Source organism: Hippoglossus stenolepis, chromosome 21 (genome assembly GCF_022539355.2).
Source record: "Hippoglossus stenolepis isolate QCI-W04-F060 chromosome 21, HSTE1.2, whole genome shotgun sequence".
Classification (NCBI taxonomy): domain Eukaryota; kingdom Metazoa; phylum Chordata; class Actinopteri; order Pleuronectiformes; family Pleuronectidae; genus Hippoglossus; species Hippoglossus stenolepis.
This window is the reverse complement of record NC_061503.1, coordinates 4,413,142-4,485,230: the sequence shown is the minus strand read 5'-3', so window position 1 is coordinate 4,485,230 and position 72,089 is coordinate 4,413,142. Positions and strand designations below refer to the sequence as shown.

At 41.0% G+C, this 72,089-nt stretch overlaps 2 protein-coding genes and 1 long non-coding RNA gene across 7 annotated transcripts; 1 reads left to right on the top strand and 2 right to left on the bottom strand.

Annotated features, from left to right (window-relative positions):
• The first annotated feature begins 779 nt into the window (after positions 1–779).
• On the top strand, positions 780–5,454 carry LOC118101109. 2 transcript variants are annotated; one of them, XR_004694504.2, is made up of 4 exons: positions 780–1,910; positions 2,015–2,194; positions 3,532–3,627; positions 4,249–5,454. It is a non-coding gene; the product is annotated as an uncharacterized LOC118101109 (long non-coding RNA). The 2 variants fall into 2 exon arrangements; XR_007032313.1 differs by having other exon boundaries at positions 2,015–3,627.
• Positions 5,455–14,791: 9,337 nt separating this feature from the next.
• wfikkn2b (WAP, follistatin/kazal, immunoglobulin, kunitz and netrin domain containing 2b) lies at positions 14,792–17,883 on the bottom strand. The gene is made up of 2 exons (XM_035145997.2): positions 17,406–17,883; positions 14,792–17,070 (listed from the first exon to the last, which is right to left on the bottom strand). The coding sequence occupies exons 1-2, from the start codon at positions 17,583–17,585 to the stop codon at positions 15,529–15,531; spliced, it is 1,722 nt and encodes a 573-aa protein (XP_035001888.1). The 5' UTR covers positions 17,586–17,883; the 3' UTR covers positions 14,792–15,528.
• A 5,024-nt stretch (positions 17,884–22,907) lies between these two features.
• abcc3 (ATP-binding cassette, sub-family C (CFTR/MRP), member 3) lies at positions 22,908–70,845 on the bottom strand. 4 transcript variants are annotated; one of them, XM_047338259.1, is made up of 31 exons: positions 70,513–70,841; positions 56,540–56,716; positions 55,278–55,403; positions 52,829–52,966; positions 50,137–50,262; positions 49,822–49,883; positions 47,048–47,179; positions 44,517–44,774; positions 43,327–43,504; positions 43,022–43,183; positions 42,503–42,595; positions 41,756–41,959; positions 40,400–40,546; positions 40,196–40,283; positions 39,771–39,837; positions 39,404–39,530; positions 37,879–38,055; positions 37,498–37,665; positions 37,056–37,239; positions 36,825–36,933; positions 36,076–36,232; positions 34,576–34,783; positions 31,301–31,614; positions 28,765–28,964; positions 27,555–27,681; positions 26,923–27,024; positions 26,229–26,375; positions 25,924–26,082; positions 25,024–25,190; positions 24,699–24,893; positions 22,908–23,714 (listed from the first exon to the last, which is right to left on the bottom strand). In XM_047338259.1, exons 1-31 carry the CDS (start codon positions 70,546–70,548, stop codon positions 23,603–23,605), a joined length of 4,647 nt encoding a protein of 1,548 aa, XP_047194215.1. In that variant the 5' UTR covers positions 70,549–70,841; the 3' UTR covers positions 22,908–23,602. The 4 variants fall into 4 exon arrangements, with proteins under 4 accessions (XP_047194215.1, XP_047194212.1, XP_047194214.1 ...); XM_047338256.1 differs by lacking the exon at positions 31,301–31,614 and adding an exon at positions 33,730–34,040 and having other exon boundaries at positions 70,513–70,840; XM_047338257.1 differs by lacking the exons at positions 22,908–23,714; positions 24,699–24,893; positions 25,024–25,190; ... (2 more) ...; positions 26,923–27,024; positions 27,555–27,681 and having other exon boundaries at positions 28,837–28,964; positions 31,395–31,614; positions 70,513–70,845.
• Between the last annotated feature and the right edge of the window lie 1,244 nt (positions 70,846–72,089).

Genomic DNA, 72,089 nt, shown 5'->3' with positions numbered 1-72,089 from the left:
GTCTGAGAAAACCGACAGGCTAATAAGCTGGAGGAGATTTGTTTTCTCCTTGACTTCAGATCTATTTCCGTTTCATATTCTGACTTATTCTGATGTTAGAGACCCTAGTGCCGTTGTTAACTTAACCGTCCACCACCTCTCCTTGTCTACTTCTTGTTATCGCTTCCAATCAAGTCAGGGTCGGGACCTGGCAGCGGCAGATCGCCGTTGCCACTCTGCAGTTGGAGTCCAAACTTAAAGAGTCACGTTGGATTTAGTAAATACTCAGTTACTTAAAGGATTGGGAGAAGCAGCGGAGAACACCACAGTGGAACCAGAGTCTCCCCTGCTCTGTGACGTATATACGCTGATGTCACAGACTGCATGGTGTGCACGGCAAGAATTGTTCCCAGTTGTGAACGTATTCATGTGACAGCTGCACCCACACAAACACACGTACACACACCGCGCACACACACCGCGCACACACACACACACACACACACACACACACACACACACACACACACACACACACACACACACACACACACACACACACACACTAAACATGTGTTCCTCATCTTCCTCCGCTTTTCTCTTTTCACTTTCTAATGTTTAGCTGAAGCCTGGAGATAAGTCCAAATATAGCAGAGGAGGGAGAGGGGGATGAGTGACTCATCGGGATCAACTGAACGTGTGTGTGTGTGTGTGTGTGTGTGTGTGTGTGTGTGTGTGTGTGTGGGCTGAAGTCTGGTGGGGACTTGAGCCTGAATACACACTTACCCACAGGTCACCATGGGCACAGGCTGCTGTTCAGGGTTAAAATGGGTAGAAGCAGGTTAAGGTGGGGGTAAGGGGGTAGGAAATGGATCGTCAATGTGTGTTTCCCAGGGGTATAGTGAAACAAGTTTGTGTGTGTCGGTGTGTGTTTGTGATCTCTAAATCGACCTGCACTGCCATTCAAATTTACACGTGTAATAAAACTGTAGTAAAGCTCAGACGCATTTTCGTAAATATCAGCCATTCTGACATAAAATCGTAAGTAAACACAGATGTTACTTATCACACGAATGAAGGTTCCGATCCATTTAGGTACCGAGTCTTATTTAACATTATTTACACCAACCAAACTGAGCAAATCATCATGAAGTCCAGAGTTTATTTAACCAATGCTGCTGATCCAATTCCCCGATCCCCATGAAGCCTCATATGTTATGACCGTGGCTCAGGGGGATGCAACATTTCTCTGTGTGTCTCCTGCATAGAGAAGAGAAACATCTTGATGATCTTCCTCCCACTTTGCTGAATGGTCCTATGGTTTGATTAGCAACTATTCCCAGTGTTCAGTTAGTCAGGATGTTCTCATATCGACCGAGATAGAAGGTAAGTCTTCTCACAAAATGGATCCTCTGCGTCCTTTAGTTTTACAATTCAATTCAATATACATTATCTCAAGGCACTTTAAAAAGAAGGCCAAGACCTTAAAATTACAGAGAAATGTCTCAGATTGGTAATGTATTGATATATGTTGTTTATTGTACAGACAAATCATCCGTTCCTCCATCTATCCACCTGCTGTGACCTCAGTAAACGGTTGAATGCCTCTTGGATCAATGTGTTGGAAAGGTGCACACCTGTGACCCAGTTTCTTTAAACTACCGGAACAAGTAACATTCAAATCAGCACCTTCAGAGTTAGTTGAAGAACATTTGGCCCCAGGGAACATGAGAGTAACCAAACCTGCACAGACCTATACAAGAACACCATGTACCAAAAGGCATAAGCATCAGCTGTGGTGCAGCTGGGGCGAGGGAGACGGATGAAAAACGTGAGAAAGGCAGTGACTCATCACAGCTTGCTTCAACACTGCCTCCATCTGTACTCATGCAGAGACATGCCATCCTGGATATACAAAACCAATCCTATAGGTGAGTTCACACGGAGCCGTCGGTGCCCAGGCTTTCCCAGTCCAAGGGATGTGCTGCGTCACAGTAAATCTCTAATGGAGTGGAGTGTTTTTTGTTTTTTTAAGGCGGACTCATTTAAGTTTCATCAGGCGGCTCCTGAGCGACTGGGGGAGGGAGTCTACTCAAATGCAGCCTGAGGGAGGAGAGGAGCTGCTGGTATCAGCTCGAGCCGCGGCTGACGACAGAGTGGAGCTTCGTCTCATCTCCCGTCCCTCTGCGCTCCTCCTCATCAATTTATGAGCAAAGTAAAGAGTGTTTAAGTGGTCTGTTTTCCTTATTACTGCAGATAAGAGGTCAACAATCAAACGGCAGGGCCAGGATAACCTGCTGCAGGGCTCTGGGCATATGTAAGCTGAAGTAATTACTAAGTAAGACTTTCAGTTTATTTTGTGCTGAAGCTGTCAAGCAAAGTAACTCCGGGAATATGATATTCCTTATCGTTCAAGTGAGTTCATAAACTAGTATCAGTTTCTGTGTGTAACTGAACATATCATTTGATATATGATATGATCATGTGATTTGCATTGGCAGGGCAGCTGAAACCATGTTTTCCAGTCATTGCTCTATCCTCTTAATATCAGTGCAAATGCATTTTAAGTATCATACATCCAAAGTGTAATATAAACCATTAAATCTAGAACCGCAGATGCAACGTTACAATTAAGGTTATAGTAGGCCTGTGTGTGTGTGTGTGTGTGTGTGTGTGTGTGTGTGTGTGTGTGTGTGTGTGTGTGTGTGTGTGAGACTGGGTAAGTACATGAGACTTAACAGATTGTTTTACAGTGTTTAGGCTGTTATTTGTGTCAATATGTCTCAGCAATGCTGAACAAATCTGAGCGTGGGAGTGTCGGAGTGCCGCCTCATGTGGGCTTAGTGTGTGTGTGTGTGTTTGTGTGTGAGAGAGAGAGAGAGTGTGGGAGAGTGAACACGATGTACCCAGGCACAGTTTTCCTGGGCAGCGTCCAACTGTAGGAGTCTGCTTGCAGCTATGTGCTTTGGGGACACCTCCTGTCACGTCTGTCCTAATCTCTGTACTCACTCGAACCTGATCTGCCCATGTGACCTCCCCTCACCCCCACTGATACCCCTCCAACGCCCTTGATTTCCTGTCTTCTCACCTCTTGCCTCTCCTGCTGCCCTTTCACTCCAAACCTGACCCGAGTTCTTTCATGCTTCAGCAGCTGCTCCATGGTTTTTATACAGCACCATAAACGCCCCACACACCCCACCTTGCCTTTGCCCTTGTATTGCGTCCGTTCTCACTTCTCCTCTGAGGGTTTGGTTATGTAAGGTGAATGCTGCCTCCTGTGCCAAGCGTGCCGGCTGGCGCCAGTGGCATAAAGACAAAACAGAACCCCCCCCAAAATACACACTGACAAACACACACACACACACTCACACACTCATACACTTAAGCACTACAACAACACATGCACTGAGAATTTAAAGTGGTAATCCTTGAGATCCTCTCGTTTTTATTTTGGCAACTAGTCTGGTGCTAAGTGCTTTTGTAACTCTGTGGTCAGGATCTTTCTGTTGATGAAGTAAATAACTACACTTCTTCTTCTATTTCCAAAAAAAGACGGCCTCTGTGCCAGGCTATTTCTCCCAGGAGAGACGGGGGAGAGGACTGGGTACGGTGTGGCAGTGTCAGCCTGGCTGCCAGTTTGTCCCGGAGGTAAAAATAAAACAAGAACCTTTCCCCCAATTGACTTCACATTATTCACATTATAGAGCAGCACTAAAGACATCTGTGTAACTGCTGACTGACTTCAATGATTGGTAAGCTCAGTAATAAATGAAGGTTTATTGTTCTAAAACGTACTGTCTGTAGGAAACAGATATTTGCTGGTAATATATATATATACATATAAATGTGTATGTATAATTTTCATGTATATGTAAATGAATGTAATAATGAACTCCCCCACATTATTATTTTGTTTAGCAAAGTAACATTATTGAATTCACAATGTGTTAAACTGGCTGAACAAGTTTATATTTAATAATATGAATTTAGCCTCTTAGCTAACGCCTCGTCTCCACAGTTTTGTTTCCATAGTTCTGTTTAATTTTAGGTACGAATTCGTATGGAGCAACATCCGAATGAAAATGTAAAAATGAACTTTCCCACATTTATTAAATTCAATTTATTAGATTTTTAGCAAAGTAAGCATGAAGGAAGAGGGTTTGTGTTGATGTCAAGTTAAACTGTGTCATGTTAAACTGGCAGAAGATGTTAAATTGTTAATACAAGACTTGATGACTTGACTTGTTAAAATGGATTCTTTTTTTACAGCAGAAGCTCCTCTGGATTACACTCTTCCCACGAGGAGGAGGGAGGCGGGTCCAACAAGATAGAGAAACACTGATACAGAGCGGGGCCATGTGGTGGAGAGAGTGAGCAGGGGAGATGAACAAGGGAATGAGGGAAACGCTGGGATGAGCGAGGGAAATCTGGGTTTAAGAGCTTTACCGCGCTTTAACACGAGCAAATTATTCTGAGCCTGCAAACAATGGAGCCAAGAGAGGAAGAGGACTCAGCTGAGATCAACACCATGTAGGAATTAATGAAGTTCTCTGCCAACACACAGCAGAGAGCTCCACAATCTGGAGGCTGGAGACACTCTCCCAATTGTGTTTCCATAAAACACAAGTGTCTCACACTTCATTTTCCAATAATTACTGCTGCACTGACTTAGACAATTCGTGTCAGTTTTAGTGATTTGTCAAGGAATTGACAAAAGTTGAGAAAAAAACACTTATGTGCAGAGAACCTCACTTACGTCAATATGTACCTAATGCTTTTTTTTAAATTTCTATATTACACAACTGTGCCTAATTGTGGTGGAACAAAGACCAGGATCCTTTACTTAAGTAAAAGTACAGATACCACAATGTAAATTTTATAATAAAATTTAAAAAATGCTTTCATCAATATTTCTATATAAATGGGTTATGAAATGAGCAGTTTCCGGTGACGAAACCACAGAAAATCTAATTCTGCAGTTGTTTCTTTAGCATCTTTTAGCTCATTGTTTTGGTTTTAAAGTCCACAAACTGTTGTTGTGAACAGCAGGGATTTGAACTGAAACCTTAAAATAAATGGCTTGTACACAACCTGTTCAGCACCTTACTGTCCACAGAATGTTAGCTACCTGCTGGTGAACAGATGTGGAGCGTTTAGCAGCCAAAGAGCCAGGTATTATTCTCAGGAGTCTATGGACACAAATGAACAGTGGTGAAGGAAGTACTCAAACATTTTGCTTAAGTAAAAGTACACCACAAAAATTATATTCTAAAAATGTAGTGATGTAGAAAGTACAGAAAGTTGAGTAAAGTGAAAAGTAACCGAAAATAAATACTTAAGTACAGATACATAAAAAATATGTACTAAGGTGCAGTTACAAAGTAAATGTACTTAATTACGTCCCACTGCTGCTGTGTATCTACTTCTTGTGTAATTGAGCACCTGTTTGCAAACACTTTTACACAACCAACTATACCTGAGAGGAATAGAAAATCCACTGTGATGTCGACAGTATTGTTCAGTGGACTCATATAAATATCTAATGCAATAAGAATTTTCTAAAGTGAGTACAGGTAACTCCAAATCATTACTTTCCACCACTGGTGACAAATAAAAACAATAATTTTCACTTGGAAGAAGCATTAATCGGGATGTCCTCTTTATGCTATTAACAGAGCCAAGAACAAGGTGGACCAACTCCACTGAGCCAAACATAGATGGTTTGTTTGGGTTTGTTTGAGTCTAATCTGAAGAGTCTTCATGACCGTGTCGAGCTGCAGGTTACGAGGAGTGTGTAACATGGCTCAGGGTGTAACACAGCTGATAGATCATGTATGGATCCTCACACACACACACACACACACACCCTGATTAGACTTCAAAAGCAGATTGCATAATACGTGATGCAACAGAATCAGGGCAGTGGAGATTGAGAACAGCAGCCTCTCTCTCTCTCTCTCTCTCTCTCTCTCTCTCTCTCTCTCTCTCTCTCTCTCTCTCTCTCTCTCTCACTCTGATGAAGGGATTGCATAAGGAAGGAGAAGGGATGGATTCGGGTCAGGGTGGCTCTGGGAGCCAGTGTGAGTGATTAGACCAGACACACTCAGGCAGCTCCAGTTTGCTCCCTGTCTGGAGAGGAGGGATGGAGGAAAGTGAAGGAGAGACAGAGAGGGACTGGCCCTCCAGGCTGTCAAGCCATTCCACTTCATTGCTGTTCTATTCCTGACCAGCCTGTGTGCTGTTCCAAAAATAAAACACAACGGAGGAGTGGGCGAGCGCTTGCATATGCAGCAGCACTCCCCCTCATCCCCTGATAACACACACACACACACACACACACACACACACACACACACACACTCCTCGCACATTGAGCAAGCGGAACAGTCTTCTCTAAATCCGTCTATGTAGGAGGCCCCACTGAGATTGAAAAATCACAATAAAAAGAAAACAAGCAAAACCTAAATGTTCATTTAAGTGACTAAAAACAATTAGCACGAGAATATTTATATGTTTTTGGATATATCGAAGCTCATTGGATAAACACAGAAATTTGAGTCTAATTCAGGCTCTTAACCACACAAAATACCAGTATATTCTCCATGTACCATACGGCCATGACGTGGTACATCAAGAATATCTATACTGATATTTTATTTACTTTTTTTTATCACTGTCATCGTCACTGATTCACCAGTGGGTCACAAACATGCTCAATATGTTAATCTGGGTTAGACATGTATAACATGATGGATGATGTACTACACATAGTTTAGTCATTGAAAAAAATGCAATAAACAAAAACATGGGCTTGTTTTTCCCTCAGGGTAGAACACATATAGGATACTGTATGGGAATTATTATAAAGTTTAGGCTACCAAGGCAAAATGGAGGTAGAGGGACACAGCATGGCTGGCTGTGAAGCTATAGCCTGTCTTTTAAGCCATATATGAGCAGAAATGTAATTTCAAGGGCGAGTTAAGAGTTGGAAATGTACTGTTGCCATAACTGTAAACTCTACAAGGGCTGGTGGCTACTTATTCACTTTAACAGTAAAGCTAGCTGTTTCTTCCTGCTTCCCTTGAGGGGAGCTAAGTTAATCAAGTCCTGACTATAGCTCTGTACTTCACGCACAAAAAAGTACATAGCCTATATTTCCACATTTAAATATTGCATGTTTCCTCTTCAGAGGTGTGTTTAGCTATAGATACAATCGTCAGACCCGAGTTCACAACTTTTCAAAATAAAGGCTCTGTAATTCAGCTCGATATAAAGCATTGCAGCAACAAAATAAACCTTGTGGTTTTACTTTGTAGACAGACTGCTAAAGAGGAAGTGATTCTAGGAATGTTGTTTTTACATTACATTTACCTGACGCTTTATCCAAAGCGACTTACAATAAGTGCATTCAACCATGAGGGTACAAACCCAGAACAGCAAGAATCTGTATAATTTGCTTCAAAAAGCCAAACCACAAGTGCTACATGTAAGGGCAATATATCAGTGCCACTAAACTTTATTTATTTGTATTTATTTATTTTTCCATGAAGGAGATAAGTACTCATGACTCCTGAGAACGTCTGTGTCAGGCCCATATGGTGAAATATAATTATCAGATTTTACAAATGATCTTCCGCAATTTGGACCTTTGCTTGAGCTCATTTTATAGAAGCTATACACTGTTTGCAACTTGGTTTCCGTTGGCAACATACTGGCACAAATACACAACACAACATCAATTTTATGTGGCGTGACTTCAAGGTAGCACTGGGGAAACGTTTCTCGTTTTGTAATCTTCCTGTACCTTCACTCATCAAGCACCAGAGGCTCTGATGTAAATGTTTAATATGAGATTCAGTCGGCTGTTCTATAATCTTTGCTGATGTTTACTGTTCGGAGGATTTCCAACACCTCCTTGTGCATGACTAATAAAACTAAGGATGCCATCGAAATATTCAGGAGCAGTCAGTCAGAGACAGAAAAACTGCTTCTCAAACTGTCACTCTCCTATCTCACCGCTGTGACGTGGAAATAAATGAATGGAGGATGCACTTTCTCCCCTCGTTTTCCATCAGTCAGTCACCGTTTGGCTCCGAGCAGTGAAAGTTGCTGAGTTTGCACTGTGCTTGTGAGTGTGTGTGTGTGAGTGCATAAGGCGTGTGGTTATACGTTGTCCTGGCCATTTCATTACATAAGGGCAGAGGAAGCAGCGGAACGTAAGTGGCCGCAGGCTCAGTAGTTGGTTTACAGTGTGAGGTTGTAAAGAGCATAATCTAACAGCTGGATGGGAGACAGAAGCCTGCAGTCCATTGGAACGGCTCCCTTTAGTGTGTTCATTACTTGGTCAATTATCTGGGCCTTCGATAACATCACCTCTTCTACCAGAGGACAATAAAACACAGGCAGCACCAGAGCTACTTTTCCTGAACGTGTTCTCGGGAACAGACCATTTGGCTCTGAAGTTGTCCTGATGCTTCATGGATCTGTGAGAAAGTACATTTACGCAGAGGATGTGAAACGATGTTGAAAGCACAGTCCTGTTCCAATCCGCTTCGGTGTGCAGGTTAGAGGTAACTGTTTACGTGAACTTGTGCTGCCCTCTAGTGGAGCTGAAGGATTAATGTGCCTATAATAGGAGTTGAGACATATGGGCTGCATTCAGAAAGTCCTAATTATCTCCTTTCTTAACCACTCTTCCTTGACCCCGATGGTCTACGTCACAAGGTCAAGGAAAGGAGTTAGGAAAGGAGAACCACGGTGCAGAGAAAATCCAACTCCACTTACTCCATACTCTGCGTTCTTTTTAAAAACAACTTCAAGGTGCACACAGAATGTACGGTACTCTGTGCTGCAGGCTGTGCACTGACAGTTGACAAACAGCTGACTGTTTAAAACAGAATGACACATCCTGAGAAAAGATGTTTTCAGTTCATACAAGGGGGTTAAAATAAAATGTATATTTATTTTTGGTTTTGATGATGTTTTTGTGAAGTATAAGTTCAATATGCTTGTTGATCACTGTGACTCCTGACTGGACAGATGTGACAGAGAAGAAATCAGAGGATCGTGAGGATTCACATCAGTTCTGGATCGTGTCATGAGAATAAAACAGCAGGTCTGTTTTTTACATTTACGTGGGTGTGTCTAGGTACAGCTATGAGGTTGTGTTGCTTTAATTGTTGCTGCCACAAAGAATTGTGGGGCAGCATTTTCTCCTTTCCTTTCATAAAAGATGACCAGATGTTTCCTATGCTACAGGAGATAAGTTAGGAAGAATTGATGCTCCTTTCTTTATCATTTAGAGAATTGGAACAGCTCTTATTATGGCGGCTGCAGAAATACTTCAGGGTCATTTCACTCAATTAGGAAGGTTCCTATGCAAAATGAATTTTGACCCTGAATATAAAAATGAATTGAACTTTTTTCCAGTTTAATTTAACTATTATGATTTTAAAATGTATGAACAATTGCAAAAATAATTGTAAAAAGTAAAGATGGAAACATATTTCAAATGTTGATTTCAAGCTGCTAGCCAAAAAAACAGTTCTACAGAGTCTAATGATTTTTCTATTGCAGAACACATGATAAATAATAATCAGTGGTCGAGAAAAATGCGGTTAATGAACATACACCTTTCACAGAAATATTGTTTGTATAGAAATGAACTTAAAGTGCGGTGGCACAGGATGATTGCACAAGGATGTAAAACTGTACTTATGCATTCTTATAAGGAGATATTGATATAGACGTATCCATATATATGCATATATAGAATGTATGTGTATGTAGGCAGGTATGATATACAAGTATACAGTATAAAAAGCTATGATGTACATGTATGTATATGAATGACAATAAATTCAGCCTAGTATACTAAATTGCAGTATATTTAAAATAATACAACTAAAATAAGGTGTATGTGAATATATAGGAACAAATCCAGAATAGTATACAATATAATATGAATATAAAAAGGTATCCAGGTTTATAATTGTGTTGGTAAAAATGTACAATAAGAGGCATAAATGTGGAGTAATGGAAAATGTCAGATTGGTTGTTGCACTGAGAACAGATGTGTTTTGCATTATCATTTACAGTAGAGTTATTTCCTACACAATGTGAAGCCAGCGTCTATCTTAATCACATTTATTTATCTACTAATCTGCTGGACATAGTCCACCACAGTACCAGACTCACATTTCAGCTCACAGTTATATTAAACTCAGTAAATCTGGTTTGGGTTGTGAAAACCTGAAGCAGATGAATATGTCGAAGAGCTGAAGTCAACACCAGAGGATGCTGTGGTTCACACAACCTCTTCAACTACAGACCCACATCATCTGCACTGCAGGGAAAATAGGCAGACACACAATTATGCACCAATGAAATCAGCTTTATATTCTTTTTTAAAATTAAGAAATCTAAAATTCATTAATTTAATGAATACATAAGACATTTTGCACATATGAAAACTAAACAAAAGGTCACAGGTATGTAATCCCATTGTGGATTATCCTATTTTATTTTAGGACCTGGATTCAGCCAAAAGTTTACAAGTGACCCAACTCTTCAGTATCGAGGCCGAGACGTTTAGTTTAGTATAAAATCTTGAAATCGAATTAAAGTTTTTTCAGATAACTCACGTCTCAAATGTTTATTGCAGCCACAGAACACAGTTAGAGTTTGGCGTCTACGCTCTGATTTCATCACTTCCCCAGATAAGATTACATCGATAGACTGGGGAGTGATGAGCAAATATCTTTAACTCCCTTGTGGGACTCTAAAGGTGGATGTCGGGGGCAGAATCGGCAGGCAGGGATACAGATGCAGGGCAGCAGAGGCATTGACCAGCAAAGGGAAAGATGGGAAATTTTTGCAGCTTAAATATTGGGAGGGGGTGGAAGATAGAGGATTTAGAGCAGTGTGGCAGGAGTGAGATGCCTGAACGAGCTCACAAGCATCATTACATATGTGACAATGAGACGATGACACAAATATAAACTTGAGTGTCGCTCAGAGAGCACACACCTCCGCCAAGACCCAACAGTCCCCATGTGGAACCTCATTTAAATCCGATAGATCCAGATTTTTATTTGGATCTGCACCAAATTGCATATACCCATAAATATCAGTATACCAGATTTTTTTTCATCAAGATCCATGAATTATTCTCTGAGAAATCTTTGTATATGTTGATGTTCTATCTCACAAAATTAAAGAAAGTGACTGATCTTGATCCGCAATCCACCAAAATGTAACGGGCTCTTCCCTGACCTATACCACGTCCTTCCACCAACTTAAGGTAATCCGTCTGGTAGTTTTTCGTAGCAAACCTTAACTCAAACAAGTTGTCAGGGGTGAAAACATAGCTTCATTGGTGGAGGTAATATTTTAGAATGTTTCTTTTTTCTTTTTTTGCTTAAAAAAATAAACTCCCACAAGAACAGAGGAGTAATGACTCGATGATTGGATTTTGCTCTGACTCAATCATACACTAATGGTCTTTTCAGAAAAACAGCATCATCAGAGCGTCTGTCTCTGTTGACAAAGGAGGGTTTGTGGGCAAAGTGCCTTGCTCAAGGCCACCACTCCCTGGGATTCGGGGGAAGTGACAGCATTTCTCAATCATGTCTCTCCCTCCAGAGCAGAAAATTCGAACAGTCAACCTCCTGGGCTTCACCACCTACCAGCTCTCGGCCTTTAAACGGCGGCTGCCCCGGGGATGATATACAGCCGGGGGGATCCTGTTGATCGTGTGAGTGGCTACTGTATCTTTTCAATAGACACTCCAAATGATATGGCCATAACAGATGCAGGTCATGAATCAAAGGTCCTAAACCACCCGGCCGGCTGATGTGTTCCACAGGTGCTATGTTCCGATCTCCTCTGGGTAACACAGCGCCGAGGCACCACATAGAAATGCTCCCAGAATCTGACCTGCTCTGAATGTTCCCATCTCCTCGGCCTGCTCTGTCCTTTCTACCTGACGCAGGTCTACATCTGAGCCTCGCACGGACCTCACCGACTATTCCTGCCTCCAGTGAACCAAGCTCGTGAACGCAGTGACCCCATCCAATCAACAAAGAAGAAGGAGAAGGGGGGGGAAAACCATGCGAGTCAAAACATTCTGCACTGCGTATCAAAGCATAACTCCTGTACCCTTTGTGTTGGCCCAGCTCGAACTAGAAAAGCATTAAAGACAGACCACACATGTTTTGAATAGGCCGAATTTTAATTGATAATAAATTGTGTTTTTGTAGATCCCAGCCTACGCATTGAAGTGGTAAAAGGTGGGTTTTTGAAATTTTTTGTTTTTTTAATGGAGTTCGGCTGGAAAATCAGCAAAGAAGAAAGAATAATTGACGTCCTTTGAGGTTGTTTTTGGTTTGATAGTTGAACTAGTTCCCTCTGAATTTTCGCTACATTAGAGACCAGAATGTTTCTCCACAAGGACCAGTCTGTGATTTAAAGACCATTCTAATCCAGTGGTTTCAAATCTGTTGTTATGGATGACCCCTGAAACTGGGACTAAGGCAGAGTAGGGCGCCACATACGGTTAAAGATGGCACCCATGAAATACATCAGGTTCAGTTCTGGCTACAGAGATTTGTTGCATCTCTCTCCCTCACTCATGTCCCTGGTGTTCCTATTTAACAAGAATATATAATTCCTAAAAGTTAATAATAACAATAATGATAATCATAAACCACATCATTTTGTCTGCTTTTTAGATGCCTGAGGTGGTGGTAGTAGTATCGAGTACTCTACAAAAAAGTCCCAATTAGAGAAACTAAACTAAACTGTATTTAAATACTGCGATTTTTCTTTTCTTTGTCTTACCCCTGTTACTTTATTCTTTTTGCATTTAGTACATTCACATTCACAGTTGCAGAAAGAGTAAATAACTGTGGCTCAGGAGGTAATAGTTATAGAATGTTAACATTATTAGGTATAATAAGCACTAACTAGAAGCTCTGTTAATCAGAGTCTGGCGCCTCCGATCTTCCTAAGTGTCCTTGGGCAAGGTACTGAACCTCTGACGAGTTTATGGATGGTGTGTGATAGAAGTATGAATTGTGTGTGTGTGTGTGTGTGTGTGCGTGCGTGTGTGCGTGCGGCGCGTGCGCGCGCGTGCGTGTGTGTGTGTGTGTGGTGGTCCAGGTCCAGGATTATTAGGACTTATTATTCGTTTTTTCTTATGAAGAGAAAAAGTAATTCCTCATAATGTCAGTCATTGAATTTTAAGGTGACGACATGTTTTAAGGTTAGGTTAAGGTTAAGTTATGGTTAGGGTTAGCCAAGTGGTAACTAAGGTTAAGGTTAGAGTGGTAGGTCAGAGTATGTGTGTGTGTGTGTAACACGGACCAATTTTCACTAAACTTGGTGGAAACATTACTTGGGAGGGTATCTTCAGATGTCTTACCTAACAATACCTCTGCTAGTTAGAACTAAAGAGACAATCTGAAGCTTATATGATGATTCCCCATCCTATGACGTCATATGAGAAGTTACATCATGAAGAAGTCACACAATGACTGTTAAAAATACATTTATCTCTACAAGTATCTCTGCAAGTATATCTGCTAGGACTGCCCACATGACATGAAGCATACAAAGATCTAGAAATCATTTATGATCTTATGGTAATGATGTCATTATTATGTATTTACACAATGACGTCATTACTATTCATTAACTTTGGCAACGCAATAGCATTGGAGACACACTCTACAGCTTATTTATACTAACCATTCATTAATAACTTAGTATGAATGACTTAATGAGGATGTCATTATAAAGAAGATAGCATTTCCTGATTGGGGTACATTGTATACAGTGCAGGCAACAACACTCTTTTCATTTTCATTTCATGTAACACAAATTAATCTTCAATGTGTAGACTTCTAACTGCACTACTGGCCTGAAGTATTTTAAACAATACTTACACAGGGGGATACTCGTTTCTGAGTGTTCAGATTCAAATTCTGTCAAAGCTTTATTTTATTAGCCTCCTGATTACCTGTTGGAATAAACCTGTCAAAGCCGTAGACCTGAAAATGTGCACAGCAGCTGTCTGCTCTGCAAACAAGTATAATTGTGGACAAATAACTGTTGCTGTGAATTGAAAAGTGATAAAATGGCAAATAGAGGATCTGTCGGTGGGTTTGTGTTGTCGATATGAACTTTGTTTATGTTGCACTGATCCAACGTGCTGCAGATCTAATACATCTCTGCTGAGGAGCCTCAACAGCTGCTGAAGTGCAGGTCTCAGCTCCCTGGTGGTTTTGCCAGTAAAGGAACGCCGAACACAGGCTGACCTCCCGCCTGCCTCGCCGCTCCGGATGGGAGAAACAGAATCTCATCTGGGAAGTGGAACACCCTCGTCGAAGCCCACCTAGAACTGTTCCCAGTAACCCAGAGACGCATTGCTGGCACGGCATGAAACGCATAGCTCTCGCATGGGAGTGGATCTGTGGTTTTACAGCTTGGGCTCTTTACCCAATTAGACTGGATGACGGCGGCAAAGCAAAGTAGGGTGAAGTTTTTACAACACCACAGGGGTCTAGAGAATGTATGGGTTCTGTTTTGGGGTTTTTAGCAATGAGGTGGGGGTCCGGGGATTCACTATTCCCGAGTCTCTTTTATCACAGCCTGTCAAAAGAACCGCAAAGGTACATACCGCTCTCTGACCTACAACTGGTACAGAACCACTGAGACCAAACGAAACCACGAGCTCACAAAAAGTCTTTGTGTTAAAATAGAACTAAATATTAAATAGGTATCTGCAAATATCAAAGAGGAAAAAGGAAGAAAAATCACAAAATCTTTATTTTCTTCACACATAACACAAAATTAGAAAAATTCCATCTAAATCTCAGAGGGGAAGTGAAGTATAAAAACAAGACACAAGAAAAGCTTACGTGATAATAAATAGCTAAAAATTCATTCAAAAAAAACAGATTGTGAGAAAATGTAGTGATTAATAAAATATATTACAACTCATTTATTGGGACAAACCAAACTATTTACTGTAAGTGCAATACCCTGCACAGGTGATGTTGAGGAAAACAGAATGGAGTAAAAGGTAAGGTACTATTGTCAGGGGGGGAAATAAGGCCTCCAAATACAAGAATCAAAAGAGGAGTGAATAAATTATGCACATAAAAACTCAATCGTGTCTGTTTTGTGCTTCAATGCAAGTCTGCAACCTCCATTGCAGGAGAGGGCATGAGGGACGACAGAGTCTGGGGGATTAGAGTAACAAGAGGATCATGATGGATGTCTCCTGCGCTCGCATACATGGTATTTCAATCAACAACACCGTAACAGAAAGCAGACCACACAAAGACACACGCTTCTGAACATAACAAGATGAGGACAGGGTTCCTGATCAGGAGCGCCTGAAAACTTTCAAAGACAGAAAGAAATTCATTAAATGCATCAGGAATTGTCTCATAAAACATTCCTGCAATTATTGTTCAGAGGAAAAACGGCCGTCTGCAGTCGAGTCATGTTTTCAAACTTTATGTACCGGTTCTCCTCCTCATCCTACTGAGGGCTGTTGGTGATCGCTTTCAGGATGTCACACGTGTTCTTAGAGATGACCTCTCTCAGCTTCCGTACGCGCCGAGGGCTGGTGGAACCCACGTAGCTCTCCGGGTGCAGGACCGCCATGCCGTCGTTGACGTTGCCCATGATGATGACCTGTCCCTCGGCGGTGGCGCCCGTGATGTTCGGACACGGGCAGTTCCAGTCCATGTTGAGGAAGGTGACCTGCAGAGGCTCCCTGCCAAAGAAGCGAAGCCCCATCTTCTCGTCCTTCAGGATCTCTTCCACGGTCACGAGGGCGTGGCCCGAGTCCTTCTCCTCTGTGAGCTCCGTCATGTGACCCAGGATGACGAAGTCGCTCCGGCAGAAGCTCGTCACCATCTTGCCCTTCGGCTTGCAGGACTTGCAGTGGTGGTTTTTCGGGTAGGGGCACATTTCCTCGCAAGCTTCTTTGGATTCAAAATTGTTGTCGTTGCCCTCGCAGCCTCCGTAGATGAAGGACTGACACTGTTGCAGGGTTCTGCTGTAGGCCCAACGCGGCTCGTAGGCTTTGCAGGGGCCCTGCAGGCTGGGGAGACCACAGGGGCCTGACAGCTCTGGACCGCAGCACTGCATGCACTCCTCGTGTGTCTCGAAGACCTTCCTGGGGTGCTGGCTGTTGTTGTTGCTGTTGCAGTGGGTGAAGGAGATGCAGTTGTTGGTCTTGGGCTCGTAGTACCAGCTGATATTCTCCAGCTCACTCCCACAATCCTCTGGGTTATCAGAGGGCTTCAGGCACTCCTCGGGCGGGCAGCGGGTCACGTTCTTTGGCTCAGGCGGCCTGGGCATCTCAGTGGGCAGGACAGTGAGCGGGTGGTTGGCCTGCACTGACCCAGACGGGTTCCGAGCCGTACAGGTGTAGACACCTGAATCACGCGGCTGGGCATTGTAGATGACCAGCTGACCAATGTTAGTGACCACCATGTTCCCACGCACATGATTGGGCCTCATGACGACCCTCTCCACACCCGCTGGCAGTTGCTTCTCCCAGGTTATCTCAGGCCGGGGGCGACCCATCACGTCACACAGGAAACTGGCCGTGTCGCCCACATTTACGATTTGGTGAGCGGGGCCGCTGACCAGGACCGGAGGCTGAGGAGGTGGAACGGTCGCCTGAAGAGGAGCGGTGGTTGGGCGGGGAGTGGTCGCTTGGGGCAACGAGGGGCTGGTGTTGGGCCAGGTGAGGTGGAAGCGGCAGGTGACGACAGACAGGGTGGTGCCTTTAGAACACGCCTCTGCGTCCATGTAGCACTTGTTGTAGTAGGTCATGCCATCGGAGGCGCAGGTGAAGTGCGGCTCCCTCTCGCAGCGGTCCCGGCACTTACACACCGGCTGTCCGTCCCAGATGTCACACTCGGAGCCCTGCTGGTTGCACATAAAACTGGCACAGGTGGCCTCCTTGGGCATTCCCACGGGGCCTTTCTTCCCGTCCACGTAACGAGCTGCCACACAACTCCGATTCCCACACACATTCTGGCAACACTTCTCGAAGGACTCACACTCCTGTGAGAAGAAAGGAGAGAAAGTGAAAATGAAGGATTTTACATTCTGACATAGATAGATAGATAGATAGATAGATAGATAGATAGATAGATAGATAGATAGATAGATAGATAGATAGATAGATAGATAGATAGATTATTATTATATATTATGTATTATATTATTATATCAAACAAAAGATAAATATTATATGTCATAAATATTACATTTCACAGATTACTGTCAGTGTTTAAACATGTTTATGATCCATAAACTATTTACAACAGGTTTATATTTACAAACTGTAAAGAGAATGATGATAACTTGATTCTACAAAGTGAGTTGAAAGTCATTACCTGGTCGGTTTCACACTCTCGCGTGCAGGTGCTCATGGCATCCACCCACAGGTTGGGGTTCATGTCATTAGGGCAGATCCCCGCGTGTGAGTAGGTGATTTGTGGCAAAGCTCGGACCTGGAGCTCCATCCACACACACACCATGAACCAGATCCACCGTGGAAACAGCATCCACCACATCTCCAGAGCGGAACGCAGTGCAACAAGTGGGAAAAAAGATTAGAACTGATTCAAAAATATATTTTAGTAGACGAGGGTAGGCGAAACCAGGAAACCAAGAAAAACGCGCATCACACGTGTGCTTGCTGAGGAATCCGGGCTGTTGTGCAGCGGTGATGCTCTATTCAAACCAGCGATGTGCCTCCATCACCGTGAACATGACTCGCTGAGCAGCTCGCACCATGACAACTTGAGCTGCTCCCCAGATGTTGGGAGAAGCGTTTTAAAAAGTTAGTGGTGAGCTTTGGGCTGGGACTGGCGGGGCACCTGCCTGTTATAAGCACCGATGGTTACCCCGTTTAACCCTTTGGGGGCTCTGTGCGCTCTGTGCGCTCGATGCGCTCTGCGCGCTCCGTGCGTAAAGACGCGGAGCTTTCTTTACGCCCAGCTGTTTCACATGTGGTCAAGGATCACACGGATCAAAACGAGGCGATCACAAACAATCAGATTTCAATCGTGTATGTGGTTAAACATTGTATATCGTAGTTGTATTAAGACATTTCAACAAAAACAATTATTTCGATGTGTTAATATGTAAATGATTTTTGATTGACCGCTGAGGGAGTAGACACATCATAAAAGCTTCAGTATATAACTGATATATTGATATATGAAATAATGCTACTCATAAAATAATGATCTTAATATTTTCAATTTCAACAATTTCAAATGTGGGAAACTTTCATATTTGGTTTTATTGCAACGATATTGCAACGATGTGAAAAGATGATGATCCATGGTGGAGTCTGTGTTGATTTCAGCAGAGAAATCTGATTGAAACCTCTGCTCCTTCAGGAGGCTCCTGGAAAATACATGAATGTTGTTTGATACATGTAACCTATGATGTATCCCTTGATTTATATGATGGTGTGTTTGGATGATTGTTATTTCCTAATATTATATTTGTGGTTTTTTTCATGTATAATAACAATGACAATTACAATAATAATAGGTATTATTATTATTATCAATTTCACATTAAATCTATTTATTAAAACTTGTCGAAAGGAAGTAGCCAAATTATGCTGGTAGTACTTTGAATTGTAACACTGATCCATGTGGAGTGAACATATTGCAGGTTTTATATGACATATAAATGGAATTCTGTTAAAATACAAAAGATGTATACTTTGCATTTATTTCCCTCACTTTAGTTTATTATTAATAAAAGGTTTGAAATGAAATCTCACAGCCTGCAGCAGATTTTTAAAGAACAAACTCAAGGAGGAGAAGACAATTGTTTCTGCAGTAAACAGTAGTTATTTAAGAAACACACTCTCACCACACGGTTGCAGTTTCTCATGCTTAATGCCACTGTTGCTCCTTCTCAAACTTCAGTGTATACATGCTCTACATTCCACAAAGCATGTGTTTGTGCACAGGATTAGTTTTTTATCACTACAAGCCTTTCGTGTGGACTTATGGAAGTTTACTGACACACATACTCTAGAAAAACTCAGCCAGGCTGTTGGAAATAAAAGCAGTAGGACTTTAGACTGACGAGAAAACCGTAATTAGACATCTCCACATGACTCCAACCAACACTCAAGTTGTTATACGAGCTACGACCTAAAATAGGCGCCAAAACCCCAGCTTTGAATACACAACTTTCAAATAGACCAGCAGAGGTGAGATGAGGACAATGCAAGTAGAAAAAAAACACAAAGATCAGGTGATGTGCTCCACAGTGGGCGTGTGTGTTGGCAGACAATTTAATGAATGAATGCATTATAATTTGCAACCCTCATTCCTCCGCTGTGTAAACTACTTCGATTGGTTTCCTCTACAGTTCAGCTGAGGACAGGCGAGCTATTAGACCGCCTTCCAGTGCAATAACAGTGGACTCACGCTGTGTCAAAGTGTTTCTGCGGGTTTGTTCTTGATGCAGACATGGTGATTTCTGTGTACGTGTGTGTGTGTGTGTGTGTGTGTGTGTGTGTGTGTGTGTGTGTGTGTGTGTGTGTGTGTGGGCATGACAAGCAAATAAATAAAGCCTGTTTATCTCACGCTTTCTGAGCTTCCAGAGCTGCAGGTCTCAATCCTGTAAGAAGGATTATATTTGCTCCATTTCACTGCCAATGACAAACAACTGAACGTACTGTATTCTGCATGTATGACTAACTGCACCAGCTTATTTTAACAGGGATTTACTGTGTGTCTGGGTTGTTTGTGAGAACCCAGCATCCTTCTAGTTCTTATTTCTGATCACTTTGCCTATGTGAAAAAATCCCTAATGGCTGAGGTAAGTGTGTGTGTGTGTGTGTGTGTGTGTGTGTGTGTGTGTGTGTGTGTGTGTGTGTGTGTGTGTGTGTTTGCGTGTGTGTTTTCCAATGAACTGTTTCATTCAGAGGTGGAATTAATAAATTCCTGCAGTGGTGATGGATATGTCTCGCGGCTACAAATACTTATGAAATGAAAGGCTCATTCCATGTAATCAAATAACAGGGAGCCTGAAAAGCACAAAATGATCCAATGGCACGCCGGCAGCGCAGAGGTTATTTGAGGATTCCAGCTTCAACAGTTAGTAGAAATGTTTCTTAACCAGTTTGTATCATAGGCCCCGGCACCGGGAAACTCTGATAAGATATAAGATGAGTCTAAATACAGCAGGTTTCTGCAGCAGCTGAGTTCACTGCCAAACTAAATATAGCTCCAGAAGCTCAGCTGGCTGACATTACACTTAGACTCAATGTACAAGTACCTGTAAACCTTGCCAACACATTATATCTCTGGAGTTTCCACTGGCTGCAGCGCAACCTCACGTTGTGAGGAAGTCACTGCTCCCCACGAAGAGAGTCCAATACGCAACCCCTCACTCACAGCTCGTCACTTTTTAAATCTGGTAATCAGTCTTTGTTACTGTTGGACACACTGAGGCAACAAAGTAAATACTAACGACTGTATATAAAGATAAACAACATCTACATCTTCTCCCCCTCCTCCTGTGTAAAAAGCCAAAATATCCCCAGTGACCAGGAGGAGTTAGAGCTGCAGTATTACATTATATATACATGTATATAATCATCATTGTGATGTCTTTATGTAAGGTAAGACATTTTATTGAGGCTTGATGTTTTATACTTCGCTAAATTACTATAAATAAAAATATAACAAAAATACAACCAAATATATAGAACTTGAATTAAGAAAATGTTTGTTTTTTTACGTAAAAGGGTTTACATAACTGTACATCTTTTCTGCATTGTTTATAGATTTATTATGTCTGTGAAAGGCTCATATCTGCTGATATTTATCGGCAACTCCATAAATCGGTCGGGCTCTAGTTCAGACAATAACTGTGAGTGGCCCAAACCCAGCAAAACAACAACCAGAGCCCCTGTCGGGTTGATATTCACAGATAGAAACACAAGGAGCTTCTTGGTTTGTCACCACATCGCTGAGGTTGTTTTCAACCTTGTTTCCACTTCAGGTTCCTGAGCCTGCAGCACAAACTGATGGGACACGTCAGCAGAAGAGCCAGAGCCAGACCTCCCTGCCACTTCATGCAGCTTTGCCCACAGGCAGAGACACAACCAAACGAGCTGGCAGCCGAGCCCTCGTTCATAACGGCCTATCGGCATCTGTTAGTTTTGGCATGTCAGAGACACAGAGACAGAGAGTGTACGGCCTCTGTAATTGGAGGAAAACACTGCAGAGAAATGCAAACCGCAGAGGGCCATGGTGTACGTCTGTGTGTGAGAGACAAGAGACATCTTGCTGTGAGAGATCTGTGGTGAACTCAGCTCCTTGGAAACAAAAGAGCAACTGAGTTGTCACTCTATGAAAAAGTATAAAAGAGGAAATAACCAAAATCCAACCTCAAATCTGTTTTGGACAATAACTGTCTTGTCTCACAGTTAATCGTTTGACATTGAAATATATGTTTGGCCTCATTTGGTCTTATTAAACAGTGCAATACCTTACTGTAAGTCTGTGGAGTGACCACGACATCAAAAAAGTACTGACACTGCTGTAAGCTTTTACTAATGCTTGGTATTTAGGAGAGTACTTCAAAATGTATGGCTATCTATCTATCTATCTATCTGTCATCAGTACTTCATATACGTCTGTCAGTTTAGATATTAGATGTAAGTTTGTAATGAAATGTTTTAAGACAACAGTGATATCACAGCCCTTCTGTAAAATCCAGTCTGGAGCCTTGATTTGACTGTGAGCGCACCCTAGTGGATGACTGCAATTATTACAACCTTATGCACTAAGATGCAAGTTCATAAGGTAGAGCAAGAATAACAATCATTATGATTTATCTTCTTAATGTACCTCCAATCGTTGCAATAGGGAACAGAATCTACAGTAGGTCTGTTCTGCTCTGTATTAAATAGAGAGCTGTGTGTGTGCAGTGTATCATTGATGATTTCAGCTGAAGAACAGTCAAATATTTGCTGAATCTATCCAACACACTGGTAGTTTAGTGCATTTCATTAACCATTTACCTATTTGGATCACAGTGTAATATATACAGTAGTACATATATATCACTGCCAGTGGTGTGATGTAACAAAGTACATTTTCTCTGTTACTGTACAAAAGTGCATTTGTTATGTATCTGTACTTTACTTTTCAGGTACTTTTCCCCTTTACTCCACCACATATATCAGATATCTGCACTCTCTACTCCACTGCATCTTTGCAAAGCATTGTTATATGCTCACATTGTTTTTATACAACCAACAATAACAAGAGGGGAACTGGGTTCTAGATACTAGATACACACTATCCATTTAAAATAGATATATGACAGAGTCTGTAATACTCTTGTGTTTTGCAAAATATACAGTAGGCAGTTAATCTGACCATTACATTAGGGAATAGGCTTCACTCTGCAAGTACCTTTTTATTAGTACTTACTTTCTTTTACTCATGTTGAAAAAGTACTGTGAGCCCGAGTACATTTTTGTGTATTTGTACTTTTACTTAAGTAATATGTCTGAGTACTTCCTCCACTGCAAATGTATTTCGAACAATGCCGCATTCCCTGATTTTAGTCAATTCTAGTTTTAATTATTGTCTTGAGTGGACATGTTTAAATTTCAGACCATTAGTGTTTGTATTCTTTCATTTATTCGTTTATGACTGTGCTTTTATTAATTTGTATGTATTTTTACTTCAGTGTATATTTGTGAAGCACTTAATAACCTTGTTTTGCAAAATGCTATACGAATAACTATCATTATTAGTATAGATTTTTAGTAGTAGTGAGATGTTAAATTTTGGAATGCTCCTTTAAGTTTAATCCCATGAATGCAAGACAGTACACAAACAGTGTTCTTCCTTTTTTTTTTAATAAAGGCATCATCATATTTTATATTTTGGTGGTATAGAATTCAAGTCTTTATAGATTTGGTTCACAGATGAATCACATACTTAACTGAACAAACTTCCCTAGATCAGAAAACTCTTTAAAAAGTGGCTTAAATAAAGGTACAGTACAAAAATAAGTGGGTGTATCACAAAAACGTGTTTTTTTGGATGAGGAAAGATACAGTGGCACAGCATGTTTCTTGTAGAAAAAATAAAATAAAAAAGTTCCTCCTTTTTGTTTTGCAGCAGACAGCTGATTAGAAAATGATATACATTCACTGGCTTTCTTCATCCCTCTGGCAGAAGGCACTAAAGAGCAGACCTGGATCAACTAGCACTTATGGCTTTTTTTTTTTTTTTCAAAGGTTGGTGTATGTCCCACAATGCAGTGCCAGAAACTGAAGACAGTCATGTGTAATAGTCCTGATCTGGGTTCAGACAAACACTATCTAAATGACTGCAACTGCTAACTGATCCACGTTTGCAAAGGAGTTCAGGCTTCGTAAAAACCAGCAGTTAGTGCCCTGAAAACATACCAAACACACTTAAACAGGTACTGTTCAGTTCAACTGCCAGGTTCGAACTTCAGAGTCTGACTGACGAGAACTGAGCGGGTCCTCGACCCTGCTTTGTAACATTGGGATGAAAAGGCGCCTCTACTGCGCCAGTCCCGCGTCTTTTGCCATGCTGTAGAAGATTCCTTTCTGAGATAGCAGGTTTGCAGGAGTGTCAAACTCTGCGACCTGTCCCTTGTCCAACACCAAAACTCTGCAGGGAGAGACAGGAGAGGATGAGGAACAATGCTGACATGGCAAAAAGGGAAGATTGATTATTTTGTTCATGTGTAGATGCAATTTTCATGAAATGTTGCATGTTTGTATAAGGCTGCACAGGGTTTATGAGGTATCATCACTTCAAACATGTATATACTGTACACACACACACACACACACACACACACACAGTCATCTGTGACACTGCACTTTACTCTTGAACATTTCTCTACAAATAACTGTTCTGTCTGCAGTTAAAGTATTATATATATATATTATTTATATTGTGCATATTCTGTGTATTTGTATTTAGTTTTATTTCATTTTATTCTATTTTGTCTCTCTCAATCGGACTATCTGCTGCTGTAACGAGTGAATTTTTTCCACAACGTGGGATCAATGACGTTTATCTTATCAATCTTATTATTATACTTATATATGTATAGTATATAATAATAATAATAAAAATAATAAGTTTATAATAATATTATTATTATAATATGTAATATATATATTATACTACTGCTGGAAAACAGTGTTGAGGTGACAGCACTGATATAAAGGAGAAAATGTGTTTTTTCTTCTCTTGGGGGCCGTTTGTCACAGTGAAACATCTCATAAACTTTCTAATCTAGTTATGTGACATGATGTAAGATGTTTATCATATTTGTTGATGTATATTGTGTGAGATGATACAGATTGAATCCGTCTGCGTAAACACAACTTTGCTGCCGTAGTCTTTCCATTAAAGAAATCCTGTTAAATCTTTCACCACTAGTAGAACTTTGGAGCAGTTTGTTTGGCGATGATGAGGAGGAACCTTTCAGCGCTGGTTGTCAAGTTGTGAATGAATCATTGTTTGTAAGAGTTACAGTGTCTCCACATCCAGACCAGAACACATTCATATTTTCAAGCTAAATCTGGGCCAGCAGTGAAAGCTGAACGCTGTGCACGTAGCCATATACTGTACATATCTAACCTTGTGTAATCCATGATTGTGTTGAGTCTGTGTGCGATGGTAAAGACGGTGCAGTCTTCGAACTGAGTCCTTATGGTGGACTGAATCAGATCATCCGTCTCCAGGTCGATAGCAGCTGTAGCCTCATCCAGGACGAGGATCCTCGTCTTCCTCAGGAGAGCTCGAGCCAAACACACCAGCTGCCTCTGGCCCACACTGCACATACAACACAACACAACACATGAATCACAGCACAACCAACAACTTTCACTGTGCAGAGGTTTGTCAAGTGACTAAAACAGTTCATTCAGACATGTTTACTGAATCTCTCTTCTACCGAGCCTACCTGAGATTCTCTCCTCCCTCTGCACACTCCAGCTCCAGCTTCGCCGGCTGGTTGCTGACAAACTTGTCAAGGTGAGAATGCTCCAGAGCTTTCCACACCGCTTCATCAGTGCACTGGTCAAAGGGGTCCAGGTTCATCCTCAGGCTGCCAGAGAACAGAACAGGCTCCTGTGACAGAAAGAAGCTCAGAGGTTAGACAGAAAAACAGAAAACACCCCTGACCACAGATATTCTGCTTATGAGGAAGAGGAACCAGGAGTATTCAGGTTTTTAAAGGGGACAGCAGTTCTTTTCATAATGAATAAATCTGTTGATTATTTGTTTGATAGTAGTTTTGCTTTTATTGTAGCTGCTTTTACTATTAACTAGAGTTAGAGGAGAAGATCGATACCACTCTCATTCGACTGCTTATATTAGCTTAGCATAAAGACTAAAACACTTAAAATCTATCAGCACCTTTAAAGCTAGCTAGATGAGCAATTTGTCACAAATTAAAAGTGATCATGGTTTGGCTGGAAAACTGTTTCATCACATAACTCAGTAAAATCACAACTTCTAGTTTGGACATTTTGTGCAAATAGAATAAACAAGATTTATAAAGAGCTGAAGGGTGGATTTCCTAACATTCAGACAGAACCACATTAGGCGTTTCCCCTTTTTGAATGCTAAGTTAAGCAATGGCCTGCTGTCTGCAGCCTCATACTTAATGTTGATGTTCAGCAAGAAAATGAATTTAAGTAAAGTATTTCACAAAATATCTCGAGCTCTTTCTTTTCAGACAGATACAATATATTTTGTGAAATACTTTACTTAAATTCATTTTCCTGCTGGCCTTTAATATTTTATATTTATCAAACTCCAGCATCATGCGAGTAGTGTGCGCGTGTGCGCGTGTGTGTACCTGTGGAATGATGGTGAGTTTGGACCTCAGGTCATGCAGACCTATTTCAGAGATCTTCACGTCGTCGATGGTAATCTCTCCTCCTGCAGCTTCCAGTATTCTGAAGAGGCAGAGCGTCATGGAAGACTTGCCGGCTCCTGTACGACCCACAATGCCAATCTGTAGAAAAATGTGGAATGCAAGACCAACGCAGACCCTTATGTTAGTGTGAATGGAACCATGGTCATGTACGTGTGACTGCAACAAGTACACAAATCTCTGTATGATCAACCCTTTTATTGATAAACTCGTCAAACCCTCCCCACCTTCTCTCCTCCCTTGACGCTGAGCGTCAGGTTCTTCAGGACGAGGTCCAGTCCCTCTCTGTACCGAACGCTGTAGTCCTGGAAATGCACGTTCCCCTCCCTGGGCCAGTCAGGAGGGGGCTTCTTGTCCTCCACCTCCCAGGGGGCCTGTGAACAAAGATGCAGGGTTTCTGACCAGAAAAACATTCTGAACAACTCGTGAATTTCCCGGGCTGATTTGTTTATCACGTTTAAAAACTTGAGCTGGACCTCTTGGTGTGCACAGTCACTCGCAGCTGCCAAACTTTTTATTTCACCTCTGAGACAAACTGGATGATCCAAACAAAGGTGTTCTCTAACAACTCTACCAGCCATAAGGGCAATTTCTGGGATTGAAGGTGAACGAGTACAGTGTGTACAGTACAAACACCCTGTCTGTTTTATGTAACCCTGGCCCTTGTTAGCATCAGGTAATCCAACATTTCTGGATCTAGTTAAGAGTTTATAGGTCCTGTGTTGTGTAATTACATGACTTGGCAGCAATAAGGAGTGTTTTTAGAATGTGAGTAAATTCCTACTTTTTAACAGCAAATCCAATACTTTACTTTTCAAATCAAACACACTCAGAGTCCAACTTAAGCTTCTGCAGAGGATTAGGGACAGAATTACACATTCTTTACACATTCTTTACACACACACATACACCATAACATACCTCTGTCTTGGTTTCAGAGTACTCCTTCACTCTCTCAACCGCTACTATGTTGTTTTCCAGATCTGAAGTCATTCGCACCATCCAGTTCAGAGACATGGTCACCTACAACAGCAGGACAGGCGTTAAGTCAGGGGCAGTAGAATGCTGTTGCCAAAACTACAAAAGACATTACATTTGGATTTAAATATCTGTATCTATATATTGAATGAGCTGAAACTCCTAAACACTATGCATTGTAATTGAGAGTGTGCAAAGACACCAGCTTAATAAAGGTAATGGACAACACTCATTGTTTTCTGACCACTTGGAGGCAGCAGTGCAAGCTGTGGACACAATACTGACATAAAATCACTACAAAATATAGCAACACTTATTTACACATCCAGAGGAACCATATTGATTTAGAGTCATGTTCCTGGATACCTGATGGATTAATCTGGTATCCAACAATTCCTGAGGGAAATGTCTGGTTCTCTTTGTAATCCTTAACCACTAGTGTACAGTGAGTTTTTGAAACAGGGAATACAAATATTGATTTGTTCATCTTTAACTAAATCAATTTAAAATATAACATTAGCATAATGTTACTGATCTCAAGTCATCTGCTATGTGGATCATATAAGAGCAGTTACCTGCAGAGCGTAGGACACCGACAGACCCACGAGGCCGGGATTCAGGCTCTCCTTACCAGTCACAGCAAACATAGCAGCAAACAACACTATGCAGTTCCCAATGAACTCAATACGCACCCCGAGCCACCTGCGGGACAATGTTACAGCAGAGATACAGTTAATGAGACGTCGGACATACAAAAGAACTTAGGAGCTCAGCTTCTGGTATAAATATGTACGTGGGTCTTTAAATCATAAGCTATAGAATAAAGTAGGACTGATTCAGATCTTTTAAGCCAAAGTGTAATTCTAGTGATGAAGGTTAGTGTATATTTAATCTTCAAATGAAAGTCTCATATGTAAAGTTTAATGACAGCTTGGCTTTCACATGGCAATGCTGATTATAGGCTCTTTTCTCAGCAGACTTTCTTACACATCATAAATAATATTAACTTGGCAGCATTGCATTTAGATGGTCCAGTTTCAAAGCCCTGATATTGTGTGAGCTGTCTAACGTATAACAAACTTAATCTATTCAGCGCTTTTATATACAAAGAGCTTAATGACAAGAAGTAAAACCAAACAAACTGACAAGGCAGTTGACCATGAGAGATAAAGTAGTAAAATGAGTTTCATGGTGGGAACCATTGAGTTTCTCTATAATATCATGTCTCAACCTTTCTATATTAGGTCCCTTGAGATAATGTATGTTGTGATTTGGTGCTATACAAATAAAACTGTAACTGGGTTTCATAACACCTGAGCTTCTTCCTGCTATGACCAAAACTGTCTGCTATGAAACGAGTTAAGTAAAGCAGGGCCGGAAGTGAGATGCTAGTCTTCTGTAATGCTGTACAGAAAGTAAACACTGCAGTAGTTGAAATCATGTTCACCCCTGCATGTGAGTTTATACACCATTTAGTGTAAAGCTGAGGGAAATCTTTCATCCGCAGTTCGGCTTTGAAGGTCGAGTGCATGCATATTAAGCGTAATGTGTCAGCAGCTGTGTTCCAGTGTTGAAATGTTTGCACTTGCATTCAACTTCTCTACTCAGCCCCCGATCTAAAAGGACTGGCTGTTTACGTTGGTGAGACTAATATGTGCATCGCCACCAAATCTCAAATTATTCCTCTCATCCATCACATCCGTGGCTGAGTAGACGAAGATTAAAAGAAAGAGACAACATCTGGAAGACAGCAGCTGTTCTGCCGAGCTGAAACAGGACACTTACCTGTTGGACACTATACCAGGGAAGTAACTCTTTTGGTTCTCATCCACTTTCAGATCACTCATCAGAACAAAGGCAGTGTGTCTGCCATAGGCTCGGATTACACTAGAGCCAGTGATGGTCTCAGAGAAATGGGAGTATATAGGAGAGCGGCTGACCGACTCCAAGCGCTTTAGCTGCCGGGATGTTGCAACGTAAAATCTCTACAGGCGTCGAGGGGGAAAAGAAACAAACTCAACGTTATGACAGAACAAGGCATCACAGATGTTCAGCAAACAATTATAATGTGCACACACACACACACGCACACACACACACACACACAAACACACATCAACACAAACACACACATCAACACAAACACAGGCAGTTATTTAGGAAGCCAGTGTGAACAAACCACCTGCAGTGTTCATTTGATATTCCAATGTTACAGATTGTTGAGACGGTGCCAGTGAACGTCACACCAGCTCATCAGAGGTGCATTTACCTCACGAATGTATTAAACTCTGCATTAGTAGAGATTATACTGCATAATAACAATCGATAATACAGCACAGCTGATTTAGAACTGCAGGTGTTTTGTTTTTTTAATACAGATATTTACCAAACGTAATCTGTAATAGATTCAGTGAAATTGTTAAGAGTTTTTTTTCTATTAACGCCTCAAAGCGATCACATTGTTAAAGTGATGTGGTGGTTTGGTTTTCATTTGCAGTAACAATCAAACAGAGGCTTCAGCAGAATGATTATAGACGAGTGATGAAGCAAAGACACAGGCCATGCAGGATGGATGCCATGACAGAGCCACAGGAATAAGAGCTTGTGTTAGTGTGGTTAGTTTTAGTTATTTCAATTTTTTTGTCTAGTCTATTTAGAAAAGAAGTGAGCCCACAGACTCTAGATGTTTCACTAATCTCTGTGTCAAATAAATTGTCCTGCCTCATCTGGACAATAAAGTTTATTTTGTATATATTAGAGTAAGTTTAGGGTAAATTGCATTAAAGCAGATCCACGTTGTCTTTTTTTCTCTTCTCACGAATGCTTTGGCTAAAACAACAATTTAAAGCAAGTTACATTGAACGTGCTACTGTTTGAAGGAATGATGACCTGTTTAATTGTTCAACTTAATGTTTTTGGGCTGGACTGAAAGTCAACACTAAAACCCTGTTCAGACCTGGTACTACGTTTGATCCGGTCACAAGTGGACAGTGCTACGTTCAGGTCTGAGCGCACCCAAATGTGCCCTGAGGTCTGATGACTCTTAATCCTATTCAAACTTCTAAAGTTCAAACATATTTTTACTCTTCTCAGCATCAGGTCTGAACGGGGCCCGTCTGCTCTCTTTGTGTCGGTGATAAAGGGGTACTCTGGCAATTTAGTATGATCCGCAAAATGTGAAGACTCCAAATACACAGATAAAATTTAAAAAAACATTACAAAATATATAAAAATCATAGCAGCAGATCAACAAGATCCTGGCTTTTACTTCCCATGATGAATCCCAGCTCCAAAAAACACAGGATTTATTCAAATCCTACACCTGCAGTTTAATGCAGGACTTTTGATTAAAAAATAGCTGCGATGATTCCAATGAAATCAAAAAAAAAGTACAGCACAAGAAGCTGAAATGTGCACTTGGCAGATTGCCTCTTTAGCCGGATGCAACCGCAGAATCGTGCCAAACTGTTATTGTGGTCAAACTCTGGAGAGCAAATTAACAATAGATCAATAAAATGTTTATGATAACTTTGTATGCATGTACAACTTACAGCTCTCAACCTTAACAAACTGAAAACAAATGTGTTCCGCGTGTTCATAATTTAAACTGGTCTGAATCAAATATCCTTCCTCATCACGGTAATGTTTCTAAATTACACAAACCACTGGCACATATTTCCAGTGACTATATAAAACAACAGCACAGGTCGCAGTTAACACGTGCTGCTCTCCAGGTCACCCGGCTCTGACACTACAGACCCTGACAGAGCTACTTCTGTGGCAGGAACACCCAGCAACTGGGGCTCATCTAGATTAAATGCTGATTTCCTGGGGATAAGTCAGTACTCTACAGGTGGACAGTCTTTTTAGTTAGTTACAAGCAAATTGTTAGGTGAAAAATGTTAAAATGCTCTTTGGTGCGCAGTGAAACATCTTCATTCCCGCAACAGTGCCGATCAAACTTGTGATTGGATGTGAAAGATTTGATTACCGAGTGTATTTCTACCTCCAGTGCAGGCATGCCATTGAGTATTAATAAAAAATCCCAGTGTGCTAATTATAGCAAAATCATCATTTGGCTGTTATGTCTTAGAGATTATTGGTGTAACCAGCTGAACAGAGCTCCCACTGAGTCAAACTACAGCCTGAGCAGCTAAGCTATGACAACTGGACTAAAAGACACCAAACCACTCCGCAGCTACACCACTAGAGCAGCAACGATCATCGCGCCAACCACATGCAGCAGTCTAACAGCACACACTCAGCAACACTCTCAGACATGCATGATGAATTGATGTTAGCAGACTCGTTTCCAATTTACCTGAACCCACCAATAGAACACCATTAACGGGGCTATGACTATGAGGAACATTGGGGTGAGGGCAGAGCATATGAGCAGCACATTCAGTGTGTACCAGAAGGTGCGCATCCATATGTCAATATTTTCTGGAATGTGGGAGTCTATAGCATCGATGTCTTTGCTGAAGCGGTTTAGTAAGCGCCCAGTGGGGGTGCTCTCGAAGAAGGCCTGCGGCGCTCGCAGGACCCCCTGGAGCATGTTGTAGTGTGTGAGCTTGGCCGCTCGCAGCATACTGTAGGCTCGGCACAACAGGCAGTTAACCAACAACAGCACACCTGTGAGGAGGGGGAGGGGGTCAGATTTGACAACACAACAACGCCTGCGTTTAGGAGCCAGTATAGGTTTCACACAGTCACAGTTACTACGACAGTATGACTTACTTTAACACTTTGTGACGCTGAAAACCAAGATGTGATTTTTTTCCCCCTTATACGGGTGTTTTTTCCTATTTTTTATTCAATAGCGTTCAGTGCAGTTTGAGAGCAGGACTTGTTGATTTCACTCGAAATCCTGCGCTCGCACTCAAATATACCCTGCTTGTGCTTAGATTTCCTGCTCTGCTTCTGTGTGCACGTGAAGCGTCTACTGCCGTTTCGCTCCTCTGCTCTAACAAGTCAGTGAAACTCCTCAACCAATAGAATGCCAGGTGTAGTGTTGACAAGTGATATTGTCCAACCTCGTTGTGAATGTGTTGGGTTTATGTCTTTGAGAGTCACACACGGCTGGCTACTTTAGCCGGGTTCATGCGCCATGTTCATGTGACTAGCATCAACAGCAAAACGAGACGGGGCTATTTAAATGTTCTTCATTACCCCAGGCTTGTTGTTGACAGAGAGTTGAAGAAAAAATCTGAAAGCAGACGTTTTAGGCATGCACACGGAGCAGACGCTCGAGCGCAGGTCATCTGAGCACAAGTAGGGTATATCTGAGTGAGTATTACAAAATCTGAAGGTAAGATCAATAAGTTCTGCTCTCAAACTGAAAGACCAAGCTCTTAAATAAAGTTGACAACCAGGTATGTGCTCCAAACCAACAGAAAATACCAGATGGATACTTTCTTATGTCCCAGAACAGGTCACTAAAAGTACAGGGGGATGTCAGTACAAATCAAATAGTACACCGCAACTTCAGCATCAGAAAATAACACGTCCTCCTATAACCACATGTCTGATCACTTGTGGCTTAACACGGCCACCCAGAGCAATTTTCATTTCTCTACATCACACCATAGGAAACCAGTTGTTTCTTGTAAATTACACAGTTGTAAAAGTGTCAGGATGTCTTCACTGTTTTTAAAGTGGATGATAGTTTCCCAGTAATTGACTGGGAATGAATAATGCAGGCTTCCGCTTTACCTTCATGTGTATCTATTTGAATTAAATATAAACCAATCCAACCATAACCTCAATTCAGAGTATCTGTTCATTCAGAGAACTAAACTAATACCAGAGCTCTCTTTCAGAAAAAGAGTCAGGTATTGGATTAGTACAAATTTAAAATCTGTCCTCCCCACTGCAGGGAAGTCCCTGGAATCATTTTTCTGTACGTTAACCTGAGGCCAGGGATCCTGTATCAATAAAAACTAAGTCTCATGACTAAATGAGTGTAACTACTGCCGGACACACAGAATTTGATGTCACTGAAAACTAAAATCCAACTTCTTACACAACTACAGCTGCTGTATGTATGACTCAGTGGTGTTATTCCAGTGTTCTTATATGAATCAAATCCAAAACACAGACTAAAAATCTGAGAACTCATTGACAGCAAAGTCAAAAACATTTAACTCACTTGCATCAGCTCCGCATGTCACACTAGTGACATAACCAGCCCATACACGTCACTTCTGTAATCTCTAAAACAAATCCAGACCTTCACTGAGCCCCAGAAAAGAGGTAGACGCAGTTGTATTAACACTGGTCGACCACTAGAGGGGGGTTGTGGATCACTAAAAGAATAACTACTTTTGGTACCTAAAATAATTTGTACTCTCAGATCAGGTTTTACATTTCAGTCAACTTCAATATATTGTGTGCATATTGGGGCTGGGTTGTATTGTTCAACATGACAGTGTGTATGTCTTAATGAGTGTGTATGTGTGCATGTGACAAAAGATGTGGAATCAGGCTGCAGGCAGGAAGTGTTTCATCTGCGGAGAGAGCCAAGTGAATTTAAGATTGAAAATAGAGATAATCACAGCGGCAGATGCTCATCACGGACAACATCGCAGGCTATGGAGAAGCAAAAGCCAAAATAGGATGGTTAAAAAATAAAAATAAAGGAGCTGCATCAACGTGCATACGTCATGCCATACAAGGAACAGAAAGAGTCATACACTTGCAAAGGACAGAACAGAGAAGAAGAGGAACAGAGAGGATCATCTGGAGTACCTGGACAAAGACGTATATGAAAGCCAGGGGCGCTATGACAACAGCAAAGATGGGTGTGCTGGAAATGATAACTATCATTGTGGAGAGAGAAACGAAGAAGGTGCCCAGGAACATGAGCACAGTTGATGGAAGAGCCTCGTCTATCACGTAGATGTCCTTGGCGAAGCGGTTGATGATGCGTCCTATAGGCGTGGTATCAAAGAAAGACTGTGGCGTTTGAAGTTTGTTGGTGAGCAGGTTACTGTGCAGCTTCCGGGCTGCCCCAATGTTCCCCATGGCAAGAGTGAAGGAAGAGATCAGGACCAGGATACCTGGGACGGAGTCGAACAGTAGGAGGAGTAGAATAAAAAAAGAAGTCAGATAGGAAGGTGTAATGTGGGATGAGGAAGTGTTTGATTTACTTGAAGACACAGGCTTCATCTGTCCCCGAACGTAAAGGAGACAGTTCACTGAAAAAGGAACAGCATCATATTATGCATCATATCCGCAGCCCCTATGCTTTCAACACAAAACAAACCAAACAAAACCAAAGCATGGCAATTGTTAGATATGCAGCAGGCCCTTTCAGTCTGTGTTTTAAAGATAGTTTTGGTTCATGTTCACTGATCCACAGAATCTCTTCAAGGAGCAACAAGCAGTGTGTGGCTGGAAGCAGCTTTAAACTAAGTGTTCAGGCTTGAAATCATTTTAGCACCATGATGTGGAAGCACATGTTAAACACGTTCGTACCTCTGGTCAAAAATCAGTTTCCAGAATACAGTTTACATGAACAACAATAAATATGTAAGAATGAATAGGTTTACTATTAAAATCAAGCTAGTGCTTATGAAAGTCAGTGTTGCTCACCTTGTGCAGTGCCCAATGCTGCATACACCCCCACCCTCATATTAGCATTCTCCTTAGTCTGATTTTTTGAGGCATCATTAGTCCACTGGCTGAGCCAGAAGTTTGCTCCGATGGCAGATGCACTCTGACAGCCGTACAGGAAACAGATGAACACTGACAGTAGGGGTCCCACTGCCTTGGCATACTCCAGGTACACTTTTGTTTTCACCTAGTAAACACAAAAGGTGCAAGAGTTACCATTATGTTCCAATCTATGAATTAATAACAATGTGACCGTTTTTTGATGGTGGTTACAAACAAATCAACGAGAAGAGAAAATGTGTTTGATTCATAGTGAATCTGCAGCGGCTCAGAAGACATCGGATGCTGAGTGGGATGTCCTTCATATTTTCACACCTGTACTTAAGGCTTCCACTTGTGTTGTACAGGGTGTGTACAGAGCCACTATGTCCATAATCCCGCAGGTAAAAGTGGTTTGATCGGTCTAAAGGAACGATTGAGTGACAAATTTACAGAAAGTGGGAAAAACTAGAATTACCCCACTTCGGTTGTATTCCTCCGCCAACCAGTGCATTTTCCGTGTACATATTAGTACATACTTTTTTTCCCCCAGATTCATATAAGGTCACTGTGACCTGTGACCTTTGACCACTGAAACATAATCACTTTATCTTTGAAAAAGATTTAAAGAAGAAATTCCCTCAAGCAGACATCACAATCAAGAGGTCAAAAACATGTTTTTTGAGGCCAACGTGACCTTGACCTTGGACCATCGAAATCTTATCAGTTAATCAGTGAGTCCAAGTGAATTGTACCAGATGTAATACAATTCCCTACTGGCAGTCCTAATAAATCACAATCACAGGGACGTGAGGTCACTGCGAGTCTGACCTTTGACCCAAAGGCACCAAAATCTAATCAGTTCATATTTGAGTCCAAGCAAGGGTTTGTGATCTTCAGATATCATGTTCAAGAAAAACATACTTTGTGAGGCCACTGTGACCTTAACCTTTGGCTACCAAAATGAAAACCAAGTTCAAGATAAAGTTTGTGCCAAATGTGAAAGAATTCCCTCAAGGTGTTGAGTTATCATTCATAAGACACAAAATTGTGCTTTGTGAGGTCAGTGACCTTGACCTTTGACCCTCAACCACCAAAATGTAATCAGTTCATCCTTGAGTCTAAATTAATGTCTGTACCAAATTTGAAGACATTCCCTCAAGCTGATCTTAAGATGTCACGTTTTGTGAGGCCACTGTGACGTTGGCAACCAAAATCAAGGGATTTAAACTTTGGGTCCAAGTGAATGTTTGTGCCAAATGTGAAAGGATTCCTTGACGGCTTTCAAGATATATCACCTTCACAAGGCTGGCCCGCCACTGCTGCTAAAAAAAAAAAAATCTAGGGGAAACACCGTCTTTAGTCTGTAAGCTTGTCTTGTTTCTCCAAAATAAAAAAAACTTGATGAGAGGGGGGGGAGCTGAGATTTGATGGACTGACCCTGCCGGTTGCTGATGTCTCTGACTGGATGAGTTTCTCCATCTCAAGTGGTTTCTTCTTCTCTTGTGGCTCTGGGGATTTCTTCTGGCTGCAGCCCTGTCTCCTCACTGAGCGACACCTGGGGTTCTCTCCATCTGATGAAATGATGCTGATCTGCCTGTGACAGGGAAAGAGAGGGAATAAACTCATATCAATGAGGCATGATGAAACTTCTTATACTTATACAGTGAAACTGATTGCTTAGTTTAAAAAAAGCTAATCATTTGGCAGCTGTAGGTGTATGGTACTTGTGAAATCTTAATGCGAAAGCTGGTTTAATAATTTATTCTAATTTACTTTCTGCTTCTTAATGGAAAGTTACTATTTGACAAAAGCAACTTTATGGTTAACCATTTGTTTCATGTCTTAAATCGGTAATGTACATCCCTATGTTTCTAATCAACACAAATTAAATAAATAGATTGGTTTGGTTGAAACTGTGGTGGGACAAATTAGAAGATGGCAGGGCGCCACAGTCTAGATAATCCACTGAAAACAATACTTTATATTGAGTGGAATTACAGAGCTTTTGATTAGAAAAGTTGTGATCTTGGGTCTGAAGATTGTGACTGATTAACAGACCTCTGCAATACTGGTTTAGAACAGGCACTGCACAAGTTAAGAGAAAGTTACAGAGCTTCTTTGTGTTTGATCAGTCACTGCTCAGCTGCAACATGACAGAGTGGGAAAGTTTTAAATGTTCACAGTACCTTATGAAATTTCTCTTAGTTTCGTTGACCACTGGTTCGTTGTCCACCATGTCTGTGTGGTTGCTAAGGGCATCATCAGGGAACAACTCCTCATCTTCAATTAACTCCTCTATAAAAGCAAGTAGCCATAGTAAAAACAGGATAATATACAGCAAACAAACAAACCCAACCATCTATATGCTTTATACTGATATGGGCAAATTTACAAAAGGGGAGGAAGCAGTGCTCTACCAAGGGCCTGGTCCTCCTCAACAAAATCTTCCAGGGCGTAGTTCCTCAGAAACTCTGCGAAGGCCCCGTTCTGTGTGAGCAGCTCCTGGTAGGAGCCCATCTCTGACACCCGACCCTCCACTATCACCATTATGTTATCCACCTGAGGCAGGAAGCTGATGCCGTGTGTCACCAAGATGCGGGTCTGGAGTATAACAACAATACAAACCTCTGTTAGTATCCAAGAACAAACATGCAAATATGAAGGTGAAGGCACTGATGGACATAAACACACTCATTTTTACGAGATGAATGTAGTCACACAGAAACACCACCAACTCTTATCTTATCTTAGGAAAGATTTATGAATATGGAAAACAAACAAGTGATGAACTGATAAAAGATACAACTTCCTCTTTCGTAAAACACACATAGTCAAATTTCCTCTATTCAAATCCCTCACCTTGCCCTTCAGTGCCCCCTCTGGACCGATGAGGTTGTCAAAGATGTGTTTGGCAACATGGGCGTCCACAGCGGACAGCGGGTCGTCCAGCAGGTAGACATCAGCGTCACTGTACAGGGCTCGGGCCAGGCTCACCCTCTGTCTCTGGCCACCGGAGAGGTTGATCCCCTGCAGGAAGGAGACCGAATTATTTTAATCACTGTGGCTATTGGTCAAATGTGGTTTATGTGCACATTTCTAGGAAACGCAGAATTGATGAGACAATTAAAGACTTTGTTAGGTAACATCAAGAATTGATGAGAGGAAACTAGAATCAAAGCAGATTTGTTGAAACAGAAAAAAGGAGGAATGAGAGGAAATGGAAATGCTAGCGTTTTGTACCTTCTCTCCTATCTCAGTCATGTCTCCTCCAGGCAACACCTCGAGGTCAGGGGTTAAAGCACAGGCTTCCAGTACGCAGCGGTACTTCTGCTCATTGTAGGCTATCCCAAACAGGATGTTGTCACGCAGGGTGCAATTCTGTATCCAGGCCTGCTGCGGTACGTACGCCACTGATCCCTGATGACAGAGGCCGACAGTTGTTTCTTTATACAATGAAAGATCTCACTGCTGTTAGGTCATTAGAAGCCTTTATACATCTGCTTGTTCATTCTTTAACAAATATTACATTTTATTTTACCATCATATTTTCTCTGCTTTCTCATGCCTCTGATTTTCTATGGGAGAATAATGCTTACTTGTACATTGTGCAATAGAGACATTCAATTAAATTGGAGATAAAAAGTAAATCATGACAATATAAATCACAAGCAGTGGTCTACTGCCATAAATGCTAAGTTTTAGAACGACTCTGTCAATAATAGTGGTTATGTTAAACAGCGTGTTGGTTACAATAACATTAAAACATACTGAAGGAGACCAGCATCTTCAAAGCTCACGACTCAATACTCTGTGTCTTGATTGTTTAATAGTCTTGCTCAGACAACGTTTTCTATTTTTATCTTAAACTTGAAGGCCCTTGGCATATTTTTCCATTCTTTTTCATTCCTGATTGAGTGTCTGGTTGGTATTTGCTTTTACTTGTAGAGCACTTTGAAGTGCACTACACATTCATCTGCTCGCTACCCTACTTGTGTGTTAATCTGAGCAAGCAGTAAATTATAAACAAGGTGTAACTGACTGATTCGTTCCCCTCTTTTTTCTGACTTCGTACACATGGTGCCTTTACAGCAGGGGTGGGAAACTTTTTTCTATCAAGGGCGATTTTCATAACATTTTTGAAGGGCCATACTAAATTATTGTTTATTATTAATCAATTCTGATTCACAAGGTCTCGATTCAATATCGATTTAGTTAAGGATATTTCATTGTAAAATACCAAATTGGCCCGGATATGCGAAACTGTGCAAGGAAACCTCTAACTTCTCTAAACCTCTAAAAACATTAAGGTAGGTAGGCCTGTCAAAACAATTTTTTGTTGGACGATATATTATCCCAGAAATGATTATTATTACTATTATTGAGCCCGGGGCTGTGTGAGTGAGTGTAAACTCCGTGCCCAGACTCAGCGGAGATGAGAGATAGAGCAGCTAAATGCAGACGACCGGTGCGTGCAAGAAATTTTTTCGGTGTCACTTTACAGTGTTTTTTTTTTTGTATTTATGAATTGCCTTGCAGGCCGGATCAAACCACCTCTTACCTACAATTGCATGCGCTCTCTCATCATTCTTCCGATAACCAATTCACATGAGGGGTACAGTTTTAACCCCCAAATTAACCCCCGCTTACATAAGGCTTTTGTCTACATTGGGAATGGATACAATCTGCATTCACTCCACACACACACACACATCACACAAAATACTACTTCATTTTGTGTTGTACAGGACATGAAGTGTGTACCTACCCGAATAGAAATCTCTCCCTCCAGTTTCTCCATTTCTCCCAGCAGTGCAGAGATCAGGGAGGATTTCCCACAACCAACGTGGCCCACCACTGCCAGCAGGGAGCCCTGGGGCACCATCACATTGATGCTACAAACACAGTCAGCATTCATGAGTTATAAGAACAGAAACACATAGACATGACATACACTCAGACCAGAACAAAAATTTTATACATTTTTGTTGCTCAGGCTCTAAAGGACTCAGCTTTAATCTGTGTAGGTTTACGTCAGTAAAAGCTGACACTTATTATTATCCATAATTTTCTCTTCTTTTACTTTTGGTATTGACTGTATTAAAACACCCAGTATGTGGCTTTTCAGGACATACTTCTGCAGAACAGGAAGATCTTCTTTACTCCAGGTGAACTTCCCATTGACAACTGTCACTGAGAATTCTGTTGAGGAGAAAACAGCACGTTCATTTCCTTTTGAATTGGTGACAGCTGAGTGCAGATCCGACAACACACTGAAAGGCATTTCTTAACCATTAGTCATCCAAACAATCTTCAGGCTCTGATTCACTGGGTGAAAGGTACAAGTAGAAGGAGTTAACTTGAGTTCAAGAGCCGTCGAGTTTACACAAGCAACTGATGGCATCTGGTAGAATGACTTAATGCAATTGTTAACTTCTGTTTAAAGTATGTACAATGACATAAAAAAAAAAAAAAATGACTGACACTGGAAGATGTGGGACACAATGACACAACATTTTGCCCTAACCTTAATTAAAGGAGGGGCTGGGTTTAATTGTACCTGTGGTGTTGTTCTTTCGGTCAACTGAATTTGGGTCCAGCTCATCATGACTCAGGAAATTTTGGATTCGCTTCAGTGAGACACTGGCCTGAGACACAGAATAAACACACAGGTACTCTGTGAAAGCTTCTAAAAAAAAACACAGGCAGGGGAGGAGACTGAAAAAAGGAGAAAATATGCAAGAAAAGAAGAAAGAGTCCCCACCTGCACCATGCTGCTGATGACCTGGGGAAGCATGTTGAGAGGAAACCTGAGGATGTTAAAGAGTGCGAGTGACACAAAGGCCTTCTCTGCGTCCAGGATGTTGTTCTCATCCACAGTCACATAAACAGCAAACGTTGTCAAGGCAACCTGGAAACACATGAGAAAACAGGCCGCTCACAAACCAGGGTCCATCACTTTACTTTGGAGATGCACGGCAGTAACTGCTCTGATGCTACACACACCCACACGTTGATTTCCCTCGATGTGTGACTCATCAGCGAGTTCATTCAACACATTAGTTTATAAACACCGATAAACACTGGCTTTAGGCTGGTCAAGTCCGCACTTATCTTACAAAAAAAACATGGATCACCACATAAATCAGTCAGCAAATACTTAAATTGAATAGTGTCATGTGACCTGTAAAACCTGTTTAAATGAATGATGTACACAGCAGCCAAAATAACAAAGTACATTCACTTGCACTGCTCCCAGAGTGGCCCTGTTCAGACCTGGTATTAACATCCGTCCTGAGAGATCCGATCACACGTGGACAGCGATAAGTAAATAATAATTGAGAAAGTATTTAAGTTGTGTTTGTCATTGGTGCATTATTTTAGTAGGCCTGTAAGAGATGTTGCTATTGTTTGAGTCTTTGCTGAGGGTTTTTGAAGTCGCATTAGGCTGCTCTACGGTAAGTTAGAAGAGCAAGCATGCAAGCAGGCGAGATGGACACCTGTGCTCCTGTGAAGTTTATATGATTCAAAGTGGACTTAAAAGGTTATAAGGACCTCTGAGGACTTAATGATTATCCCCTTGTATGCGTAATTATTTTTGTTTTCCTAACTTTGTCTATATACTGTGTGTGTGTGTGTGTAGTTTTCATAGTGGATTGATAATACTTGAAATAAACCTGTAGTAAGTAAGCCACATGTTTTTGCCTGTGTTTCGAAGGGAATTCTATCTGACACTGTAATTTATAGCCTCAGACAATTTATCACCTTTATGCAAACGATGATGCAGAGTTTTTAAGCAATGAAACTTTATTACTTTACTAGTTTCAATGTGAGATAAATAGAAAGTAAAGTAAATACAAAATCTGACTCTGTAAGGCAAATAACATTTTGAAAATAAAAATATAAAAACTTAAAGAAGAGATTCTTAATACCCATGATATGACCTCAAAATCATTTTGCAGACATTCATGCAGCCTGTTTGGATTGGCTGCAGGATTATCTTTCACTTCATACAATTTAGCAGAATAAAAATGGCCATAGCCGATCATGACTTTCAGTGAACGCTTAATTCTGCTTGGATAAGTTTCTTAAAAGGATGTCACATGTGTACTGAGCCTACCAGGAAAGGTGCGCTGGTCCAGGCCATGGTGGACAGTGCTCCCAGGTAGGCTGTTTTGCGCAGAGTGTTGAGCTCCTTCTGCCGAATGTCCAGGACCTTGTCTCTGAAGGAGTTCTCCCAGGCGTACAGCTTTAGCACTTTTATGCCGTTTAGGATCTCGTTCATCAGTTTGATACGCGAGTCTTTGTACTGCATTTGCTCCACCTGGGAGAGAGGAAGAGGATGACAAAGCAGAGGACAAATTGTTCTTTGTATCCAAATTGGCTGAACTGAAACCAAGCACCAAAAACTGTGAAAATTAGTGTTTTTGAAGTGCAAATGAAATTACATATTTGACAATTGTTTGAATTTCAGTGGATTTGAAAAAAGCACCCAATGCATTCAAAACAAAATGATAAAACAATCATTTTAAACCGTTGTAGCTAATTACAACTAACATTTATACAAATACTATTTAGATATTTATGTATATGAAAGATTATCAATAATTAGATATAAATTGCCCATACCAACAATTACTGCAATGAACTGCATTGCATTTTAATGTATGCATTAGAAATACCTCTTCACATGTATAGCACTAAAACATTAGCAATACTACTTTTTAGCAGCTGAGCCCCAGAGTAGGGGCTCACCAGTTCTGGATTTTATAATAATAATAATAATAATATCACTGATATAGTTCCACTAAAAGTCAACACTCAATAGCATTGAACAACCGCTAACTCCTACGTTGCCTGTTCATACCTGGTAGGCTCGGGTCTTCATAGCGATGACAGCATTTAATGGGATCAGCATGATCATGACAGCGACCCCAGCCAGCACAGATGGACCGAGGTTCTGTCAAATAAGCACAATAAGTACATCAATTAAAAAAAAAACTAAAGACTTTTATTAAAAAATGGGCACATAAGCAAAATATACCAAGTACCACTCATTGCAAGCTTGAAGTTACAAAAAATGAAAAACTTCAGTCTCTGAGCTGCTGATGGCAACAGGCAGGAGATTAGTAAACTAATGTGATGTGTAATGTGGCAAGTGATCCATTAATGTATTATCCATTATTAATTTAAATAAACCTTTTTATCGTTTAAATGAGACTGCATAGAAAATTAACTCAAGCTCGCCAGTAGATGTTGATTAGCACCAACAGTGGCATATATTAAAGTTTTTCAGATGCAGGTTGTTAGTTGGGAATCATTCATGACTTTGTGAGATTTCATTTTATTCATATAATTATTAATACATGCAAGTTTTTACACAGACCTGCCACAGGAAATAAAGTGCCAGCATAATCTGAAGAGGAGCCGACCACAACATGTTGAGGAAGGTGGTGAGGTCCATGAACCTCTGTGCGTCCACAGACATCAGGTTGACTACCTCTCCCACGGTAGTTGAACGCTTGGCGGCGTTAGTTATCACCAGAGACTAAAGGACAATGATGGGAAAAGGGCATATTGCATCTCCTCGTAATTTAAGTAGTTCACTTGAAATGTCTTTGAGTTTGTGCATTTGTGTGTGTGCACAGTAACTGCAGGCAGAACACTATGCTGTGAGAACTGCTCGCGTACCTTCCTGTAGATTGCTCCTATGATAGCTGTGCGTACATTCATGCCGGTGACAAAACAGTACTGAAAGTGATGGTGAAGAATGAGAGTCTGCAGGATAGCTGTGAAGAACATGAGGAAGGCCAGTGCGTAACCCCACCAATCAGGAACACCCTTCTGTTCTGTGAATTTGATCAACATCCTATAAAGGTGTAGACAGAGAAAAAGAATTCGTCAATAGATAACATGTCTTCTTGTATGCAGAACTTTTTTGAGTTGAGAGCTACTTTGAAAGGAGACATTCTTCCATGCTTCTACAAATTAGGCCTCAGCTACATCACCTTGTCCGGACACTGCAAACCTGGTATTAACCAACAGAAACTGCAAACTTCACACAAAAACAAAACAGTCTATTCTCTTCTGTGGCTGTTTGTATCCAAAAGGAAGCATTCTACAAGTTCTCATAGGAAAGCTGCTGGTATGACCCTGTTCTGTCAACAGAGGAATTACCGGTTGGAAAACTAACAATTTCCTCTGACATAACGTTATCTGTGGCTTCTCAGGTACTTCATATTCTGTAGATAGTGCATGGCGATCGGGCTGGGCAACAAAACAATATCAATAGATATTGCACTATAATTTAAAATCAACAGCAGTAAAACAAAAGTCAAATATAAATTGATATAAGGCTTATGCATTGTGCAAACACAGTGAGGAGGTAAAACACATAACTGATCTTCCTCAGATTTGCTGTTTATCAAGTATTTGTCATTCTCTGCTCATAAAGAAGAGTTTAAAAACACAAGCTTCACTGAGGAGCAAAGATCAGCCTTTAAACTTAACAGAAATAGTAATGTGACATTAATCTTGATAATTATCAATATTGACTTATGAAAATGTTTATCTTGACCAAATTTCTGACCATATCGCCAAGCTTTACATAGGTAGAATATTAAAATAGGTTCTATGAGAAATTATACACATAAATTCTCTCTTCTATGAGAGAATTTATATGTGTATTTACATAATAACTTTGCATCCTGAATGATAGTGTGAGTTTTAAATAAAACACAGCTACCACACTTTGGATAAAAGCAAATCAGCATGCAAAAAACCAACGCAAAACTACGTCCTGAAAATAGAAAATAAAACATCATCATAACTTGCAAATACACTGTGGCAAGCAAAGCATGCAGATGGGACCTTTGTTCTACCTAAGCAGCTGAGGGTTGACGAAGGTGACGATATCCTGCATGAGCTTGTAGGCCGAGCCTATCATAAAGTAGGGTCCGAAGGCTTTGATGAGGGAACGCAGGAAGGACGGCTTGTGGGGAGCAGCTTTCTGATTGGACAGCAGCACCTCTGCTTCCTCTGGGCTACTTTCACCTCCTCCACCTCCTCCTCCTGCGATATGGTTGGTGCTCGACGGCAGGGGCTTGGAGTACACAGCCTGGGTGGACAGATGCGGTTCGCTGTAGACAAAAGATTTGTGGGAGGTCGAGTAATTAGCTCAATATTTCTAAAAGTGATTGCCACAAAGGGCTTCAGATTACTCTCCTATAATTGATCTCCTATAAAATCCTAGAATAATGGACTCTAGAAAACAGTGAGAGACAGGAATATTTCACACGTTTTTAAAAAAGGACTTAGACAGGGTTCTAAATACGTTCTGCCTCTGCCGGCTGCGTCAGCCCTCATGTTAATGCTCTAGAGATTCCTTTGTTGTTATTAACGTGTCTGAGCAGAGAATCTCCAGCTGCTTTCTTAATATATGAAAGGCTCACTCCGGAGAAAGTACAAACCCAATTGTGCTGACATTCTCCGGAGTTCATGTCTGAAAACGTCCCTCAGTAGTAAAAAAAAAAGCTACAATAGATCATTAGACTTACATTCATCAGGTGGTTGGAAATATAACTGCAGAAGGATACCAAAGTTGCTGCTGATCTGCTGAATGTATAAATAAGCAACCACTCTGCTGTTGTGGTGATCTAAATCAAAGTTGTTCATAAGCAAGTTCATTTGCTTATTGCTTCTGCAGTAGTGAGACATAATGCAAGAAATGCTCCAAGCATTCAGGGAAAGGAATGTTTTGCAAACTATCCAAAGTCTATTAATACCAGCTTAAAGTGCAGGAGTCGGATTCCAGCAGTTAACTAAGCGGCAGCTACAGGACAACAGGACAACTGTGATGGAATTCAGCTTAACACCAAACAGGTTTCCAACCCACCACTGAAAAGGCCTAATCAAGCTCCCTCGTATCATTTTACAAGTTGTTCTCACTCTGGGAGCTCAATGAAACTCTGACCGGAAAACTGCTGCACAGAGATAGGAAACAGCCTGATGGAAGTCAGAGTTCAGCAGACTTGTTGAGTGCGTTTGTGCATGAAATGGCCTTTTTGCTGACCAATTCCCCTCAGTACAAACACACTGGAACCCTATAGTCCTGACTAGTAAGTCTCAGGACTCTGCAGCCATCCTGGCAGCACATCTGGGCAGTTATTTCAGGCTAATCAGATCAGGCCCCATCTAAATGAATGGGGAGAGAGCTACAACTGCACTTTCAAAGGTCACCAGGAAATAAAATCTGCATTTAGCTCAGCAGTCGATCCCAGTCTCCCTCATTCCGACGAACTTTAAAAATGATTGTTTGGTATGTTTTTATTCATTGAGTAAACTGGTTATTGTCAGCTTTCTGCATTGATCTGATATCTCCATGTCAGTTAAATGAGAGAACACAGCTTGAATCCTGTCGCACAAACCAGAGATCAACACGTCTGTTGCTTCAAAGACAAATCGTGTGATTTTCTATATTTTTCGTAGGAGTCAAAAATGGATCCTAACAAGTATGTGTGTATCTAAAGCCTACAGTATGTTATACCCCTGTTTCATACAGAGCCAGATTGTTGTTCAAAAGTTCTTTTTTCAAAATTAACTCTATGATTATGACTATAGAGTTTTATCTTCAGTTGGAAACGATGGGCTTTGGACCGACAAACTTCAGACAGACAAAGTATCTCTGTGGCAGGAAACATTTACACAATAAGGGAGTCTGGTTTCTCAAGTTTCTTTCAGACAGCCACCGAACTTCAGAGTCGATGGCACCAGAAAAGTCTCCTGAGTTTCTCCTCCCTGCCCCCTGGTAAAATCTCTGCATAACGTCTGAGTGAACCCATGTGAGAATATGGCAGGATAGGGGTTAGGCGTGTAAATGACAATTCTAACGAGCGATGGATGTCAATGTGGTGTAAACAAAAACATTTGATCTCGTGTCCTGCCTGTGGATTCAGCGCCACCGCTCACTTTCTGCAGTTGTGAACGCGCCTGACCAGAAAATCTCCTTCTACTTTCTTCACATTAAAAGGCAAACTAAAAAGAAAAAGTGCAGACCCAATTGTCCTGACGTACATGTCTGAAAATGGCTTCACTGTATCATCAGTACCGAACCTCCAACAAGGAAAACTAAACATAAATGAAATTTTGAAGCTGCATCATGTCAGTAATATTCTTGGAAGAAGACAGCCTTGACTGAGACATATTGTTGTGGATAAATCAGATTTACTGACCAGCTGTGCATTTGAGAGTATCTAGGTAACAACAGCCCTCTAGTTTCCAGCTTTAACCTGATATTCCCAATAACCTGCTGTTTTTATTTCACAAACTGTTAAATCCGGTAAACATTTTATTGTATGTGGGTGAAACAAACATTTAACTTGAACTGTGCTTTACAGAAACTTAGCAAACATACCTCTTGGCTTTGGTCTGCTCCTTCTCCCACTCTCTGAGGAGATTTGGGACCATCACCTTGGAGCTGTCGCGCTTGTTCAGAGACCACAGGTCTTTGGCCTCAAGGGGCATTTTGTAGCCTTTAATAGCCATACTGAGAGAGAGAGAGAGAAAGAGAGAGAGAGATAGAGCAAGAGCAAGAGAGAGAGAGAAACAGCAGTTTAACTCAATCTTGTACATCAGGCAATTCACACTAACAAGTATATAAACAAATGAAACCTTATTCAAATGGTTTTGAGCCTCCATCTGACTCACTGCCTTTCAAACATTTCCCAACATATTTTTCCTTTCCATGTGTGTTTCATTCATTGCATGAAACCCTTTTATCCCGGGGACAACTTAATAAGAATTGCTTTCCACAAAGAAGCCTGATGGAGTTTCCTGGATTTGCTAATCATCATCAGTTACTATTGGATCAGATTCCACCGGAAATGATCTTGATCTATTTTACAGCACATGGGGAGATTGGCTTACGGAACAAAATAGTAGGAAGCCACTCTACTTATCAGACAAAGAGCAATGTCTTCTTTGTTGCAGGAGTCAAAAATGATTAAAAAATCCATATTGACAGAACTGATGGTGTGAGGCAGAGGCTACAGGTCATCGTAAACTTGCTCTGGCTTGTTTTCTACTATTGAAAAGGAATACTGTAAATCCACAATCATTCTCTATGTTGATTTTGAAAAATATTACTATAGCAGTGAAAACTACAATCTTCTGATATATACTGGCACATATTGTAGGGAGCTGCAGGGAATTGCAAAATAATTTAAAAAACAAAGAAGTTATGAAATTTACTGCATTGTTATTTATTGTTGCCCTTTATTAGAATTATTTTATTCCAGCATTTTATAATGTCCCCTTCAAAAAGTCGGTTTTCATTCATGAATTTTTGATGACTAAATTATGTTGGTTTTTTTATACTTAATAATGTCTCTTTTTATGTTGCCTCTTTTTCCCCATTGACAGAGGTTTTGTCACTAGTCTCCATCCCTTCACCTTTCAGCCAATCACAATGATCCCAGCCTCCTACAAGACGTGCGCCCAAATTTAGCCAGTTAGCTCCTGTTATCTTAAGCAGTGTCAATTTGTTTGTTTGTTCATTTGTTAACACATTGTTACAGTATTTCTGCCGGTACTGGGTGGTTAGCACTATGTAATAACATCCTAAAGTCAGAATGAAGGCTGTTTTTCCAGTTCCTCTCCTGTTCGTGAATGAACCAGTTAGACTTGTTGTAATTACCACACACCTTACATGAACTATTATTTAGCTTAAAAAGGTTCAGTGTGTAATACTTAGGTGAAAGGGATCTACTGACAGAAACTGAATCTAAAATAATTGTAGTGATGTTTTCACTAGTGTTTTCACAAAATGTTCGAATTGTTGTTTTCTTTACCCTAGAATGAGCCCTTTATATTTAAACACTTTATATTTACATCTGGAGCGGGTCCTCGCTACAGAGGCCTCCATGTTTTTTTACAGTAGTCCAGACTGGACAAACTTAACACCAGCTGCCACATGCACAAGATATCATTAAATTCTACACACTGAACCCTAGCTAAGCGAACAAGCCTGAAAGCTTGGTTTATAACTTGGCATTTAAGTGAAGCAAACCGCTGCTAACATTATCTGGTTAATTAATATGGTTGATTCAGAATTACTAAAAACATTTCATTCATACTCCTGAGAGGCAGACAAGAAACCCACTTTTTCCCAAGACAGTATTTCTCCATGGCTGTTCAAGCTAACAAGAGCTAGCTAACACTGCTTACACTGGCTCTTCACTTTAAAAGAATAAAAGCGTATTACCTTGCCTGACTAATAAGACGCTAGGTAGGCAGCAGTGGTTCTAGCTGGGTAATTCTGAATTTCTTTGGCATTTGTTGATACTCTAGCTAACCTGCTGTTGGTTTAAGCATAGGTTTTTATATAAAGATGGGACGACATGACGGTTCCCTAATAAGGAGGCCAAAGCATCTCAAATGCCACTTGGTGGCTGGCTGAAACCTTCACCAGAAATCCTGCCTCCACCATGTTCATGGGTGTGACATAGAACAATCTAAAAAGCCAAAGTACATGTAATATACATTTTTCTCAAAGAGGGTTTCTGTCATTTAAGTAGTTCTTATCAATCTGATGCATGTTCAAGTCCTCAAATGTTCTGGTAATATTGGTTTTGATTAGTTATTTGATGATGTAAAAACGAGGTGAAACATCATGATTGGCAGCTGAGAGAGACTGGTTTGTGATTGGTTGTGCGCATGTTTCATGTTACTCTGGCTCCAAATAAACAAGATGGCTGCAATTGTATCCAGGATTTTGAGCTTAATTTCTGTATTAGTGTGAGGAAGGGGAGACGCATCCATCCTTATATACAATCTGTTGAGTTTACTGGTTGATTTTGGATGATATTGTTCAGCTTTATGACTTAAGTGATGTAGAGTAGGTGATGGCCTGAAAAGTGAATGGGCGATGACGAAAAAAGGACAATAAAAAAATGTGACTTTATGAAGTGACATTAAACAAGGGTACTTGTGGAAGAAAATAAACTTAAAATAATAAATAAAATGTTAATATAATTATTCATTTTTGTAATGTGTTTTTTATTTAATATTAAAATGATTGGGCTCCATACACAAAATAATAAAGGTCTATTGTAATTACTAAAATAAATCACCATAGATACAGAAAATCTAGGTCAGTTGGTGTTGGGTGCTGGAGCCGTTCAAACCCACCTTGTGAACCACCAAAATGTCATGGAGGAGAGAAAACCTGCTGTGGCTTCAGGGCAGGGGTTCTGAAAAGAAATTGAAAAATATGCATGAAAATAAGCCAGAGCGGATATACAAGGATAAGGAGAACATGCATCTATGAGCAGCAAGTACAACCATGTTCTCTGTGTACAAATAAGTGTATGATCTACTGTTACAGGCATGGAGTGGGCCCAGAGTACACATATCTGCTTTTAAACATTAAATACACACGTATAGCATACAGACACAGACACTTTATGGTTTTTGAGAGGACATGCAGCAGGATGTACAACTCACAGGGTCTGTGACGGCACTGGAGAAGAGAGGAGGTTTCTCATTGAAGCAGCAGAGGATGAGCTCACACAGCGCCAGAGTGAAGTACAAGTAGAACGTGGTGAATCGCAGCTTGTCTGTCACCTCACTCTGAAAAGTAAAACAAGGACACACACACAAATTCTGATATACAGTTGGGTAATCTTCCAAAAAAAAAATCATATCACAATCTTTTTAACACAAAATCACATCTATGATCATGTCAAACTTGAAATGTACTGTTGTGAATATCCAGATTCTCTTACACCCTTTAAATGGGCTCTATTGTACCAATCATGAACATGTTTCAAAGCGGTTGTACATGGTCTGTTTATTAATAATGGGTGGGGGTTGATCTCAAAATGCAATTGTGTGCTTGCACCTTGGCAGGTTGCCAGTACAACGGTGGATTTGCCAGATGTCTTTCTGCAAAGCAAAATAATAAGTTGACATGCGTCCATGCTCACAATGAAAATACCAACATGCTGATATTTAACAAGTAATGTAACTATGGTCACCAGCATGGTAGCATGCTAAAATGGCACAAATTGTGTTTCTAAAAACAAATTAGTGCTGAAGCTGATGGCAATCTCCTTAGTTGTGTAGCTATTTGGTCATAAATCTAAATAATTGGACACATTTGATGTGATGATGGTGTAAGATGAAAAAACAGGTCAATTTCTTTACAAAATGTTCCTGTGCCAAATTGAATGTCTAAAACAAAACTTCCAACAACAAGAATTATTTCTAAGTAGCAATGCATCTTGCATGTCATTAGAGGGGAGTTTCTGGCTTCAGGCCTGTCAGAACCTCATGAAGCGTTTAAGCATGCAAATGTCCTAAAGATCCACTTCCATGCTTTCATTTGAGTTCACACACAGTCATCACTCACTTCTCTTCCTTCCCCAAGTGAACACAAACCTCAAAATCAGGCGAACACAATTACAAATAGACGTGTCAACTTGGAGCATGCATATTTGCTTCACCTTTTCTTTAGCGTGTGGACATATTTTCTGGATCAACCCGATTATAGCAGCCAAGGGGCTATAGTAGCCTGGGCTGACCCCAATGCTGGGCTGCTTGTGTAACAGTGAGGTGTGAAATGATTCTGCAAACGCCTCGCAAGCACTTACTTAAAACTTGTTCAAATCTGATCAAACCTCTTATACACTCAATCAAATTTACATTAACTCAATGGATAAACAGACATTCCCCACATAATAGGAGTTGCATTGGGACTGGTCGTTTCATATAGATGTGGCATTTAAGGGAACTGACAGGATGCGTAACGTACACCACATCTACATGTGCATGTAATATCATACGCACAGCCCACATGCACCATATTAACAGACGTCCCCTTACACCTTACACATAGTGCAGCGCTGCATCAAACACCTACACGCCTGACCTAGAAAATAGTTTTACACATGACGATCCCCATGTAGAGGTTTAAGCATACTTCTAATGATTTATCAACTCTTCACATATAAATGAAGTGTGTGTGAATGAGAAACATGATCTATTAATATGCTCATATGGTGTTGCTGGGGAGAGGGTCGTTTTCCAGTGCACTGCGTACAGTCACCAATCATGAGCTCCGGGCACCAGAAACGGTGCCATAATGTGATAACTCGGCTTCACACATTTGACAGCGATTCCTGCGCTACAATTCTACAGGGATGATACGGGGGACACACAGACCTTTATACACAGAGATATCAGATCAAATAATATGCTGTGTGAGTTTGTAAAATCTGTTGTTTACTAAAAAGCGTTTCTTCCTCGAAGAAAAACTTTAAGCTTAAACATGTCAGACACATGACTTTAACAATTTCTGCAATATATGAAATCCCCCCCGAAATGCTATTTAAATACTGTTTTATTTATTGGTCCTTGGAATCAAATGCAAGATTCAGAGAAAAGTGGAAAAATATTATAATTTCTATATTCTCCCAAACAAACTCTGGAAATTACTTGAAGTAACTTTGAATCAAAATGTTTTGCTTCAACCTTTGTAGTAGAAATGTTAAGAAATAGGTCACTAATCACATTACTCACAGAGGAAAAGGGGACTTATTTGGGAGTCTAGTAATTCCAGTAGATTATAGCTCTGTGGTTCTGGGAGCAAGATTTAACACAGCAGCTAGCCACATAATCGCCTGTGTCAATGATGTTTTTGAGTATATATATATATATGATATTAACAACTCTACTGTATCAATCCTCATGCATATGATCATCAGTTTTTACTATGTGTCTGCCTCTGATATACACATTTAATGTTTTCTTCTGTTTCCCATGTGCTCCTGTCTGCTTGTATCTCTTCTCCAGTGTGACACCACTGACTGGCTCGTCTTGCTGCGTGCACCGTTTGTTTGGTGTCTGCTGCCGCTCTGTTAGCTGCGCAGCACTAGAGGTGATATAAGTATGCTTAGAACAACAGGCCTGCTATTCCCTCTTCGCTTTCTGCTTAGTGGTGCCCTGGGCTGACCCTTACAAAGCATCCAAGCTCCAAGGAAACTCCTTAGACAAGCTAGATGGGGGAGGGTAGACTTAAACATGGGATAAGAATCTTGGCAAGAGGGTGAGGAAGGGGAGATTAAAGGGGAAACAAGTTGGAATGAGACATGTAAAAGGCAACAGCTATGATGTGTGTGTGTGTGTGTGTGCTTACCTGGCTGGAGGCCTGTAGGATCTTGGAGCGGAAAGGCACAATGGCACACAACACAGACAGGAACCAGAAGATGAAGAGGACCCCCGAGGACTGAACCCCACGTAACCTCTCAAACTGGATCAGAAACGTGGCCAGCAGCTGAGAGAGGGAGGGGGATATTAAGGGAGATTCCGTGTTAGATTAGCCGAGAGAGGATCACTGAGGGCATGTGAGGTAAAACGTGTTCTGGCTGGGTCAGTATTTCGTGCTGATTGTTCTTCCATCAAGTGCTGCTGGCTTCTCTGTATCCTGACATAGCCTCTATTAATACTATACACTGCTCAAATACACTGCTCTACAACTGCATTTACATGAGCACCAGTATCCCGGTTATTATCGGGTTTTTGAAGTATCCCATTTTTTTTTGTTTAAGCATGTTAAGGTCTGAGGAAGAAAACGCACATTATGGGGAAGTGAGCCCCTGCTTATTCAGGTTATTACCACATTAGCGACACATCCAGATTGGTGTTGGAGACTTCATGTTCCTGTGTGAATAGAGTCCCTTCACACAGTGCCCCTTCTTCTCCTTTCCTTTCCCCTTCTTGATGATAAACTCAGCACAGCCTCTATTCTTTTTTTTGTTCAAACAAGTAAGTTGCTAAGTTAACGGTGACGATAATGTTGTCATTGTGTTGAGTCAATGTTGTCAGTTGAAAAAGAAAATCTTCATCAGGTGATCTGGGCTGCTGACTGAGCTCAGAGTGAACTAGAGGTCCTTCGCACTAAAGCTGCTGGACCTGAGACGTCTTGTTTTTTAAAACAGACTGAGCAGACTTATTTGGTGTTTAGATCTTCATCTCTAAAAATCTAAATAAAACACCAAAATCGTTGCAGTTTTTGAGCAGGATAAATGTGAATGTTGTTCAATGCCACGACTTTCCTATTAGAGAAGCTGCCTTGTGACCGGCTGGAGAGAGAGGACCTGGACCTCCCAACTGCTTCACTGGCTCACAGAGCGCAGACTGTGGTAGCTCAGGTATGACTGTGTGCAACCACGTGAGAGTTAGTGGGGCCTTCCTGAAAAAGGAAGTGTTCCTTTCAGGAAACCTTCCCAATCTAAACAGAGCCTCTTATCTTCGCTTCACTTCTGTTGGTTATCGAGCTTCACTGGTGGGGGGTGGGATGAGGGATACATGTGCACAGTTTAGCCCAGGAAGACTGTTTTCTTATTCGCCTGTTGAGGGGAGAAAGTGTCTCTGTGCTGACCTCAAATCTCAGTTCAACAAGAGGACGTATGAGACCACTCTGTGACACCACAGCTAGTTTGGAGGCTGTCACGGTCCAGTTTAAAACGTGCACAACTCTGATGAGGAAACTTGAAGCCTCCAGCGCACACAGAGAATTATCTAAGTAAAATTAGTGCAATCCAAAAACTTAAAAGCAATTCATTTTTTGTGGACAAAACACAACGCAAAAGCTGTGTATTTTTATATATTGTAAATCATCTCTGTAATGTGATCTAGTGGTGAAAAATATTTAGAGACAATCTTTTGTAACTGCTCCAACACTTTAGCAAACATGCTTTATAGCAGCATTTCATCTTAATTTTGTCTTCTAGATTTTTTGAACGTAATTCAGAGTTTCTCCAAGGCAAAGATACCTGACTGACTAATAGTGTTGGAATATTTTTGCAGGTTTAGTGAGACTCATTTTTAGACTGTGTTTTATGATTAGACCTCACTGTGTGCTCTGTACAAGCCTGGATTTGCATATGAAAATATGTTCTTCTGTATTTCCCTTATAAAATCAACACAGTGTGCCAATGATGCATATTTACATGCCTCCATGAAGGAGATTGTGTTTCCCTTTGTTTGTCTCTCTGTCTGTTAGTTAGCTGGATTACGCAAAGACTACTGGATGGATTATCATAAAACTTGGTGTTAGGATGTGGTACGGGTCAGGAAAGAAACCATTAACTTTTGGTGCATATTTATGTTCCTGGATAAACAGGCCGTCGCTTCCTCAGCAACAATAGTTGAAACACTACATTACGTCATAATCTGCAGGAAGAATTTCTCTCCTGTCTGCAAGAGTGAGTGTGTGTGTGTGTGTGTGTGTGTGTGTGTGTGTGTGTGTGTGTGTGTGTGTGTGTGTGTGTGTGTGTGTGTGTGTGTGTGTGTGTGTCTGCTTTTCACAGCAGAGCTTTGGGGAAAGTATTAACAGACATGAGACTAAGTCGGTTAGAGGTCATAAATGTCGGTTTCGATACATTTTCAATTAATTGCCCAGACCTATTAATGAGAGCAATTTGGTGCAAGTATGAAAGGGTAAGCAAGTTAAACATAAACAAGCTCTTTGAACAAAAGGATGGAGTATTAGATTACCCCAGAGTTACATGCCCTCTTAAAAAAAGAGATGAAAGACGAATTCTTTTGTAACAGTTCCTCAGATGGACATACTATATCCTCACCATGGTCATGCCAAGAACCAGCGGGGTGACAAAGTAGATGGGCGGGTGGCCGTTTCCCTGCCGCAGTTCGTGGAATGTGTAGAAGAGATCTGTCCAACACACTATCCATAACAACAAGCCAAACACCTGAGAGCGATAAGAGAGAAAAGAAAACAGACATTAAATATTGTAAAAACAGAGGCTGCTAACCCACTAAACATTACACACTGGGAGAGTGTTTCTGGCCAGTCGGTTTTCATCGTTGGCCAAGTGGATGAATTATGATGACACCTAAAACATTATTCATACCCAGTGAAGTACTGTTCAAACCAACCGATACATCAGTCCAACTTTACTTTCATAGATCATATTATTTTTTCAGTCATATGGTGTAAGAGGGCTAGTTAAAACGGTATGGACAGTTTGCTGGTAGTGCGTTGATCTATGTATGAAAGGTAAATGTGGTGTACTGCCTGGGCTCTAATTATATATATTTTATGTTTAAAATATTGTGAAGTTTACTAGTTGTTTGCAGATATTCTCAAGATATGTGAATATACTTTTGGAGGACATGGAAAAAGCACTGTAACATTTTAAGAGGTTGTGATATAAATGAATATAAATTAAGTGATATTTATGTTTTTGGGAAATTGATAAAAAGGAGGATTATATTGCAGTATCAACAGAGATGTGGGAGGACTCATGTCAAGGTTTTGGTTGTAATTATAAGCTTTCTTGAGCTGCACTTTCACCGTGGGAACATTGTTCAGGAACTATGAACTGTAAGCAACAGAGTTTGAAATAAGTTCCGGGGAAATCTTTGGTGATTGGTGAGGTACCCCAATGTTATATTTTTAGCCAGTCAATCCCTACAATATCCATACAATGTATTACTTTGAGTCAAGCATTTCGGGTGTTTTGCGCTTCGTTACAAGGGCTCCTCTCTTTTGATCCATCTCCTCCGTGTTTTCCGTCTTTGTAATGTTCCTAGATTTATTTAGTGTCATCACTGTTGTATAATCTGCATAACTGCTGTCTGTTGTAAACCAAATTTCCCCCCAGGGATCAGTAACGAATTTCTGATTCTGAACTTAATGAGTAAAGTAAACGTGTGACTGTCACTCTTTGCTTGACTATGTGCGTGCTTTGATGTGTACAAGTGTCTTAGAAGGTTGGTGAAAGTTTAGCAGAGCGTCAGTCAATATTTTGTGTTAACAGTGGTGTTGGAAACTGAAGTGCAGGAAAGAAAAATGAATTAAGGAAAAGATGAAGCTCCCTCTCACCGTTTTGAACCTGTTCATAATGGACATCATGATGTAGCCCTTGTTGTTCCTCTTGAGATAGAAGAGGTAGACTGGGCTCACGGCCCACAGGTAGATGCACGGCAGCCATGATAAGACAGACAGCTGGAAACACTCTGTGAGGTCGGGCCGCTCTGTGTGGAACGTCTGATTGGCTACCTGCACAGACACACAAGATACAGGGATCAGCGCTTTAGTTTACAGACCAACATTTGTTATCAGGCAACACCAAACAGTGTTATCTGAACCTCTCCCACTAATCGAGAGCGACAACACTGTCTAAACAGTGCACACATGTGTCAGCCCACCTCCACCACCCACACAAACAATTTCATCAGAGCAGATGTTTTCCTTAAACTGAAATCTGTAAACAGTTGCTTGTCTCTATAGTCACGGGGGCAGGATACATGATGGGAAATCCATTTTCTCACATATTAGATACTCGGCTTACAAGTCAGTCCAGGAACACAACTTTCTGAGAGGCAACAACAAAGAGGGAAGTTAAAGGTCAGAGCAGCAGTGGCCTGACAAACACTCTTCTGACCGTTGAATATTAGCTCACTAAAAACATTACTTTGGTTTTTATAAACTGAACTTGGGTTCAAAAGCTGGTTCTGTTTAGATAAATACTAAACACAAAATACCAAATAACACAAAAAAAATGTACTTTCCTGGATTTGATGTGCGTCACAATGCTGCCAGTGTGTGATTTTACAGTGGTTTACAGTTCTTGAGGATGTTTGGACATGAATCATTTGCCATTATCTACAGTTCCTTGACAGTTGATTCGATCCCCGAGAAACATTAAATGGGCTGCTGCCACCAAACCAAACAAAGCCAGACAAACATTAGCTCACTTGGGACCTTTAACATAATTTTTCCTCAGTTACACAACAATATTTCAACTTACAGGAATCAAACAGTTAGCGCCACGTGGTTTCCTCGGTAAGGTACCACAGTGCCGATGATTAGTCAAGGTGTAGGCTATTACAGGACGAGGAGTTTTCATGATGCGCCTCCCTAGATACAAGACTACCAACAGACCAAAGGAGGCTACTGTCCTAGGGACCCTAGATTCAGACTGTAAAATATGTTTGACAGACAAAATGTAACTGATCTGGAACCCATATCTAGAGCTTCTTTCAGTCTGCTCCTATTCATTTTAGGATGAAAAAGACATGCCCTGCACGTAGAGGATGCTGAAGAAGAGATCAACTTTGAAAGACACCAAAATTCGATAGAGTTTGGCAATAAGGGCTGAATGGGGTCAGTGTCGATGTGCTGTAGGCAATAACACGTGATATCTGCAGCAGAATTTATGAGTTATGTGAGATATGTAACTCTATAATAATATGTATGTACTTGAAACAGCTCACACTCCTCTGGAAAATGGCCAGTAAAAAAAAAAAAGTTCTGTAAGACAAACTTAGCTCAACATTGTATGAAAACAATAGGATTCATTCATTTTGCTGATGAGGAACAATAACTGACCACTAAGGAGGACATCCGGAGGAGAAAGGTAAACATGAATGACTGGGATTATGCAGCCCTCACACCGTGGTTATTGTGCTATACTGGACTAACACAGTTGAAGGCCCACCCACAGATAGAATCAAGATAAATACAGCTGCCGCTCTCCAGCCAGTGTCCATGCATCACCACCCCCACCTGCTAAAATATGTGTGTACGGCTTAGTGTGTGTGTGGATATATGGACTCTAGTAACTCAAGTAAATAGTAGTAAAGCAAAGATACACATCCAAACAGTTTTTACACGTCTTTTATGAAGGATTGCGCTTTAAGAGGGGCTGTCTCCTATATGAAGCTTCATGTGTATCAACCAGACATGAAAGTGGTGCTACTCTTCACATCTGTCTCTCAGTCAAAACAATCAAAGCAGTAACACAATGGATATATTTTAGATGTAAATGCTTTCTCATTCAGGTTAATACAGGCACAATCCTGCACCCAAATAATATTTGTGCACTCTCCATCATTGTTGCGGTGTTTACCTTAGAAGTAATGGCATCTGCACTGTTTGCATTGCAAATTGGTGAAAGGCACAACTTACACACCCTTCATACAACATTTCTCCTTCCACAGGTCACTCTGGAGAGCGGGAGAGCAGCTGATAGCACGTTATTTGTGTATGTGTGTAACGCACAGAGCAGGGGAAAGGTAAATGTCAAATTTAACAGCATTCAGATATCTGCACTGCACACTGGGGGAAAGTCCGTGAGTAAATAAAATGTTTAAGGACTGACCATACTGCACAAAGGCTGGCTCTCTTCACATTAATTCTTACCATGATGACAAAGGCCCTGTATTAAATGAGTTTTCTTCTATGGTGGCTCATCTTTCACTTCCATGTGACCATATAAGACTATGGAATGTTTGACACATTTGTCACAATTTAGCATTTCCACTTTGAGAACCCACTAAAGAAAATAATAATAAATGAATTGACTTCAAGTCCCCTTGATATCCCTGATTTTATTTTTAAACCCATGAATTATTTTCTAAGAAATCAACCAAAATGTTGAAAAATACTGATCTATTAAAATTCATGAATCTGCAGTTGGACACAAAAATATATGCACTCATGCTCTAAAAATGACCGCAGGAAATAGAATAAACCCTTGTGAAATACACATATTGGCTTTTTGCCATTTTTAAAAATAGCCTCCGATAGTGACAATACTGCATATGACCTACACCTGATGTAACTGCTAACCAGTAGTTTTGATACATTATTCTTCGCACATTAAGGCATATATCTACTGAAAGAGTGAGAAACAATACATCTAATGGTTAAGGGAGTATGGTGCACACGATGCACTCCTCATCTCATCTAACACAGAGGGTGTTCCCATCCAGTGCGAAACTGAACATTTTGTAACTCCACAGGTGCACGAGGCTGCAGAGCCCACACTAACTGCAGAATACCGTGCCTTTATTCCATCTCACAGACTTTCAAAGCAGTTATCTAAACACTTAAGACCCGAAACCTGAAACTTCAACAAAAGATGTGATTAAAGGGGAGAGGTGCTTTGCAGTTACAGCCAGCCAGTAGAGATGGGAGGATTTCTTCACTTAAATGAAAGGGGGAAAATAAAACACAAAGAGTCTGAAAGAACTCAACTATGACAAGGAGCAGACAGCGCTAACCTACAGGTCTGGAATTTTCCTCCTCTCTCAGAATATTCTTAATTCCATCATAATAATCAAATTCTAAACAAAATGGATTTTGTTGATTGTGAAAATGAATAATCAATCATGAAAAGCAGCACTATTGGGACTGTCTGCCCGGGCAGCTGCACTAAGTTCACTACATGACGGGCGGGAGTCACTTTCACTGATTGAGAATGAAATGTAGGTCAAGCTGCAGCAAGAAATCCATCAGCAAATATATAATAATGGCAGAGAGTTCACAAATCAACTCATTCACAGAGAGTGATTTATACTCAGAGCAAATGAAAAACTCTACTAGGAAATTCCAAACCTCTGAATAAGCAGTAAGCCTTCGATGTAATCAGCAACCCGCGGGCTCATCTCAAACATATGCAACCTGATAAACATGGCCTGATGTGGGCAACTACACCCAGAGAGTCACGTCTCTAACTTATTTAACAAATGTAGATGTTGAATAAAAATACTCATACAAGTAATATATTTCTTGTTGTATTGGTTTGCTCTCTTATCAATATAATGTCTTTTAGGCAAAACTACTCATAATCATAACTCTTGCACAGCACCTAGTTATTATCACAGGGAGGTTTAACAGCCATATGGATAGAGAAATCACCTAGTGAACATAATCAATGTTAACAGACACTGGACCATATGTAGTCAGGTAACATGCAATCTCAGAGCCCATCATCTGACGACGAATTAGCCTTTGGGGGGCAACAGACAATATTTTGGGGCTTCTATATGATGTAATCTCAGTGATACAGTGACATTTTGCTTGACAGTACTGCTGAGGTTCACTGATGCAAAGCTTGAATGTGAAGCAGCAGCAGGATGTGCTCAATTTGCATTAAATGGTCTGTATTTATATAGAGCTTTTCTAGTCTAATAGACCAATAATAGAGCAGATCTGAGAAATAGCAGACATTAATATGTCACACACCTAAACGATGCAACATGTTCTGACTGAAGCGATTTGTGCAATGCTTTAAGGCGAGGTCACATTGCTTCTTCCCCAATTCATGTTTGATGCCCAGACAACGGACAAATTCAAGCATGCCTTTTTAACATGCATTTATTCGACAGGAACAGTGCTCAATGATTAACATAAAAAAACTTGATACTTTTCATCTGTTGTCCATAGTCAAGTCTTGATGATGACCTAAAATTCCGTTCGCTGACTGAGGCTGCAGTGAAAATGTACTGTATCTTGGTGCACCATGGTGCTTTACCTAAGCCAGAGGTACAACACTTCTTAATATCATATCTGATAAATCCAATGTCCAACAGCCAACAGTTTAAATTAATACATATTCTCTGCTTAGCTTAGCTTTATTATATATTATAGACACTATGTGAATCTGGCTTTAGGCTCTAATCATAAGCACTTAACTACTGTTGATCAGAACACTAAATGTCATGTGATAAAACATTGAAAATAAAAAATTAAACTGCTAGGATACGGTGTCTGCAGTGGAATATATAAATCTGCACAAGCTTCTGCAGTGAAATCAACAACATGCTACTGATGAATCAGTTCAAATCACTCAACATGCTCCCACAAGTCTCACAGGTGGTGCAGGGGTGACAGACTCAATTTAGGGTGTTTAGAGTATTGAGAGGTTTAAGAAAATCAATTGCAGCAGGCTGTCCATCTGTTCTCTGTCGGACTGAGAAGCTGACGAGTGGCATGAATGCAGGGCCAACAACAGTAAAGAGTGCATGAGGAAAGGAATTGCTGCTGTCCATGTTTGCCTACACTCTGACATAGAAAACATCTGCCTTATTATTATGGATCCGTGTTCTCCATAGATTACCTGATACAACCGATTTCCTTATGCAGAGTACAGGACAGACATTCCTATTTGTAGTGGACAAATAGGAATGATGAATTAGGGTAAATTGCTTTCTTAAAGATAATAAATCACAGACGACCCATGATGTAACTATACACAGGTTTAAACTTACACATTCTAAAAATTGAATTGACATTTTGTTTAAAGCAACGTTTAATCACAAAGCCGAGGTCCTGACACTCAATTCGTGCTTTTTTGCTGGTTCAGCAATCTTTCAGATCAGGAAATAACACAAAATGTGGGGATTTCCTGTGAAATGTAGCATATTAGTGCAGTGTTTGAAACAGGATTGGCCGACAGTAGTTAAAAATGCAATATATAACACAATAGGGGTTGGCGATTTATCAAATACACTCGATGTATCGCGGCTTGTACCAAGTGCGACATATGAAATGAGTATAATGGTACCATCGAGTATAAATTGTCACGTGAATGTTTTAAGCCGTCATCATGAAACTCTTTGAGTTTCTCTTCTCTCTCCTCATGCCCCTCTCAGAGCAGACTGCTCACTCCCCCGCCTATCCAGAAAACTCTCCTGTGCACATGCATATGTTTTTATCAAAAGAGGAGGGAAGAGACTCAGAGAGCATGGAGAGAGAGAGAGAGAGAGAAAGAAAGAGAAGAGGCCCAGCGAGTTGACGTGTTCAGAGACGGTTATTGACAGTTTGTTCATATTCTTTGTGAACGCTGAACCGAACTAATCAGTTTACAAATGATGAAAGTTGAACGTGAGCAGGGTTCACTCCAGCGAGAGTGGACGCTTGTGCGTGTCTGTGATGAGAGGCGCGTTCACATGAAGCAGCCGGTCAGTGACTTGGTTGAAGAACAAAGGAAACAAACAGTGAAAGCACAGAGTTTCGTCTATGATCCACAGCTTCTCAATGATCAGACATTTATATTCCACTTGAAACAAGGTCATTTACACCGAGTTTTAAGCCTAAACGTCCACTGATATCTTCCGACGAGGTGCATTCATTAGTACGTGATTTAGCCTAAAAATATTGCGTATTTGGTTTAGGCCATATCGCCCAGTCCTATAATAATCATCAATCCAAAAGCAGTCAACAAAATGCCTATTGTATCACTACACTATACAGTCATTATCAGTGACCAGTAGTAAGATTTGTCATTTATGGCATGCAAAGCCTTGTAGCAGCATATCTCTGCATTTCACCAATTCAATCGGGTTACAGATAGCAAACATTAACTAACTGGTGTGAAATTCTGGACCTTCCCACCAAACGTGCCTTGTCATCATGAGTTGAGATCTTTCATTTCAGCTTGAACTCCCCCCTACAGTATCCTAACCCAAACTGAGGAAGAAAAACTATTGCAGACATAGGCAACAGTATATAGATGACTCAGTCTGTGAGAAAACTCATCTTCCTGCTTGGCTGTGCCTTCTTACAACACACAAGTGTAATCCAAGCTGCCGTTGACAGACTCAATTGTTGTTATCTAATGCTGGTGATAAACAGGCTTTGGATCAGCCTGTTAATGTGGGCCCTAATGTTTCACACATTCTGTTTGCTTCTGCTACACCTCAGTTTTTTGTAATTGGAGAACACACGGTCAATACATGAGTGTTACTGTCCACATCAGAGTGAACAGTGAATCACCATTGCTTTAGATACGTATCAAATATCTTAATTGCTGTTTCAACAATGTAAAAAGGTCACATTATCGAGAATGTCACCAACTTTCCCGAAAAAACAATCAAAAACACACAGATTCCACGTCCTAACCCTGTGCCGATTTAGACTTAGCATGGCTGACTGATGTCACTCAACAGCCGACAATCTGCAAACTGTCAGAAATCAGCTACCATTGAAAAGCTGAAAGCGAAGTGCCTCACGACAAAACCAACACTTAACAAGACATAAACACTTCAACAATTACATGGCAAAAGACACAGTGCCAAACCAAGTAGTTGAGAGAAATGGTTTTAAAGTACATACTTAACACCCCTGGCTGAGAATATCTAAATCAAATAGCTCCTCTTAAATTCTAGGATTCATGTCTCTAATGAATAAAGGTCATAACGACATATTTTGGAAATCTCACCACACAGTCCAATTAAAATAGTTTGCATAATGAATCAGAGGAGGTTTGCACAGTTTCCAGAGAATTGTAGAAGTTTCCCATTTTCAGGATTTTTCGAAGTTCAAATCTGTCAAATGTTCATGTACCTAGTTTTTGATTCTCCTAATAACTCAATAATTGTTTAAAAAGAAAACAATTTCCACAATAACAAGGCTAAACAGATGAATGTTATATTGTATAAAACTGTCTTCTATTTTTTTGGGGTCAGCTCTTATCTGCACAATCACTATTACGTAGCTGACATTTGCAGAAAACGTGGAAAAAACACGCACAGAAACACACACACACACACACACACACACACACACACACACACACACACACACACACACACACACACACACACACACACACACACACACACACACACACACACACACACACACACACACACACACACACACACACTTTACATTGACCCCGAATCAAAGTTTATATAATAATTGAAATTGATTGTAGACATCTATAATGAGAAACCACACACACACATAAAAGACAAAAGTGGTTTGAATCTTACTATGTAATTACAGATGTTGAAAATTGTGGGTTTGAGTAGTTAAAACAGAATCAAACATTGTTTTGGCAACTTAAAATTATGTTAAATATATATTATATAAAAATTCTTAGTAGTCCCACTGGAAGTACAAATTGTCAAAAGGACGTTGTTGATATTGTTAAGTTAATTGTGGATATTAAAAACTTGGTTAAGAAAAGTTATATGGGCTAGTCCTGCTGAATGTGTCTCTATAGCTGCTTTCAAACACGCACTGGACTCCGTGGATCCTCCGTATTGTCTCCTGAGGAGGGACATGTGTGAAGGCAAATGTCCGAGTGAGACGCTCTGCAGTTTCTACGGACTTAGTTATCCATCTGGGCTCCTCGTATAATGTCCGTAGAAATCCAGGAAAGGTCTATGTGTGAAAACAGCGGGGGAATTAACTGCGAGTGTGAGTGGGGGGTTGATGATGCTTCGAGCGGACGACAGATGCAAAAATGTAAGCGTTACACGTAGAGGACACACTGATGAAGATGTCTAGAGAGTTTGCGGTGATAAGAGCTGACGATGGTGTCGGGGTGCTGTAAACATGATCTTGTGATCTACGCCGCAGTGTTAATCACTCCCTGACTCCGCCTGCTGCAACCAGCTGCTCCACCTCTGACCTGAAAAATGCAGAGGATTTGATGATGCCTTTGTGAATGTGTTGTGCATGTGTGAAAGGCAAGCTCTGGGTGAAGTCCAATTCTCCAGAGTTTACCTGGGGGGGTCATGTCTAAAATTGTATTACCATGACAGAGCTGCACGTATGAATGTGTCTGTGTGACCGGAGCTGTGTGTCACTCACATAGTCTCTCTCACTCACTGCAGAATTGGGCTGAATTCATGTCTGTATTTACACAAATCGTATCAATGCAACATCTTCCCGCACGTTGTTTTTGTGCTTTAAAACATAACCGCTGTGAAACCATCAGAAAATACAATTTTGTGTTTTCTATCGGCACCCTCTTCATATAGGTCTCTCGATCACCGCTGCTCTGTCCTTTTGATTCGTTAAAAGGTGTGTGAACATTTTCATTAAAGCTTCAAAGAGAACCTGTGCAAAGCTGATTTCACAGGACACAGCAGCGCAACATCACTGCGGCATGAACCTTAAGTTGTTCACCATAAATCAGTAATTCAAGAGAAGGATGAAAAAGAAGAACAAGAATGGCTCCAGCATGTTTTCTCTTCACACAACCGTGATGTTGTGCTGCTGTTCCATGTGAAATCAGCTCAGTACATTTGTAGCCAAAGGTCTTCTCTGAAGGCTTTAATGCAACGTGTACCCAGAGTTTTGACGACTTGTCTCCGTTGTAGGGTTAGTGAGTTTGTCTTCGCCATTTTTCAAATGTTTACTATATAGATCAGATGGCTTCATCATGTGATCTACACAAGACATGGGATTGGCTGGTTTACTGTCCCCACCTCACAATGTGTGCTGTGTAATAGACCCAACTCATCGATAATCCGGCCCTGTGAATTTATGCAGAAAAATGCAACTTAATGTTGTTTAACACCACTACTGACAGTAGTCTGACTGCTTGCATGCCTCGCCCCTTAAAACTATTTCCACCACTTATGTCAGCAGGGCAGACACACATTACATGTTGTACCGTGCTGTATTACTTTGCTGCATGTCCTCCCTTCTCACTCCTCCGCTGACCTGCGCTCACTTTACACGTTAACAATAAACACCAACGCTAATCGAGGGGTTATTGGGACCTGAACAGTACTGAAGTTTACTTTGTGTCTGTCTGATTCGCTCTCGGATTTATGAGACACGTATTTAAAAACACATTGAAATAACACATTGCGCGCACAGCCGTTTACATTTTTTATGTATATTTAGGTTTTCAACCGAAGTTCTGTATGTTTGGTTGCATTTGTTTTCTGTATATATTTTTTACGGCCCGCTTTTATTCATTAAATTTTATGGTTAAAGTGTAAAATATAAATTCTCAATTACATTTCTTTGCTGATCTTGTTCATGTAAACAATGTTAGAGCTATCAGCTTGAGATCAATATGCCGGTTACATATAACAGCTTTTGCAAACAATGAGATTGCGAATTAAGTCCCTGGCCAGGCCTTGGTATTTAACCTTACTTGCAGTGAACACGCACTGTTAAGTGCTGGGGGATTACAACTGCCTGCAGTTTGATTGAAGTGGATGTAAACAGCAGCAACTACTTTCAGTCACCTCAGATGACCTGGAAAACAAGCCAGCCCTTAGTGTGATATCCAGTCAGAGGAAAATCAGGAGAACAGTCTTATCCCTTTTTAAAAATAACGAAGTGACTCAAAGCTTTTGAGATCGGTGCAGAGAGGGGTTTCCTCATAGCTGCATGGGCCAAAAGCTTTCAAATCATCCTCTCGTCACACGGAACCCACCACAAATAGATACAGTACGACAGGGATGAACATGAATGGCATAGAAGCAAAACAGTGCAGCAGCGGTACCTTGGCTTTCACTGGGTTCTCTAAGGCTAAGCACACACTAGTACATTTTAACTTGAAGTTTAGAAATACAGCTGGTCCCATTTTACTTAGAAAATTCAGGTGCTGCTTTTTAATTCTAATGGCCCTGCTGATTTGGCCTTTCAGCTGATTCATCAAGCTGCTATCACATGACCCACCCTTCTGGAAGAAAAGAACTGGCATTAGCCTCGGCTACCAGAGTAGAACGCAACATGTATAATCTATTACAAGCGTTGCTGACCCTGTTGTCTTTGCAAACATTCTGCATTTTACAATTATACAACTGCTTACATGTTTAGGAAACGAAAATGTAGTAGTATGGATGAAGCCTAACAAACTCGACTGCTGGTGTTAATGGGTGGGGAGGGGTCACATTGACGTGGCTCTGAGCACCTTCAGTGGAATCATCACACCCATATTCTCAGGATTTATTATGACATGTTGAAAGCTGGACTAATAAAAATGTTCATATTAATTACAGATCCAAATTACTGTTTAGTGTGAAATTGGCAACTGCAACTAAGGGCTTGTTTATTTACTATTTTTGATTCAATCTAATTTCTCTCATCACCCTCATTTGCAGGTGCAACCAAAAAAAAGCTTTTAGAAACCTACTACCAGGTGGGAGACAGAAAAGGTTACTGCACAGAGTGGAGGATTTAGCAGCTAAAAACACTATAGTTTTTCTGATAAGATGGTGGAGACCAAAACAGAGCTAAAAGTAGGGCTGCACAATATCGAAAACCTATCGTCATCGCGATATCAACTTGCGCGATAGACGCCAGATCTATCTAAACTGCGATAAATGTTTTTCCATGCGCCACGCATTCACACTCTGCATGTCAATATATTTGACCAATCAGATGGAGCCCGGAAAATAACTGAATCTGTAAACCTAGTAAATGTATGTAGAGCTGGTGTCGCTCTGTTTAGTTTGACGCCATTGGTGCAGCGCATAGCGCGAATGATAGAGACACAGAGAGGAGAAGTAAATCACTGACCGAGCCGCTAAAAACTGCCTGTGCATGGCTCCCTGGTTGTCTGTCCCGGACTTGATGGCGCTGCAGCCAGGCTGTGCGCTTTTTCTTGGCTGTGGAGCTTTTTGTGGTCTCTGCATCTGCAGCCAGGGACTGTTTATGTTTATTTATTGCAAGTCATATCATCATCGGGATATTAAACAATGTTTCCCTTTTCCTACTTTCATCCAGGGATTGCTCTGAGTGTGTGCATTCACACCTGCCATTAAAATGTGGCCCCACATCCGTCTCATGAGGTCTGTGTGTGTGCATGTCTATCTATAGTTTTGAGGGCCAATTTTGTTTCAATACCATCATTGTGAGGACATTTTGACGTTGTGGAGGACACTTTGGCTTGTCCTCACAAATTCAATGGGCTGTTTGAGGGTTAAGACTTGGTTTTAGGGTTACAATTAGGTTAGGGTATGGGTTAGGCATTTAGTTGTGATGGTGAGGGTAAGGGGCTAGGGAATGCATTATGTCAATGAGTGTCCTCACAACTATAGAGGGACACGCATGTGTGTGTGTGTGTGTGTGTGTGTGTGTGTGTGTGTGTGTGTGTGTGTGTGTGTGTGTGTGTGTGTGTGTGTGTGTGTGTGTGTGTGTGTGTGTGTGTGTGTGTGTGTGTGATCAGTGTTGATATCGTGGCAGTGGTCACAAACAAATCAACGACAAGAGAAAAAATATGTTCGATTTGCAACTGCAGCAGGTCAGACAATGTCAGCTGAGTAGGTGGGGGTCCTTCATATGTGGCCCAGGACAGATTTGCATTAACACTGCTAAAAGAATGTGGTCTGGCCTGATCGCCTCTATATCCTATAACGCTCACACCTGCTTTAGAGCTCTCCACCTAAGATCGGATCACAGAAACCACATGTTAATACCAGGTATGTACAGGGCCTATATGTATGCCAACTCATAATTACTACTTCGTATTGTGTTTACAAATTGTTGTGGGTAATCCTACATGGCCAAAAAAGACAGTTAACATGGGTTTAAGGAGCTGTAAATGTTCCAAATGTTGCATGCTTAGTAAAAAAAAAAAAATCGATCATGTAAATAGTTCTTCATATTCGCAACTTTTGATATATTCTCTTGCATTTGTTGCACAAACAACCACAAAAAAGCCTGAAACTGCACAATCACGTCTTTGCTTTGGTCACGTTTTCCATCATCATTTTATGATTTCTCTTTCTCACTCAGCCTTTTTTTTTGAGGAACACTTATCTATCACACAAGCTCTTTCATAAACAGACTTCCCCATAGTCACGTTGGCACAAAAGTCATCTTCAAGGAATTATCAATGACCTCTCAAGGAAGCATTTGGCTGCGCAAAATTGTCTTGTTCTAGATAAAAGTCCAACACAGATTGGTACATGTACTATTAGGTTCTCCTATTACAGTTTATGGAATACACACTGCCAACAGACAGCCACAACAAGCGTTAGCAATGTTTGTATCCTTACAACATTAAACGCACATTATTACCATGAGTCGGTCTACAGGGTCAAGGAAATGCTACTGTTGATCTCTTAGGGAGATTTGGACATGTTATATGTTCAATATGAATAAAATGTATAAGGGTGACCAGCACTCTGTAGCAGTGAGTGGGGACTGCCTTCTTCGGTCTCCTTCTGCATCCTCAGATCAACTAAAGCAGCAGTCTGCAACTGGGTCAAATTGTGGGTCAAAGTCACCGCAAGATCATTTTGTTAATTTGATTATTTTCATTTCACTATATCGGACTGAGGCACAGACACACGGCACAGAGGCCGACATCTGCCACGGCAACAACAGTCATAGAATCACTTTCTGTATGGCAATTTATCTTTGAGGTAAATGGACAACGCTTATAGTATTGCTGCAATGCATCGAGCTGAAGCCTTTACTTTGAAATGTTGTGTCCATTGCTCCACAGATCCCTGAAATAGCCGACATGCAATGTATGAAAAATAACACCTGATCAGTCAAACTTATATATAAGCTTCAGTTTCATTTTACGAAAAACACTGACTGTAAAATCTTCACTGCTGATAAACCAGGGAGGATGAACACAAAGTTTGTAAAAAAAAAAAAACCCTCTGCACTCAACGTCCAGCACACAAACAATAAAAAAGTGACAGTATATTGTAGAAGTGTTTAAGAGGACTCACTAATGACAAGGAATCATTCTGAAGTAGCTCCGGAGCATCAACACGGGACAAGAGAACAGGACAGGTTTAGAACAGGCGCTGCGCTAGTGAATCTACTGCTCATTGATAGCGGGTCTGTGGTGTTAAACAGTGATATTAATGCAGTGTGATATTGTCACGGGGACTGTTACCTCACCCCTCAGAGACATTCACCGTGAGGCTACCCTGTCACTGACATGCTAACCATTAGCATGAACTGTTATTACCACTGTGCTACCTCTGCTATTCCTGGGGGGACCGAGCCACTGGGACTGAGATAAGTTTATCTCCCGCATCTCCCGTCGGAATACATCACAACATGCAGCCGGACCTGTGAGACTAAGCAGCAGCAACAACAACAACATCGCTCTTTTATCCATTTCAAAACCAACGTGCACGAATCGCCACCACATTAAACGGGAGCTCGTTAAGGCAGTTAATGCTATTAAGTGGGTTATTTTTAGTTAGCCGCGTCTGTCACTGTGCTTCTGCCCGGAACGAGCCGAAAGTCGGACGGAACGCGAAGTGCACACACGGCCGATGGAGGAACCGTGTCTTGTGACACAAACCACCGGAGCCGGGACCGGCGACGGGTGGCGTACTCACCCAGAATGGGAGCTCTGGTCCGCAGAGTCGCTCCATCTCTGCGGCTCGTCGGGAGACCGGCACCAACCGGAGAGCTCCTTAGCCCCGGTGAAAGTCGAACCGCTTCCCGGTTCCTTCCTTCGCGTACAGATACAAGAAAGAGGGCGGACGCTCGCTGGCTATCACATGCCAACCCGGCAGGTATGTACCGCTGCTACTGCTGCTGCTGCTGCGGAGGCGCCTCGGCTTCTGCGTTCTCCCCCCGGGCAGCGTGGACGAATCGTTCCGCTCCTTCCGCTCCGCTGATAGAAGAAAGAGAGGAGGCATCCGGAGCCGGAGACGAATTAGTCCTGTCGGAGGAGGAGGAGGAGAAGGAGGAGGAAGGGGGGAGGCAGGGCGTGTGCTCACCAGGCCCCGCCCTCCCTCCGCCCTCCCTCCGCCCACCCCACAGCGTGATTCAGCAAGCCGGTCATGCTGAGTCACGTCCCCGGGGCCCAGAGGTGAGGAGAAGTGGGACATACCAGGTAAACATGTGGGGGGGTCGTTGTCACTGAAATGAATCAATATTGAATATTTTAAGTATATATAACCTTTGCTCAGTGATGGAACAAGATTTTATCTCAGTAAAAGTACAAATAAATAGACAATTAAATACATTTATAAAAAAAAGTAAGTACTTAAGCAAGTACTTTCTTTTAAATAAGCCCCTACAATTTCACTTTCATTGATGATGGCGCCTCTGTGGACAATAGCGGTAGTTCTCTTCCTGTTTTGGAGGGAGTGAAAAAAAGGCGTTTGCGCAATCTTCTTTTTGATTTACGTCCATCAAACATTGGAATATGCTTCCAGCTGAGCTCAAAACGTGCACAGACTTTCACTCATTCAACATTAATCTGACCGTGATTTCGATTTTTTTATTTGGTGTGTTTTAGGTTTATTGTGTACCTGCAGATGTAAATTAGCTGATAGCTAAATCTTGCATAAATCATCTCTTCTCATTTTGAGATGAATGTTTTTGAGCCATGTCCGTGTTTGATAAAGAATACGAATAAAGAATGCATTCACGATGATGTGATTTATCTTTTTGTTGCTGCATGATTGATAACTATAATTCAGACACCGACCCTAACCCTGCTGTAAATCGTTTCTTCTGACCTCGCTGGTGGTCCGACCTGACCACAGACATTAAGAATAGTTTATAGGAAAAGACACTTTTCAACCCTGATTGTCTCCTTTGCTGTTGTAGGTTATAAAGAGGCTGCCATATAAAAATTAGACTGTTTCATAACCATAACATTTAATTATTCAAGTACTTGCAGAGTGAAGCCTATTCCCAAACTAGGGGTCGGGCCCTCCTGGCGAGTTGTGAGACACAGAAGGAGGGTAGAGAGATGATTTCCAGAAATCAAATACAATTTAAAAAGAACTCTTGAGATCATATTTTAGCCATGAATATGCCAAAAACTAAAAAACAAATCCTTGTAAATTTAAAATAAAACCATACAAATAATAACCTTCTGGTTTTCTTTACCCGCTTTCAGACATTTCAGCACTAAACTCCAGATAATCCCAGGACATTCTTGAGAACACAAATGTCT

Bases quoted from the DNA above. Each gene is read 5' to 3' on its own strand.
- wfikkn2b (XM_035145997.2), bottom strand. From the start codon at position 17,585: ATGTGGTGGATGCTGTTTCCACGGTGGATCTGGTTCATGGTGTGTGTG. The intron at 17,071-17,405 runs GTAATGACTTTC...TTCTTCTCACAG, and splicing joins GAGAGTGTGAAACCGACCAG to GAGTGTGAGTCCTTCGAGAA.
- abcc3 (XM_047338259.1), bottom strand. From the start codon at position 70,548: ATGGAGCGACTCTGCGGACCAGAGCTCCCATTCTGG. The intron at 47,180-49,821 runs GTGGGTTTGAAC...TCTCTCTCTCAG, and splicing joins ACATTTTGGTGGTTCACAAG to TATGGCTATTAAAGGCTACA. The intron at 27,682-28,764 runs GTAAGTGTCCTG...ATTGTCCCGCAG, and splicing joins CCTGGTATAGTGTCCAACAG to GTGGCTCGGGGTGCGTATTG.